This window comes from Sarcophilus harrisii, chromosome 3 (assembly GCF_902635505.1).
Source record: "Sarcophilus harrisii chromosome 3, mSarHar1.11, whole genome shotgun sequence".
In the NCBI taxonomy this organism is placed as follows: Eukaryota; Metazoa; Chordata; class Mammalia; order Dasyuromorphia; family Dasyuridae; genus Sarcophilus; species Sarcophilus harrisii.
Genome location: NC_045428.1, coordinates 512,620,780 through 512,692,868, shown reverse-complemented (window position 1 = coordinate 512,692,868; position 72,089 = coordinate 512,620,780). Strand labels below are relative to the sequence as shown.

General features: G+C 34.5%; 1 pseudogene; it reads right to left on the bottom strand.

Annotated features, from left to right (window-relative positions):
- Positions 1-32,851: 32,851 nt before the first annotated feature.
- LOC100923501 lies at positions 32,852-59,400 on the bottom strand (annotated as a pseudogene).
- Between the last annotated feature and the right edge of the window lie 12,689 nt (positions 59,401-72,089).

Here is a 72,089-nt window from a genome sequence, read left to right as displayed (position 1 = left end):
TTTTACTTTAGAAGGATTTATTTTTATATCACATTCACTTCCTGATGTATCACACCATAGACTTTGCCCACATAACAATGAAGTTAAGAAATAATAGTAGATGCAGTCACAATTTTTGATGTATTATATAATATTTTTCATTCGTGGTTAATCATTTTTTTCTACTAGTGTTCCATCAATTCTCCTCTGGAACCAAAGTAGTTTGTTGTATTTATTCTGAATTCTGATGAGATTTAGTATGGTTTTTTTTTAGTATTATTGTCATTATGTATATTGTTTTCCTTTATATCAGTGCTTATAGCTTACTAAATTTATTTGAATTTCTCATCTTTATAATTTCTATGTTAAAACAATATTCTATTAATAGCCATAACTCTATTACATTTATAGCAATCCCCTTATGCTGTTCCCCAAAATCATTCTCATATTTGTGGGCTGAGTATCCACAAAGTGACTGTTACCTTAGGTTCTAGAGGTAACTCTTTAGGGATGTATTTTAAAAACTATATTCTGCAAGCCCAAAGAGTATGTTGCCCATTATTAATCATCCAGCAGACAGAATCAGCTCTTAACAAAGTGACTTATTATGGTGGAATAGTAAGAATAGTCAATATAAAACATTCTACTCCCAAACCTAGGCCATATCCCCCAAATTTATTTAGTATCTAAGGGAAGAGTATGCTCAACCATAGAGTACAATGGTAGTGAGAAACATATGTAGGTAATAAATTTGACAAAGTCAACCCCCAACTAGAATTGTAAAGCCTGGAAGTCTTATCTCTCCTGTGCAGCCCAACTCTTAGGTATCAAGGCCTCTCACTTGAGTTGGACCTTCTTCTTAAATCCACAGCTGGGTCTTTTTTTTTTGATGCCAAGGGATGATGTTCCCTTAAAAAATCATTTTCCTAAGATGACTTTCTTTGTACCTGTATCTTTTAGAGCGTAGGTTTCTGATTCTTCATATGGGTCTTGAACTTTCTCTAACTATTAGATAGGCTATTTTTGTTTGAATAAATCCACGTCTAAGATAGGAAATCCCCTTGTTCTCATTTCATTGCCTTCCCACCCTCCACAGAGGTCCCACTCCATAATTGTTCTGAGTTCTTCCTGTTTCCCCCTATTGAATTGTTGGATGATTTCCTTTTTAATATGTAAGATACATGGGCTTAACTGACTCAGTCAATCATTAACTGTTTCCTATGTGGCTGATGGTGATCTACATCTAATGGTAGAAGTACATTCCTCTCCCTGTCCTATGTTAGATAGTGTCTTTAGGCATTTTTGTAGTGGTATAGGAAAGTTCCTTACTACTTTAAAAAATTATATCATAATATATCATAATTTAGACACATAAAACATGTATTTATAGTTTATATAGATATATACATGTATTTGTATATACTTTATAATACACATATGTACTTATGTAAACATATTTTTGTGTCTGTATATATATTTGTATTTATATATATATATATATATATATATATATATATCTATATATCTATATGTACATCCTACTAGGAAAGTGTTGTTCTGAATGTTTTAGTCTTTGTTTCTGTCTTTGACCTCTTTGGGTTATATGCACAGAATATTAGTCCAAACAGATGAATACATAGGTAATTTTTCATACATAATTCCCAGCTGTTTTCCAAAATGATTGGGGTGTGGTTCTGAAGGTCAGAAAATCCTGGACAGGGTCAGAGGAGACTGGAACAGAAAAATATTTTAAAAATTCTATGAATAGAATGCTGGAGTCATCTTCCTGGATCCAAATACAGCCTGAGACACTTATCAATTGTGTGAGGCAAGTCACTTAATCCCATTTATCTAAGTTCCTTCATCTGCTGAGCTGGAGAAGGAAATGACATACTACTCATGTATCTTTGCCCAGGAAGCTCCAAATGAGGTCATGAAGAGCCAGATATCACTGAGTCACAAAAATACTCCATGCTCATCCCTTTGCAGAGGGTTGGGGATATAAATATAAAACTGATATAGTCCTTGCCCTTAAGGAGCTCACATTATAATTTGTGAAAACAAACAATAAATGAAGACTCACATTTATATTTAGGTCAGCAAGTATATAAGTTTTGGTGAGAAAAGATGAAAGGCACCAAAGTTACAAAGAAAAATAAAGTAACTAATCTTTGGCCTAAAGAATTTATAGTCACTTGGGTGATGATTTGTCCAATATAACCCAGTTATTTTTGATAAAACTGGTCAGAAATTGGAGGTGTTTACCTACAAGGCACCATATTTCATGAATAGTAACTTTATTAAAAAATCTTATTACATTTACAAAATGCATTCACTTCTTAACTTACAAAAGAAATTAGAATTCTGTGAAAGTAATTGTTTAATGAAGCTCACTTATTGTCAGCTGCTGCTTTGCTAAGATATAACATTAACTCAACAATTACCTATGAATAATTTACAGTGAATTTCTTAGGGTTCACCTGGTTCACCTTTCAACTAATATAGTTTTATGTGTATCCCCGTGTATCCCGAGGAAATGAGATGATTTCACTTTATTACTGAATATATTTCAAATGATGATGAAATAGGATAATATTCATACTTACCAGAATTATCTGACCTCATCTTATTTACTAAAGTTATGCTTTTTGAGCAGCATGGGAAGGGTGAGGGAAACATGTAGAGACATGGCTTAAGGGCATTTACCACTGATACTGTCAACATAACTCCTGTTCACATGAATGAAAGATGCTCTAATTCTCAAGTTTATACATATTGGGCTAAAACATACCCTTTAATCTCTTCTAATGTGGATTTAGAGAAAAAAAAAGATTTTGGTCCTAGGAAACACTCTAAAGGAGGCAGTTAAGCATGACAAAAATGTTTTATGAATTGTGGTTGTTAGAAGATCACTATATCCTTTCTAAAGTGCTTATAATGTAGGAAGAATATGAGGCTATTATGAGCTAAAATGAGGTGATATAGTTTGACATTTTTCCTTGTACATTTAAATGAGTAGCAGCTTTTGAGACCATTAATCATAGATTCTGTTAGTTCATTAATAATCTTTGTATAAAATGGAATGAATGGAACACAGACTGTGTTTTTGCCATTTGCACAAGGTAATAATTGATGATTGCCTATCTTATAGCAGGGGTTCTTAAGCTATTGTCTATGAAGTTAAAACAAATAATTGGATAACTGTATTTTAATATAATTGGTCCCTTTGTAATCATATCATTTTATTTTATACATTTAAATACCTTATTTTATAGGATCTATACATTTCATCAGACTACTAATAGAGTACATGTCACTGAAGAAATTTTAGAATTTCATTGGTAAAAGATGTTCTTTCTTCTTTCCTCCCCTCCCTCCTACTTCCTTCTTTCCTTCCCTCCCTCCCTCCTTTCCCTTTCCCTCCCTCCTTTCCCTTTCCCTTTCCCTTCCTTTCTTTCTTTCTGCTTTCCTTTCTTTCTCTCTTTCTTTCTATCTCTCTTTCTCCCCCCTTCCTTCCCTCCCTCCTTCCTTACCTACCTCCCTTCCTTTTTTTTTTTTTTTTTTCCTTTCTCCTTTCCCACTCAATGAACAGGGCTTTAAGTAAGTCAACATATTGTCTTGAAGTCTGAGGAGATTTTTACCTCATCCAAAAAAATCTAAATAAATAAATACATGAATGAATCTAGAAGGGAAAGACTCTCAGGATTTATGCCAAAGAATAAATGACTGCTATTTACATTCAATCTGAATGAATAAGGACCCAAACAATGACTCTCTCTTTCTCTCTCTGTCTCTGTCTCTTTCTGTCTCTGTTCTCTGTCTCTCTGTCTCTGTCTCTTTTTATGTCTCTTATGTGTGTGTGTGTGTGAAAGAGAGAGACAGAGACCTACAGAAAGACAGATAGGCACACACACACACACACACACACACACACACATACACACACACACACTTATACACAAATGCAAATGCACTCCACTAAGGCTGAGGGAAAAAACCCAGCATCTTACTGGGGCCAGTTCTCTTTATCTCTCAAGATACTTGGGAGCAGAGACCATGGTTGAAGGACTATGAATTGCTTTAGGTAGAAAGCTTAGATGACTTTGAAGTTTAGGCCTTTGGGAAATGCCACCAGAGTGAAAGGAATCAGAAAGTGACAAGACAAAATAAAAGGAAAAATAGAAATTACCAAAGATTTCAGGAAGAAAATTTAGTTAAAAATCTTGAATACAAGAAGATTGACCAAAAGGGAGGATAATAATAGAATGGAATCAGGCCTCCAAATTAGCTAAAAGGATCCAGCCATTTCTGAATAAATATAATTCAAAGAAAAAGGAATCAATATCTGATGAATCAGAGGAATCCATGAATTCCCAAGAAAGCTTGGTAACCATGGCTTGATGTTACTGAATGGTTTCAAATAAAAAGTAGGACTGTAGAATATATGGCCTATATAGCAATTATAAATGGAAGAATAGAAAAACTTGAAAATTTGATGGGATCTCAGCAAAGAAACAAAAGAGAAAATTCCATGGGAATGCAAATATGCAAAAAGATAATATGGAAGAGGATAAGCAAAAAGCAATAATGTTATTTTATTTTTCAGAGAAAAATCCATTTTTTATTTATTTGCATTTGCGTTTGAACTGAGTTCCAGATTCTCTCCCCTTCTCTTTCCTCAATCCCTTCCCTCTTTCCCATTGAGAAGGCACATGTGAAGATATGCAAAAGAACATTTCCATAAAAGCCAAGTTGTGAAAGAAAATGTAGATTTTTCCCCCCTAAAAATACCTCAAGAAACATAAAATAAAAATAGTAAAAAAAAAAGCAATAATTTAAAAAGAAAACAATTTATATGTAAACAAAACATTAATCTTGAAGATAGGATGCACAGTGACAATATAAGGATTATAGTTCTCTCTGAAGAAATGACAAATCCAAAATTCCTCAATCATCATAATGAAAGAAATGATACAGAAAGCTGCCCAGAAGTTCTTAACATGGAAAATAAAATACCAATTGGAAGAATCCTCAAATTACATTCAGAATGAAACAAAAACAAAAACAAAAAAACTATGCTATAAATGTCAAGAAGTATAATTGTTAATATAATAATGCCAGTGACAACAAATTTTCCAAACGACCAGGAAGAAGATATATAAATAGGAAAAAAAGATCTTCATATAACACTATACCATTCTGGTTAAGGAAAATGCCTAAGTGAAGGGCAGGTCAATTCTCCAAGAGCCTTCACAGCTGTGGATCATAACACTTGAAGAAGTTGCAAAGAAGCCTTTGCTGATACAGATGTTCCTTGTGGATTGGGAATGAAATAAATTGGAGGGAAGAGGAGTGAGGTCAGAGAATGCAACTGCCTCTCAGTGGAGAGGTCAGAGAATGCAATTGCCTCTTAGTGTTCTTGTATCATCATCATTCTCTCATATGAAGAGATCTCTTCTACAGGTCTGAGTTAGACCTCCAGCAGTCACTGGAAGGTGGCTCCTGTATCGCAACAATTCTGGTAACTACCATAGACTGTAAAGGGGAATAGAACAAGGTATCTCTCTAAAAGCAGAGGAATCCAAGATGGAAGTACAGTGATCTATCCAGATAATCTGAGCCTAATCATTGAAAAACACACAAACAAAAACAAAAACAACAACAACAACAAAAACAGACTGTCAATAAATAGAAGAATTTGTTCTATTTCTAGAAAGAAAGTCAGACTTGAACAAATTATTTCCTTCTTAACACCTTAAAAGAAATAGAAGCTAGTGTCAGTGGCCAGATTTGAACTCAGGAAGATGAGAATTCCTGATTCTAGAACTGGCACTCTAGTCACAATTAGCCACATCACTTAGCTGCCCATGAAATTTGTTTAGGAGAGGAATATGTGATATATCCTGAACAAGTCAAATGTTAACAATAAAGAGAAACAAAATTCTATTTCTATATTCTCTTACTAAGAGAGCTTACAGAAGAATGGGTGAGAAGACAAGAAGGAGAGACTGAAATAAAAAAAAGAAGTCTTGTTTCCGAGGGAATGCGTACAACTTTTGAACATTCTCTTGGGGAAGAGAGTTAATCTAAAAGGGAGATGAGAACATCATAATGAGTTAATTCAGAAATGATTTGGGGCTTAAAGAGACCACTCATCCTGCCTCAGGAAATGGGGAAACAGAGCTCTTAGGGATAATACATATTCCAGATAAATGAGAAGACATGGACCCTGGAAAGCAATGGAAGAGAAATGGGGGGAAATAATCATATTATGAGAAAATGATGAGAAGATATGAATATTTTTCAGATAAAATAATGAAAACTATCTTTAACTATATTACTACTATTAGGTCTATATTTCCAAAAGAGATAAAAAAGGAAAAAAAAAACCAATCTGTATAAAAATATTTATAGCTACTCTTGTTTAATGGTAAAATATTGGAAATTGAGAGGATACACATCAATTGTGGAATATGGATATGATAGAATACTATTGTGTTATAAGAAATATACAGAATACTCTGGAAAGCCTAGAAAGACATATAAATTGATGCAAAATAAAATTTACAGTGTACAAAGTAGCAACAATATAGTAAGATGATCAGGTGTGAACTACTTAGCTATTCTCAGCAGCACAATGATCCAAAACAGTTCTGAAGGACTTATGATGGAAAATGCTAACGATCCCCCAAGAAAGAACTGATATAAATTGAAGCATACTCTTTAAAAACTTTCTTTTTGAAGGGAAAAGAGACAATAGTAATAGACAATAAAAAATAGTAATATTTTAATTTATCTTAAAATATGTCATGTTCAAATAACCAGATAGGTAAAATATTTCCAGAAGAAGAAAAAAATTTTAATTTAGAAAAAAATTAGTGATAAATGAAGAAAAATATAGGCTCAATTTTATAACTTTAAATTTGAAAGAATACTCCAGTAAAGTATAAAAGAGTGACAGGTTGGACAAGAAAACAAAACCTTACAATCTGTTGCTTGCAAAAAAACCCAAACAAACAAAACAAAACAAAACAAAAAAAACTAAACTTAACTAAAAACCAGACATATACAGAATAAAAATGAGGGAATAAAAAAAAATACTATTCATTTGGCTAATGCAAAAAAAAAAAAAAACAAACACAGGAGTTTGCAATTATAGTCTCAGAAAAGCAAAGATATTCACAACAAAAAAAGAGATAAACAAGCAAACTATATTATCCAGACGGGAATCATGGACAATAAGGCAATACCAATATTAAATTTATAGGACTCAAATGCCTTAGCATCAAAATTTATAAAGAAAAATTAATTGAACTACAACAAGACATGAAAAATAACATAATAGTCATAGGAAATTTCAATGTCCCATTCAGTTTTGGCTAAATCTATTCAAAATATAAACAAAAGTGAAAATAAGGAAATGAAGAAATTGCTGGAGAAATGAAATAAAAGATTAACAGTATCTTTTAAAAGGGATTGCTAAAAAATATATGTATTTGTCAGTAACACTTGGAACTTTTACAAAAAAGTCGCCATATATTAGTCTACAACGATATTGCAAATTAATATAAGATGGTAGTAACTATAAGCACATCATTTGTAGTAAAAACTATAATCAGTTCGGGGAGAACAAAAGGAATAGAATTAAATGGTGGCTCAATGAATTCCTAAATAATGAGTGGGTCATGTAACAAATCATAGAAACAATTAATAACTATGTGAAAGAAAACTATAATGATGAAATAACATACTAAAATTTCTGGGATGGCAAAGTAGTCCTGGGACTGGGGGCTGAATAGCACTACAAACATATATTATTGAAATTGCAAAAGAAAGAAGTAATGAACTAACTATCCATATAAAAATTAGATAGCCTAAAACTAAGCAAACTTAAAAGAAACATGAATAAGATGTTAAAAATTAGAGGATAATTTTGAAACAAAACTTTAAAATGATAAAAGAAACTTAAAATTAGTTCTTTGAAAATAATAATAAAACAAACAAAATTTTAGGCAATCTGATTTAAAAGAGAAAGAAAAAAAGAGAAACCAAAATTGACTACATAGCAAATAAACTAGGTAAAATCACAATAAAACTAAAAGATATAAAAAAACTAAAAATAAACTAAAATAATAATAAACTAAAATAAAAATAAAAAACTAAAAAAAGTAAAAGAAATAAGAAAGAAAAAAGAAAAAAATAAGTTTTGATCATTATCAAAACCTATTAATCACAGCTACATATTAACAAAACTGGGGGTAGAAAAGAAAAAAGAAATACCTTCAAAAATGTAAAATATACCCAAAATAAGAGAAGACCAAGTAGAGGTCTTAAACAGCCTGGTCTCAGAAAAGAGAAAGAAAAAACTATTTTTAAAGAAACTTCTTTGGTCATATTTCAGTTGTGTTCAACTTTTTGTCATTGCATTTGAGGATTTCTTGGCAAAAACACTGGAGTTGTTTCCTACTTCCTTTTCCAGTTCTTTCTTCTTTAGTAGAGAAACCACTAAAAGGATAAAACACTCAGTCTCAATTGATTCCCAGGAAAATTTTACCACATATTTTATTATTTTTTTCTACCACATTTTTAAAGAACAATTAGCACTCACACTACACAAATTATTCTTAAAAATTCATAAGATATTCTTTAAGATTCTTATAGTCCTAACACTTAAACCAGGGAAGAATAGAATATGAACTATAAATCAATATAATGACTATTAAAGCAAAAATTTTAAATAAAATCTCATCAGACTAAGAAATTCTCATGCAAAGGAATATTTAAATCATGGGATGCAAAGATGACTCAACCTTAAGGAAAAAATCAACACAATTGATTATATTAAAAATGCAAATACCACAAGCCACATGATTCTCAAATGATGTAGAAAAAAGTTTTTATGAAGTACAACACTCATTTATGGGGAAAAAAATACAATACAACTTGTAACATAGAGGGACCTTTGCTAATATCATAAAATCATTGAGCTAAAGCTATGAGCAAGATCATAGGCAATAAGTATACACAAGAACATTTCCCAAAGGTATATATAGCAGTAAAGCAAAGATGTCCATTCTCCCCACTACTATTTGATTCACTTTTGGTAATACTAGTGTAATGCTGGAGAAACTGAGACAGGATAGAGATAAGAATATTTAATAATTTATTTAATGGGAGAAATTTACTGGGACCAAATGGATCCATGGTTTGGTCCCAGGGCTGAATGTGACTATCCACTCCAAGAATCCAGCAAACAATGAGAGTTCTCAGTGGCATATACACGTGGCTTAGAGAAGGGCAGGTGGAGTCAGGGTGCTGAGAACCAGAACCAGACTCTGACAATCAGGTTCTGACAGAATGAGGAGAGGAATGGTGGGAGGAACCCTGGAGATGGGGAGAGGCATCTTGATAAGACGGTATCTGACATTCTGGTAGCTTGGGATGGGGAGAGGCATTCTGATATTCTAAAACATAAGACCTTTTATCCTTATCATATATTCTGATAAAGAGGGAGGGGAGGTTTTGCAGGACTGAGCTTTGAGAAGCAGTGAAACTGAGTCAGGACTAGCTCAGGATAATTATGGAAACTGAGAAGTATAGCATAACACTAGCAATAGCAATAAAATGAGAGAAAGAAATTGACGACATGAACTTAGGTAAAAAAGAAATAAAACTATATTTATCGATTATATTATGATCTGCTTAGAAAATTCCCAGGAATCAGCAAAGATAATTATTGAAAAAATTAGTAGCATCTGCCAAGAAATAGGCTACAAAATAAATTTTTAAAAATAACATTTATATATAACAATAACAACAATATAAATGGCAATAATAGAAAGGGAATATTCATTCCAAATAACTACAAAATACATTAGATATCTGGGGATCAGTCTATCAGATATTATACAATACTTGTATAGATTAAGCTTCTTATACAAATTAAAAACAACTTAAATACCTGGAGAAATATTCAGTTCTAAATGCTGAGTTGTGTCAATACAATAAAAATGATCACACTATTCACATTAGTTTATGGTTTTAATCCTCTACCAATCAAATTATCAAAAGGATACTTTATAAAATTTGATAAAGTAATAAAATTCATTTGGAAAAATAAAAATCTAGACTGTCAAGAAATAATAAAGAAAAGAGTTATCAATGAAAGAAGAATAGCACAGACTTCAAAGTATGTTATAAAGCATCAGTAATCGAACCGATATGATATTGGTTAAAAAATAGAGAGGTAGAGGATGGAAAAATAGAGAGGTAGAAGCAGATCACATATGTCTCACAGCTATGAGTAGGAAAACAAGGAATAAAAGCAATTACAGAAGATAGGTTAACTTTGAATACATGAAAATGAAAAGCTTCTGCATAATCAAAATTAATGTACCTAGGATCAGAAGAGAAGGGGATAATTGGGAAAAATCCTCGTATCAAATTTCTCTGATAAGGGTTTGGTATCCAAGATATATAATTTATAAATATTACATATACATATGCACATCTATAGATATGCATATGCATATGTACGTCTATACACATAGGCACATAAATAAAAACACATTCATAAGTATAACCACACACACACCACACACACACACACACACACACACACACACAGAACTAGCAAGTTGGCATAAAGGATAGATCAGTGGGCGTGGATTAAAAAATCTGAATCAAAATCTGTCCTCAGATATTTACTAGGTGTGACCCTGTGCAAGTCACTTAACTTTGTCTCAGTTTTTTTCATCCCTAAAATGAGCTGGAGAAGAAATTAGCAAACAACTCCTGTCTTTGCCAAGAAACACACACACACACACACACACACACACAGACACAGACACAAATTTCAGGAAGAATTGGACCAACTGTAAAGATTACATTAAAATAGCAGCAGCAGCTACTGTAGTAGCAGCAGCAACAATAATATATACACATAATAGATTCTTGATAGATCAGTTATTCTAGTTCTATCATCTGGGGTCTAGCAGACCAGTCTAATCCTTCTTTTTTTTGTGAAACCCTTTAAATATTGAAAGACAACAATCAAATCTGGCCTTTCCTTTTCTTCTTTAGACTTTACATATACCCAATTCTTTCTTAGTCATCACCTTCTCAATATGCTCCAGCTTATCAATATCCTTCTTAAACCTCAGTACCCAGAACTAGACATAGCATATTACATAGCTCATTTAGGGATAACATAGGGGATTCGTTGTAGTGTCCTCATGTGCCTTGATAGGCACTACTACAGTGGATTAGAGATTGAGTTCAAGTGTAGAAAATTAGTCATGGCTAAGTCTAGAAATTATTCTCGGATACTTTTTTGGGTGAGGATATATTCTATTCAGGTTATTTTTTATCTTAGTTATAACTCTTCTCCTTACTGGGAATTGAGACACATGGATAACCCCCCTTTCACTTTTCCCTGAAAATAAAGGCATAAAATTTGACTGTTTTGTTCATTTCATAAATCTTGCTGTTGATGATATTCCAGCAGGGAAATGTCCCAATGAGTTTGTACTTAGCCCACTGCTTTACTACTAATAATAGTGTTGTTGTTGTTGATGTTGATGATATAATTTAATATTCTAGAGATATCTAATCTCCTCCTCCTGACGTCTAACCATAACTAGTTGTCCTGGTGATAGTGGAGGTAGTTCATTAGATTGTAAACTCCTTGAGGGTAGGGACTATCTTATATTTCTTTTTGTACACTCAGTATTTAGAACAGTGCTCAGCTCATAGTAGGTGCTTAATAAATGTTTATTGATTAATTTATTGATTGCTTTCTGGATTAGTTCTTAGTTTTGGGGGGAGGCAGTCCCTGGTTGTGGAAACCACATAACCCATACATTCTTAAGGAATATAGCAGAGAAATCAGGAAAACTTGAATTCAATTCTCATCTCAAATATTTACTAGATGTATGATCTTGTGCAAGACATTCAAATATCTCTGAGTCTCAGTTTTTTCAAATATAAAATGAGTGGGTTGGACTCAGTGGTTTTTAAGGTCTCTTTGATCTCTAAATCTGTGATACTCTGTTGTATTTAGTGTGAGAAATTTGTTTCTGTAACAAGGGCAACTGAAATACCACTGTGAGCAACTTTTATAACAATAACCCCCAGAGCCAGCTATCCTCTACCACCTTCTGTCCATGAAGCAAAGGGAATGGTTTCATCCTACCAAAGTCTATTTCCGATAGTTACCACATGCTCAAGTGCCATTTTCTGCCAGAGATACTACCTAGCTATTTTAAATAATGTTTTTTTTTCCAATTGACATATTCATTTTCCCTTCCTCTTATCCCTCCTCTCCCACTAGAAAAAAAGAAAAATCCAAAAATTTTATAACAAATATACAATTAAGCAAAAGAAATTCTCACATTAACCAAATTCAAAAACATGTGCTTTATTCTGCATATTTAGTTCATCACCTCTGCTAGGAAGTGAGTGTGATGAATGCTATCTACTGTTTTTTTTTTTTTTTTAATAATGATATCTAGGTAATCGACCTAATTAGTGCCCCCAAACAAATCAGGATCTTATTTAAATAATTTGCTCCTCCTAGAGTCCCAAGGCATCTCCAAGAGAATTTATATGTCAGGAGAGTTCTATTTCCTAAAAGCTTTTCTCTAGATCTTTGTGCTTTCCTCCTAGCCAATAATTTCTTTCATTCCTAACATGATTCATTTTTTTAATCATTGTGTAATTTCATCTTACCTACATGGAGTTGGCTTGTAGTTAGGTCTTTGGTCCATGATCACTTAAAAGTTTGCTGCACTAGTGCAGTGACTAGAACATATAAGATGCTTAATACATATGTATTGACTATTTCTTGATGTTCTTCCATCCTAGATGATAAGGGCTTTCAGTCTCCTTGATTTCTGGCTCCCGTGCTCTTCTTCTTACCTGTCTCCTGATTTTTCTGTAAAACATAACAAAAAAATTACAATGCAATATCAAACAAACCAATCTCTGACTTGTTCTAAAACTCTTCCAATCTTCTAAAGTCATTTGGTCTCTTAGTCTTGCTTAACTGGGTACTAATGGATTCTTAAGATCATCTTTTAATGTCCTCCAAAAACTCAATCAACATTGACCCCTTTTAGCTTAAAATAGGAACAACAAAAAAATAGCTTAGAGACAAATGAAGCTCATTATTACAGTTAATTAAATGCTTAGTCTCCTGCTTTAATCTAAGAATTAACTTTGAAGGATCTCTCATTCCATGCATGTATTCCAGGTATTTAGCCTTGAAACGTCATTATTGGCAAGATTTTTTTTTTTGCTCTTATTCAGTGGTATCTGACTCTTTGCACTTGAATTTGAGATTTTCCTGGCAAAAATACTGGAGTGATCTGCCATTGCTTTCTCCAGGTCATTTTACAGATGAGGAAACTTGAAGTAAACAGGACTAACTGACTTGCCCAGAGTCACACAGCCAGTAAATGTTTGAGGTCAGATTTTCCTGACACCAGGATCAGAATTCTATCTACTATAATCAGTCCTATCCCCAACTAAACATAATGATCTTTTTTTTATTAAAACTTTTTATTTTTCAAACATATTCATGGATAATTCTTCAACATTAATCCTTGTGTTGCAAAAAATGTTGCAAAACCTCGTGTTCCAATTTTTCCTCCCTTCCCCCGTCCCCTTCCCTAGATGGCAAGTAGTCCAATATTTCTTAAACATGGTACAAGCATATAAACATGATTATCTTATGCTTTCTTATTGACAACTTATTTGATCAATTGTGAAGATGCCTAGAGTTGCCTTTTCAAGATAAATTCACACTGAACAAGACAAATAAGCCTTTCCCCTGTCAAACTCATAAAAATGGGAGGAAAAAGTATAGCTAGCTCATTTAGAAAGGCAACTGCTGTTATGGGTAGATGAGTGGATTGACACCTTTGATGACTTGGAATTTTGCCTAAAATTTTTAAGATTGTTTCTCCAATCTGTTTCCCATCTTTAGGAGCTAAGGGTGTCCTGGAGCCACCTTTAACAACTTTGAGAAAGCCAACTGTTAACTCTTCAGTGTGAACATATGCATATAACTTAAAAAAAAACAAGCAATCCGCGGAGCAGGGCTTGATTTATTGTTTTGTTGACTATGTAGATTTGAAAAAGTTTTAATAGTGCAAATTGAACTAAAAATTGTTTGTGCACACATGCACACATCCTAAGAGTCCAGTTGTAAAACATTTATCAGTAGACTCCTGTATTTCTTTATAAACATTGCTTGAACTCAGCAGGAGTTCAGTAGAAGGTTCAGAGAAGTTGGTTATTACCTGAACAGAGGCATGTGACCATAGGTTAACAAGAACAACAGACATTTATGAAATGTTTTAAGCTTTGCAAAGTGCTCTATAGACATTATCTCATTTGAATTTCACAACACTACTAGCATTACCCTTTTCATGGCTCTTTATGACTAATGTCAACCAAAGCATTTAAGTGCTTTCTATGTGCCAGATCCTATACATAGTACTGGGATATATATACATATATATATACACACATACATACATATATATACATATAATGGAAGAGACAACATGTAAATAACTAAGTACATATAAGATATAAAGAGTAGAATCTAAGGTAGGCTAATAATCAGAAGTAGGATGATTGACACTCTGGGAGCAGATTAGATCACCAAGTGAGATGGACTAGAGGGAAAGGAGAAGAGAACCGAGGCCCAGAGCCTTGGAAGTCTCCCATGGTTGGTCATCATGGCCTGGATGAAGATCCAGCAAAGGAGTCAGAAGAAGAGATCAGGCAAGGAAGAGGAGAATCAGGAGAGAACAGTGTCTTGAAACTTAGAAAGAAAATGGGGTTGAGCAACAGCATCAAATAATTAAGAATAGTCAAGAACAAAGAGATTTGAGAGAACACCATTTTATTTTGAATTTAATAATGAAGTAGCAAGCCAAAATGCTTGGTTTGGAGGGTTTGGAAACAAGATAGAGGAGACTTAGTTTAGACGACTTTATTAATAAATTCAGCAAATAAAGAAAAGGAATTAATATGGCAGCTAATGATGACCTAGAATCAAATGAATTTTTCTTGATTGGTTTTTAAGAATGAGGGATCCATGGATGTACTTGTTGGAATCAGGGAAGATAAGGAGATAATGATGATAAGAGACAGTGATATGGATCATATTCTAATACCTGTCTCTGAGCACTCTTGGTGATAATGAAATATAAGCTTCTTAAATGTAGGGGCTGGTTTGTTTTATTCTTTCCACTCCCATTGGTTAGAACAGTGTCTTACACATAGTTGTTCAGTCATTTTTCAATTGTGTCTCATTCTTCATGTCCCATTTTTTTTTTTTTTTGGCAAGCATACTGGAGTGATTTGTCATTTCCTTTTTCAGTTTATTTTATAAGTGAGCATGCTGAGGCAAATAGGGTTAAATGACTTTCTCAGGGTCCCACAGCTAGTAAGTGGTAGAGATCAGATTCCAACCCAGAAAGATGAGATCTCCTGACTACCCACACAGCACTCCATCTCGTATACCACTCAGTTGCCCATTCTTGAACATATAAAAAATTATTAAATGTGTGTTGGTTTTGTGTGCTAGAAGGTTGAGCTTAATCACCTGGGAGCAGTACTCTTCTGCAAGGCTTCTTCTTTGCTCAGAACTCCTGTTGTATATCTTGGCTGGTGAAGCTTAGGATCAGACTGTTTTCCACATGCAGAAACTCAGTGGAACCTAGAGACAGCATATGGAATGCTGAAAGTTTTGTGGGGAGTTTGGCAGCTAGGGCCACATAAAAATAAAGACCGAGCATGGAGAAAGAAACTCAGATCAATATAGGCTGCATATCTGCAGAAATCCATTTGTCTATTCAGTCTTTACTCCTTCCCACATATTTTCACCATGAATCTCACAAAAGATGTATGTGTGGAGTTAAAAACAGCACAATCCTTACCTAATTATCTTCTCTCCTTTGACCTCAGCATAGGCAGGCCCTCCAGAATTCATTTTTGATTTCCTGGACCATGTTTTTTCCTCTATTTCTTTTTATAATTTTTAATATTTTCTCCCAGTTAAATTTAAAACAATTTTTACATTTGTTTTTAAAACTTTTGAATTCCAGATTCTCTCCCTTATTCCTATTCTCTCCCCATTAAAAATCACATGTGAAATAATGCAAAATATTTTCACAAAAGTCATATTGTGAAATAAAAAAATATATCTCCCACCATAACAAAAACCTAAAAACCAAAACAATCCTCAAGAAAAAGTTAGAGACAGAAAAAGAGAGAAAAAGAGAGAATAGAGAAAGAGAAAGAGAAAATATCCTTCAATCTGCTTTCACACACAATCAATTCAGTTCCTTCCCTGGGTGTGGATAGGATTTTTCATCTTAAGTCCTTCAGAGTAGTCATGGATCATTGTATTGCAGAGAATAGCAAAGTCATTTAAAACTGGTCATCCCAGAACATTGTTATTACTTTGTATATAGGACATTTCATTTTGCTTGAATTCATGGAGGACTCTCAGGTTTTTTTTCTGAGAGCATTCTGTCCATCATTTCCTATAGAGCAATAGTGTCCCATCATAATTACATATCACAATTTGTTCAGTCATTCCCCAATTGATAGGCTTTCCCTCAATTTCCAATTTTTTAACCCTGAGAAGAGATCTGATGTTATGGGCCAGAACTCTGAACTTGAAACAAAGGATTCTTACAAGGTACTAAATCAGTGTAATTGATAACAGACAGTAGTTATCTAATTTAGCATGGTTCAATATGATTGATTTAATACTACAAGGAGATGTTATGGGCCAGAACTTGAAATAAGGTAGTAAGTGGAATTGAGGAGACAATGGTTAAATCTAGTTTAGCATTGATTTAATTCTACAACAAATAATGGTTCCCTAGTGATATAATGATTGGAATATACCCAGTGTACAGCATATAAGCAAGAATCTCTCAGGGCCAGAAGAGACAGACACACTAGAAGCTCTCTGAGACTGAGACAGATTCATTCCATATTCTACCTTTGTGGTGGCTGGAAGCTGAAACACAAACCTTTGGATTCAGAGACATTTGGAGAGTTTCAGAGGGCAGAGAAGGAGGCAGGAGCTCAAGCCCACAGAAACAAGGAGAGAGATAGGCTTCCAAGAAAGCTAACCAGGTCCCAGAAAAGGAGCAAGACTTTGAAAGAGACAATAAAGGATTTGGACTTTAACCCCTAGCTACTCATGTGGTGATTACTGAACTGAAATGAAGGCTGCCTCCAGAGACCCCAAGAAAACCTCAACTGAGAACATTGCATTTTAAAGAAAATATTACAATCTGCTATAAATATTTTTGTACATATAGGTCCTTTTCCTTTTTAAAAAAAATCTCTTTTGGGATTCATGGTATTATTAGGTCAAAGGATATGCATCAATTTATGGCCCCTTTGGCCATAGATCATATCTTTTAATCATTTATCAATTGGGGGAAAGTTCTTATTTTTTTTTTTTTTTATAAATTTGACTCACCTCTATGTTTGAAAAGTAAGGCCTTGTCAGAGAAACTTACTTCCAAATTCTTTTTTACAATTGCCATTGCTAATTGTATTTCCTCCAATTTATCCTTTCATCCTGTCCATCCTAAAAAGTGTTTTGCTACTGACTACTCCCTCCCACAACACACTTTTTCTTTGATTACTCTCCCTCCTTACTGTATCCCTTTTTCCTCCTACTTTCCTACAGGGTAAGAGATTTCTATACACATAATGAGTGTAGCCTCTTTGAGCCAATTCTGAAGAGTAAAGTTCACTCACTCCCCCCTCTTCTTCTCCACTGTAAAAGCTTTTTCTTGCCTCTTTTTAATGGCATATAATTTACACTATTCCACTTCTCCCTTTCCCTTTCTCCCAGTACATTCCTCTCTCACCCTATAATTTCATTTTTAAAGATATTATCCCTTCATATTTAATCATACTTGTGCTCTCTGTCTATATATACTCCTTCTAACTGCCATAATAACAAGAAAGTTCTAATGAGTTACAAGTAGCATACTCCAATGTAGGAATGTAAACAGATAAAGCTTATTAAGTCCCTAGAATATCTCTTTCCTGATTACTTCCTTATATTTCTCCTGAGTCCTGTATTTGAAAATCAAATTTCCTTCTCAGTTCTGGTCTTTTCATCATGATTGGTTTAAAATCCTCTATTTTATTGAAATTCCACCTTTTCTCCTAAGGTAATTCTTGGTTGTAATCCTAGTTCCATTGCTCTTCAGAATATCATATCATATACTCTCTACTCTTAATGGAAAAGCTGTTAAAACTAGTGTTTTACTGACTTGTGTCCCATTACACTTGAATTGTTTCTTTCTGGATGCTTGTAATATTTTGTGCTTGACATGAGAATTCCAGAATTTGGCTATATTATTCCTGGGAATTTTCACTATAGGATTTCATTCAGGAGGTGATTGGTGAATTTTTCCAACTTTTATTTTATCTTCTGGTTCCAGAATATCAGGATAGTTTTCCTTGATAATTTCTTGAAAGATGATGTCCAGGCTCTTTTTGTGATTATAACTTTCAGGTAGATCATTAATCTAAAAATGATTTCTTCTGTATCTATTTTTCAGGTCAGTTACTTTTTTTAATGAGATATTTCATATTTTTTCTTTTTTTTCATTTTGTTTGGTTTGCTTTGTTATCAAGATTTCTCATAAAATCATTAGCTTCAATTTGCTCAATTATGATTTTTAAGGAATTATTTTCCTCAGTGAGCTTTTGTACCTTCTTTCCCATTTGACCAGTTTTGCTTTTTAATTGCATTTTTCTCCTCATTCGCTTTTTGTATTTCCTTTTGTGTATCACAATCTCAACTCTTTCCCTAATTTTTCCTCAATCTTTCTCAGTTGATTTTCAAAATCCTTTTTGAGTTCTTCCATGGCCTGAGCCCAATTCTTATTATTATTTTTTTTTTGGAAATTTGGATGCAGGAACTTTGATTTTGTAATTTTCTGAGTGTGTGTTTTGAGCTTTTGTCACCATTGTAACTTTCTATGGTCAGAAACTTTTCTTTTTTCTGCTCATTTTCCTAGCCTATTACTCAGATTTTTAACTCTTTGTTAAAGTTGGGTTCTGTTTTCAGGATGCAGGGTACATTGTTCCAAGCTTCAGGGATTTTGTGTAACTATTTTCAGAGATCCTTCTAGGGACCTGACCACAAACAATCTTTTCTGTCCTAGAATTGTTGGGAATGTCCCAACACCACTGTAGCTGTAAGGTCTAGTGTGCTAAAGCAATGGAGTCCTTCCTCACTAATAAAGAGACCTCCTGTGAGTTGAGGCCTCAGGAAGCTGCCACCATCACCATTGTCCATGCTTACTCTTGATTTGCAGGTTTCCCAGTACCTTCTTATCCTAATGACAAACAATTTTTCTGACTTTCCAAGTCAACTTTGGTGTTTTTGGACCAAGAGGTCTAAAAACTGCCAGTGCTACTACTGATTCAGAGGTCCTGCTTTGCTGGGGCTGGGACTCCTGCTGCGCTGGCATGGATTGCATTGGGAATGCTTGCTGGACTATCACCCTGTTGCCACAAACTTTTTCTGCTGACCTTCCAAGTCATCTTTGGTGTCTCTGGACTGAGAGGTTTAGAAGCCACTAGTACTGCCACTGATTTAGAAGTCCCTAGAACAATGTTCTGCCTTTGCTGGGGCTTGGGTTGGGGCTGAGTCTACATCTCTGGCCTGCACTGGGACTGTATACGGGACTCCCACCTGGTGTCACAGATTTTTTTTCTGCTGAACTTCTAAGTTGTCTTCAGCTGGAAAATATTCTACTCCATCTTTTTGGGTGTTCTGATGCTCTAAAATTTGTTTAGAGTCATTATTTAAAAGAGTTTGGAGTGGTTTTGGGGGGAAGGTTGGGTGAGTTCATGCCTTTACTCCTCTAGCTTGGCTCTGCCTTTTTTCTTCCAATCCTATAACTATTGCTAGTATTGGCACCAACTTTTTCTTCATACCTTGATTGTGTTGATATACTTGAAGTTATATCAGTTTTTATTTATAGCCACAGTCCATCCCTATTGAGTTTTTCTTTCCTATTTTTTAACATAAAAAAATTCCTTTCTGATCCCATCTCTACTTCCTTGTATTTGGATAATTTTTTTTTAATTCAAGTACACCACATTTATCTTGATGGAATTCCATATTGTTTGTTTTATCTCATAGTACAACTCCAGTCTATCAAGATCCATCTTTGTATCTGATGTCATTCTCAGCATATTAGTTCTTCTTCCTACATGTGTCATCTGGAAATTTGATAAGCCAGCTGCTCAATCAAGGCACTAAAAATGGTTAGACAGAATATGGGTAAGGACAGAAAGTCACTCAAGTAGACACTATTTCTCTCAAGGACTATACTTATCGACTCTTGAATTTCTTTGGGTTTGTTCAGTCAATTAATTCCAACCTCACCTGTGAAGGTTTTCTGGAGGCAGCCTTAGTCTCAGTTGAAATAAATAATTACTCCAAAATCACAGCCAGTGATCTGAAGATCTAAACTTTTATTTTGTCCTTTAATATAGCCCGGTTAGCTCAGGCCTATCTCTCTGCCTGGCTCCACGAGATCTTGCAGCTTTGTCCTTGGCTTCTGCCTCTGCTTTCTTCAGCCTCCAGCCAGCACCAAGTTGGAACGATGAAATCTCTCTTGCCTCGAAGATAGGGTTTGTGGGTTCCAAGAGCTCTCTCCGACTCCAAGTAAACCTTTCTCGAGCTCCCAAGAAAAACTCTCCCAAGAAACCTCTCTCAAATAACTAACTACAAGATCTAAGAGCTTCCTGTTATATATATGATCTCCCAAAGGTTAACTCCGCCTTCTGGAGGGAGAGGGATTCTGGGTTATCTCCCAGGGTGCTCTCTGGCCCTAAGGGAGGTGTGAATTCGGATCTCATTCTAAACCCTGACTCTCCCAAACGTGTGAACTCCATTGAGTACTTAGATACTTATGAGCTCTCTAAAGGTATGAACACAATCATTGTTTCCATCAGTATTAGCAACTTATCACCTTGTAAGGATTCACTCTAAGGTATGAACCAATAAGCACTGTATCAATTCTATTGAGTTAACACCAGGATTCTGACATCACCCTTGAGTTTTCACCTTGTTTCAAGTTAAGTTGACACTAAAATTCCAACACTCACCTAACTGTATTCTTATTCATTCCACATCTCTCTCTTTTCCCACTAGGATACTATCATGGGGTCATACTATCACAAAATCATAAATCTATAGTTGTATGGGACTTCAGAAACCATTTCATCTAATATTTTTCTCTCATAGATTAGGAAATGGGACTCGAGGAAAATTAAATGACTTGCTCAAGATACATAGGTATTGTTAGACATAAGGTTTGAAATTAGATCCTTTGACTTCAGAAGTACTCTTTTTGCTTTGTCACTCTGAGAAAATTTGTCAATTATATTATTGAAATTTAGATATACCATGTCTGAGTTTCTTTAAACTACTGGTTTAATATTAATAAATCATAGCTTACTGCTTCAGAGAATATTTTCTTTTTTTTTATTTGGAAAAAAATTTCTTTACAACATTATCCCTTGCACTCACTTCTGTTCCAACTTTTTCCCTTCCTCCCTCCACCCCCTCCCCCAGATGGCAAGCATTCAGAGAATATTTTCATAACAACTCTAGGAGTTAGGGGAGATAGGTTGCCCTTACCCCCATTTTATAGTTAAAGAAGGTAAATCCCAGAGATATAATGTGATTTCTCCATGATTATAGGGGCAATGAAGAATAGAACTGGCCTTTGAACTTTTGACTATAAGTCCAATGATCTTCCTTTTGTAGACATTATCAGCCATAAAAAGAAAAAGTCTCATGAGTTAGTTAAAAAGGGAAATGAGCATAATTTTTCTTAGTCATGAAATTTATAGCAGTTCATCATCCTCTCCAGTTCCTATTTACATGAATCCTCTCAACAATATCATCCAACTACTCCCTGAATTTTTCCAGTCACAGAAAAGTTATTGCATAGCACTTAGAGAGTGTTTACTACGTACCAAACCATGTGCTAAATGGTGGGCATACAAATACAAGAAAAGTATATGATCTCTGACCTCAAGGAGTCTCCATTTTAATGACAGAAGATAACATACAAAGAGGGCTTCATAATATGTAAAAGTTGAAGAGTAGCCTGCAGGCAGTTCACCTATCAGAGCCCAGTATCCCATCAGCTTCAGGTGGGGATGTGGTTATTGGGATGATTATCAGGATGGAGGTAGCTCAGAATGAAGATAATCATACATTCCATTTTTCAGTCAACTGCATGTTTTAGAGTGATATACAAATTGTAGCAACCAGTCTATTAGTAAAAAAAGCCAGTCCGTTTTTAACATTTATGTAACATAAAAAGAATTCATATAACATGGATGTTAGAAAGTTAGGATGTTATCTTCAGGTTCCCTCAAAGCCCCATTGCACTGTTACTTCATCAGGTCCTTCTTGGTCTCCTCACTTATTAATATTCTCCAGTTCTTCAAATGACTTGTATTAACTTCTCTCTTTATAAATTGTTTACTTTTCAATAGCATGTAAATTCCTTGAAGCAAGAGGCTGTGTTTGTTGTTGTTTTTGTTTTATTTCCAACACTAGTACCAAGCCTTGGACACAGTAGATGTTTTTAAGAGGAATATTGAATATTATTAATCTGGAAATGGATCTACTGGATCTATCTGTCTGTCTACCTGGGACTTCAAGATTTTACTTTGATAGCAAGCTCTTTGTCTCAGCAAGAGAGAGAGAGGAGGTGGGGAATCTCCCTGTGCCTTCTTTAGTACTGTCTCTGGAGAAATTCTCTCTATTGGGAAGGAAGAAGTTGCCAAATGTTGTTTGGACACTTATCTCACATTAAAAAAAATTACAAGTCATTTGCCATAACTTGATTATTTGAATAGATTTCAGTAAATATTGACCTGTATGTAACAAACAAGCAAACAGCAAACATTTGTTAATGCTGGCATTGTATATGCCAGATATTATGTTTGGAGCTGGGCATAGAAAGACAAAAATGAAATAATCTTTGATTATAATAGTCCATTATTCAACAAATATTTATTACATGCTTACTATGTGCCAGGCAAGGATCTAAGCATTGGGGATATCAATAAAAGCAGAAAAATATCATCTGCCTTCAAGATGCTAACAATACATAAAATGAAGTTAAAAAGGATGTGTATGTGTGGGGAGAAAGAACAGGAACTATCTGAGGAAAATCCAGAATGCAAGAGGAATGAAGACAAGGTTGAACTGAATTATCTTCTGGAAATGGAGGTTTTGGGGAGAATCATCCAATCAATAGGAGAGGTCCCAAGGGACAAATATATACATATATCTGATGTGTGAATTCTGATTTTGTGGTGAATTTTTAGGATAAAGAAGTTATTCACAATAGAAGAAGGAAAGAAGTCTGCAATGTAGCTTGGAGATGAATGAAGAAATTCCATAAGTAGGTTATGTGCTAGCAGGGGAAGAGAATGTGTGTGTGTTTGTGTGTGTGTGTGTGTATGATAAAAATGATATTGTGGGGAGCAAGAGATTGACAGTTGGAGGGGAATAAGAAAGAAAGAACTTGTGAGTTGAAGGAAAACAATAGAACCTATGCCCCAGACTTAAGGGATAGCAAACAAAGATGTGGAGATAGATGGTAGAGTGAAGAATAGAAATATGACCATTTGTCTGGATTATAGAAAGCATGAAAGAGAGCAATGTTAGGTTGGGGCCAAGTTGTAAAGAGTTTTCAAACTTTAGATCTTACCCTGGACTAATAATAAGCCCCAGGAGTTTATTGAAAGGAAGGGAGAGAAGGAAGGAGAGAAAGAAAGGGAGAAAAAGAGACAGAAACAAGAGACTGAGATCTGATCCAGTTAAGAGCTCATAGCAATAGTTTAAACAAAACATGATAAACACCTCACTAGGGTGGTGTGGATTGGAGAGAGTTAATCAGAAGTCAGAGATGTTTGGGAGTAAAAGCAGCAACCGAATGTAGAATGTAGGTGAATGGAAGTGTTGAGAATGACACTAATAATGACACTAATCTTGGTGACAGGAAGGATCATGTGACATAAGTCACAGAGGATCCCTTTTATTCCCATTGTAGTGGGTTCAAAATTCCTTATTCTCTCCCAAAATTCAATTTAGGGACCTTTTAGTATTATCCAAGATGATGAAATTACATATGAACTTCCACTGATTCAGGTTCCAGTGCCTCGGAAGTCATAAGTTATTGTACTAGAGGTGTTACAAAGTTGAAAAAAAAGAAACAAGGTTATGTAAATGAGGGGATCCTTTTTGTCCTCAGCAACATTTTATGAAACACTCTCCATCAAGAGAAAAAGTACATATCTACTTAAGAACATTGTTACATTATATTGCATGCATTTGTGCCACATTAAAAATTACCTTAACTCGGCTTCCATTCTGTAGATGCATATGTTGAGGAAAATATTATTTCAGATAATGCATTTAGAATTTCCATCCTGCTTTCTGTGAGTTGCATGCATGAATTAGAAGACAAAATCTTCCACCTTATCTTTACTTTAGCTTCATAAAATTGTTTGGCTCTGCTTTTAGTGTAAAAGTCTAACCATATTGCTGTCAATGGAAAAGGCTGATTAACTGTTGTAAATAGTATTTCTCATAGAGATCTCAGTGCTTGTGTTTACCTAGTTCTCTAACATCCTTACTCAGAAATTCTTTCAATATGGAAATTCAACAGAAACTTTCATATGCCTACAATGTCACCCTTTATAAATAGCTTCATGCTGTGTTTCCCTTTTATCTTACATATCCTTCTCAGTTTTGGAAAATGAACTTTTACATTTTTTTCCTCAACAGGATCTGAGCAGATTTTAGTTGGCAGAAAACTATTCCTGTTTATAGGCTTGATGGGCTCATTTGCATGTCAATAAATGGAATGCAATCCTGTCTTTCAGCTGTTTTCATAGCAATATTTCCTGAACACCCAGAATTAAATAAATAGCTTGAATGAGGTTTCCCCTGGCCTGAGACCTTTTATAAGTTATTAGACAAGCTACAACTACTCCCATTCCTTGTACAGCAAGTATATCTTGTTATCTTGCTATGTTGCATCAGTAACAGCTAGATGGGATAGTGATTTTTTTTTGACATTCATTTTTTAAATTTAGCTCACATGTACATTGTTCCATTGTTTTTCATACTAAGTAGTTCATTGTCATACATTTTATCACTCAGTTTAATCATCTGAAGAATTTTGAACTTGGTCACCATAATAATTCTGATAATTATAAATCAAATCATACCAGATAGCTCCTTTGCATGCAAAATTTCTGTTTTAATTATCTTTCATTCTTTTGTCAGGTCTGTTGCAAACATTGCATCAAGAATACTTCTATTAGTACTGTCTTCCATCAAAACATACTTTTGAATACTTCAATGGAATTTCACATATTGCTAAAGTTTTCAATAAAAATTCTTTTTGAGGCAATCCTTATATGTGAAGAGGGATGGTTCTGAAGGTGAAAGGTATCTTTGTATCATCAGGCAACCCAGCAGGTAATCATTGAGTAGCTTACTATCCTTAGTACTAATCATAGCTATAGGTAGTATTTCTGGCACCAAAGGCAAGGGTCTTAAAATATGCTATAAAACAAGCATCATAACAGGTAACCCCAAGTTAGCTTTTTTAATATAGCATATTATTTTTTTCCAATTATATGTAAAGACAATTTTAGTATTCATTTTTATAATATTTTAAGTTCCAAATTTTTCTTTTTCCCTCTTCCCCTCCTCTCTTCCTAAAATGGTAAGCAATTTGATGTTTTATACATACCTACACACACACACACGTGCGCGCACACACACACACACACACACACAATTGAATAAAGCATATTTACATAATAATCAAAATCATGAAAGAAGAAACAGACTCAAAGGAGAAAAAAACATGAAAAAATGAAGTAAGCGAAAATATTATGCTTAAATCTGCATTCAGAATTCATCAATTCTTTATCTGGATGTGGATAGCCTTTTCCATCATGAGTCTTTTGCAACTGTCTTAGATCATTGTGTTGCTGAGAAGAACTAGTGATTTATAGTGATTCATCATACAATGTTACTGTTACTTTGTGCAGTGTCTTCCTGGTTCTGCTCATTTAACTTTGCATAAATTCATGTAAATCTTTTCAGGTTTTTCTGAAATCTGCTTGTTCATAATTTCTTATTGTTCAATCATATTCCATTACATACATATCCTGCAACTTGTTCAGTTATTATCTAACTGACAGACTCCCTCAATTTCCAATATTTTACCATCACAAAAAGAACTAATATAATTTTTTTTGCACATGTATGTTCTCTTCCCCACCCCTCCCAACCCCCCACCATTTTATGATCTTTTTCGGATAGGATCTAGTAGTGCCATTGGTGGATAGAAAAGTATGCACTGTTTGATTGCTCGTGAGTATAATTCCAAATTGTTCTCTGGAGTGATTGGGTTAGTTCACTACTCTACCAAAAGGGCATTAGTGTCCCAATTTTACCATATGCTTTTATCATTTTCATTTTCTGTCAAATTAACCAATCTGATAGGTATGAGGCAGTATCTCAGAGCTATTTTAATTTGCATTTCTCTAATTAAAAGTGATTTAGAGCACTACTTCATATGACTATAGATTTGATGTTTTTCATCTGAAAACCACCTACTGGTATCCTTTGATCCTTTTTCAACTGGGGGATGGTCAACTTAATTTTCTATATATTTGAGAAAGAAGGCCTTTCTTATCAGAGCCATTTGCTGTAAAGATTGTTTCCTAGTTCTCTACTTTGCTTCTAATCTTGGTTGACCAAAGTTAACTTTTAAAGACAAATTCAACATGCATATGTATATGTGGAGGAAAGATCTGGAAATTTAGGACACAAGTCTCACTGGGAAAAAAGACCCTGCAATGAATAGATACTGATCATAGCATCCTTTCCTTCCCCCCTCCCTCTCACCTTCCCTCCCTCCCTCCCTTCCTTCCTCCTTCTCTCCTTCCCTCCCTCCCTCCCTTCCTCCCTCTTTCCCTCCCTTCCTCCCTTCCTTCCTTCCTTCCTTCCTTCCTTCCTTCCTTCCTTCCTTCCTTCCTTCCTTCCTTCCTTCTTTCCACCAATGCAGATTGATTTGTAATTTACAGTCTTGGAGAGTTTCCTTGAATAGAGGTTAAATGACTTGCCTAGGGTTACACAGTTAGTATGTCAGAGGCAAGATTGGAAAACTCAGATCTTTTTGACTTAGAGACCAGCTCACTGTCCAATATACCACATTTTCTCTTATTCATGAATGAATGAATTACAAAACATTTATTAAACACTTATTATGTACCAAGCATTTTGATGGGTCAGGGATCATAGGTTGTCATAGGATTATAGATTTATTGTTGGAATCTCAGAAATAATCTTGTCCAATTCCCTTATTTTATAGATAAGGAAACTGAGATTCAGATAGATTAAGTGACTTGACTATGGTCACACAAGTAGTATGTAGCAGAGATAAGATTTTGACCCTAGTTATCTAATTCCTCACTCGGTTATCTTTTTTACTTTGTAGCTGTCCTTAAAATTTAACACCTAGAACTGAACAGAATACTTCAAATGTGAAGTTGCCAAGACAGAGTACAGAAGGTATTTTCGCTTCCCTTGTTCTGGTCATGTTTCTTTTTATGTAGCTTGAGATCACAACAATTATTTAAGTTGCCTTGTCTGTCCTCCTCATTATTATCATCTCCAACATCAAGCATTAATTACTATGTGCCAGGCACTATGCTAAACATAGAGATACAAAGAATAGCAAAGAATCCCTGTCCACAAGGGGCTAACATGCTAATGGAAGAGACAATATGCAAACAACTTTGTACATACAAAATAGATGTAAAATAAATGGGAGCCAATCTCCGAGGTGTTAGAAAGAGGGTGGATAGGGGAGATTGGGAAAGGCCTCTTGAATAAGTTGGTTTTTGAACTAAATCTTGAAAGAATCTAGGAGAACCAGAAGGTGGAAGTGAGGAAAGAGAAGTATATGAAAGACAGCCAATGCAAAGACATAGTTGGGAGCTCAGAGTATCATTCATGATGAACAAAAAGAAAGTACTAAATGTAGGAAAATTGGGAAAGTAGAAAGTGCCCATGGATTTTATGTTTGATCCTGGAGGTAACAGGGAACCACTAGAATTCATGAATAGAAGGGTGACATGTTCAGACTATAGGAAGACTCTTTGGTGGTGGATTGTGGGATAGAATGAAATGGGGAGAGATTTAAGGCCAGCAGACCAACTAAAACTAAAAATATAACTTTATTGTGAAGGAAAATGAAACTTTGAATGGTTGTGTATCTTGCTAGAAATGGCACCCTAAACCTTGTAGCCTACTTACAATATCTGATGGGTCAGGTTTATCATTCACACAAAACAAAGCATTGACGTTAAAGTTTTTCTCTGTACTTTAGTTCAATCCCAGTAAACATTATGAATTATATGATCCACTCTTGTTTGTGTGGCTACCAACATGTAGATTACTCTTTGATTTTTGAGCTAGGTCTGTTTAAAAATTGGTCTTTGTCTACTTTAGTCTCAAGGTCATCCTACCTTTGTCCAGTATGAGCCATCACCCTATATTTGAATGTTGTGATTATCTTATAGACCCCATCTTCCTCCTACAGATGCTACTCTTACTAGGATTTTCTTCCATTGCTAAAGAGACGAGAACTCCCTGAATGTCTCCTCCTAGATTGTCACTCCCTAAAGATCTTCAAACTGCTTTCCCCACAAACAGTTTTTTTATTCAGTGTGTTTTATAATGTTACAGTAAGCTACTGCAATATTCAGTTCAGTTCCCAGTATAGAGAAACATACTAGAACAATAGGAATTTGAAGTTATTTTTGCATTCTGGTGCCATAATTACCTTCATCCTAAAGGATTTGAAATTATGCTTCAGATGGACTGAATAGCCTGCTGATTCTGACTTCTATGAGTTATTAGGGACATATGGTGATGAAAGTCATTGCCAAATTGTTGGGTGACATATTTGAAGTGTCTCTAAATGAGTAATAGCCCATTACATTTCCTTTGAGTTCTCTATAAAAGTAAATGTAGTGAATTTAAAGTGGGATTTGATGTTTTGATGAAGCCATGATTTTATCCTTATCAGATACTGCCTCCATTGATATGGTTTGCAATCTCTCTACAATTTTTCATCATGTATGAATCTTGTCTTTGATTTCCTATGATCCAAAGTAGAAGTCATCTAACATGCTATTAACCCCATTCTTCTTCTTTTAGTACCAAAAATACTTCTCGCTCTAGCCATTTGTAGTCTTTCCTACTAATTTATTTTCTTTCATAATTAACCAATCAACAAATCTTTGTTAAGTGCCTATCATGTGTCATGTATTACCAGAGGTACTTGGAATAAAAAGATAAAAATCAAAATTCCCTTGTCTTAAACATTTTATTGTAGGCGACAACATGTTATCCATAAGAGTATGTTATATGTGCTTTACATATAGATGTATATATATATATATATATATATATATATATATGTTTGTATATTTATATGTATATATATGTAAAAGATAGCTTTGTAGTAAATAATGAAGGACTTAAAATGCCAGGCTAAAGAGTTTGTTTTTTATCCTAAAAGCAATAGGAAGCAACTCAAAGTTAGAAACTCCATATCCTCAAGACTACTCATAGAACTATGAGGGGAAATACAGGTAATTACTCTCTGGAGACCCAACCTGCCAGTTAGAATTAGAGTTTAGATCAAGAATCCAGAGGAAATACTATGCTTAGATGCTAAATAATCATAGGGTAGTAAATAAAATATTCTCTAATTTCCCTCATACATCCTGTAGTTCTTTTATTTACTTTTAAGATGCCCCAGTATGTGGTCCATATTATCCCAGTTTTTGCCACATAATCAAGGATTTTGAATTGTGGTATTGGAGAAGATTTTTGAAAGTCAGTTGGATCAAGGAAATCAAATTAATCAACACTTAAAGAAATTAATTCAAGCTATTCACTGGAAAGTCAAATGCTGAAGCTGAAATGCTTTGCTCATATAATAAGCATTGGAAACAACACTGATATTGGGAAAGATTGAAGGCAGAAGAAAAAGGGGATGGCAGAGGATGAGCTGAATGGATAATGGTATGGAAGCAAAGAACATGAACTTGGATGGACTTTTAAAGCTGGCAGAGGATTGATGGGCTGGGTGTTCTATAGTTTTTAAAGTCATGAGGAGTCAGATATGACTGAATGACTGAACAGCAACAATAAAAACTGTAAGTATAATAATTATATATATGCACATATATACATACATATATGTATATATATGTATACATATTCCATATACATATATGTATATGAATAAATGAATGAATGCATGAGGTGACCACTATATTTTGGATAGATTTCTTTATATCATGTTTAACTTCTTTGATGTTTGAACTCATGCAACATTTTCCAGTTCCTGTGTTAGAGAAAGTGTTCATAATATATCAATATGAATCTTCCCAGTAACCTACAATCCTTTGGCTACTTTCATTTCCTTCTATCAAGACATATTTCCTCATATATTTTTGCTGTCCTTCCTTTTGTTGTCTGTCATATTGAAGCACTGAGTAACAAAGTATATATTTACTATTTGGAAATTCTTGACAAATTTTTCATAGATCTTTAATATTTTTTCATCCTTAATAGTGGAAGTTGGTGTGTAAATTACTTTGTGATACTGGTGCTAATTCTCATCAAGTGATTGATAAATGCTAATTGACTGACTGGTTATAAGAAGGCAAGATGACCCAAAATTCCATGATTTTGTCTCTGGTACATGTGAATGTCTTACAAAGTTAATGGTGCCAATTCTTTCATTTGCTTTCTAAGAAGAAGATATTTCTTTTAAATTTATTTCTGGTTTCATTCTTCTAGTGTTATATTGGCTATTTGTAGTGTTTCACAATGTCTAAAAACAATCTCAAAATAATTTCCCTCTTTTCTACCATTTCCCACATCCATTCACTTCAGAAGTTAGGGGGTCCCCATCTAACTGAGTGCTGTTTTTTTTTTAAATGTATATTTCATGCATATGTTGCTTGGTACCCAGAGTTTTAACCTCCTTGGTGAATGATCTCAGGTGGATGCTTAGATATTCTTTTTTCACTATATACTTGAAACCTTATGAACTGGACCCAGTTAAGCTGGTGTTCAAACTGTTATAACTTTATGAAGCATTTAGGTAGAAAATGAATGAAGTAAGATGGATTTTTAAAAAAATTTGAACACTTTGAAAATATATAGATATATAAGTTAATAATAATAGATATATCATGATAATGCTTTAAAGTTTTCATGCTCCCAAGGACCCTGTAAGTTAGGAGTTACTATCCCTATTTTATATATAAGAAGGTTAAGACTAAAAGTTTAACTTTTCCAAGCTCCTCCAGGTAGAATGGATCTGCCACAGGACTGAAATTTAGTTCTTCTCAATGTTAAGTCCAACATCCTATCTATTATACCACATTGCTTCTCTCTATGTTCTATAAATATAACAAGAATTAAAACCATAATTAATATTTCCAGATGAGGAAGATTCATTTTAATTATACTAAAGTAAAAGCCCACCGAAGGGAGTTTACTTCAGCATTTTTTATATTCATAGTTAAGCTTGAAAGTTTATTATTACATTTAATCAATAAGAAGGCAATTTGATATGTAAGAGTTTAAAAACAGCTTCTTAGATTTCTGCTTTATTTTGCTTCAATTCCATGAAATTATATAACATACCGCCTAACTCTGTGTCACATAAACAGTTAAACAATTAGAAATATACCTTCATACTGATAATTTGATGGAAAACTTAAAATAATGTGCTCAAGACTTGAAATGAAGATCCTCTTGTTTAATAATAGCCTTCACTGGCAAAGTAGAAATGAAAATCAGAAGTAAGCTTGGAAGGATATAGAGTTATTAAGGCAGTAAATTAAATGTTTCCTGATTTTTCCAATATGAGTTTCTAAAGCTCTTTCTCTTTCTTTTGAAAATCCACAAGTGTAGTTTTATGTCACTTGCTTGAGTTTTATGGCCAATAGTTCTGGCAATTTAGTTCTTTTATTTTCCGTTCTCCTGAGAGGGTTTTAGTAAGTGCCCACTGTTTCCAAGACAACTTCTGTGCTGTTTATTCTGTTTATCTTTTTAAAAATTTAAAATAATAAGTTTATTTAAAGAACAAGATATTGGTTTAAAGTGAAAACTAGGATCAATTTATTTAACATAATTTATCTCTCCATTGAGAGATAGACATTGCCCTACATTAATATGTGTACAAAAATTTTTTCTTGGTTTTGCAATAATAAAAGAAACACATTGAAATTATCTATTTAATGGAAGTATACAAGTTTTATCTTTGCTTTTGTTTTATGATAAATGGTGAGAGCAATATAACTTATTAGAATATAAAGATAAGAATTGAATTAGCATACCATTAATGGAGGAAAGGGATATTTTTTTTACAGAACTAGTTTCTCTTTTTCCTCTCTCCAACCCTATTTGATGTTGATCAAAACATATCATTGATCATTCAGTTAAAAACAAAACAAAACAAAACAATACATTATATCTGTGTATATATGCCAGTTTCTTTATGTATAATAAAGGAATGGGGGAATTGAATCAAGGAGAGAGAATTATATTGTAATAGTTAGGATATGGACGAACCAAATCTTGGTTTTCTTATTGTGACCACATTGTTTTCCTTGGGAGCACTGTTCTGAAGTAGATTTGTAGGTTGTTTTTTTAGTAAATGTCTCCTGTCTGCTTCTGGAATATATCAATTATATCTTCAGCTTCCATTTCCAATTGTGTAGGTGTGTCTATTTCACTGAATATTTTGCCCATCAAATCAGAATCTGATCTGCCTCTTTGGTAAACCTTGTCATTCACAATAGGCTTTTATTAGTTTGCTAAAGTGGTATGTAATTACCACTTAATTTTAAATTGCTACCATGAACCATCTTGCTCTACCACCATCAAATTAATGTGGTCATTGTTTTCAGTCTTGATTCTTTCCTGTGTGTTTTTGTTGTTGTTGGCTATGGTGGGTCCATAGGTTTCATCAATCACCACTTCACAAAAGAGGCATCAGGATGGTCTGTTTCAAGACACTGGGGATGGTGGGAGAGAAGCAGCAACAGCAGCAGGAGGAGGAATGCATGGAGGAGGAGGAACTGGAGAAAGAGGAGGTAAAGGAAGAAGAGGAGAAGGAAGTAGAGGGGAAAGGGGAAGAGGAGCCCATATTAATTTTTGGATTTGTTTGAGACTGCCAATTGCCACCAATTTGCTTTAGTTTCCTGGGTGAAATTTTTATACCCATGTAAAAACAATACAGGCTAGGTACCTGGCTAGTGACTTCCAGTTACATTTTGAATTTTTATATTTATTTATTCAGAGAATATTCAATCCTCAGAGATAGTATCATTAAATATAAAGAACATATGTACATATATGATCATGTTATAAATAACTTAGCTCTTCTCAGCAATACAGTGATGCAAGACACTTCCAAAGTACTGATAGTGGATAGCATTTTCCAATGAGAAAGAGCCAGTAGAGTCTGGATGCAAATTAAAACATATCATTTTTAATTAATTTTTTCATGCTTTTTTCTATTTCTTTTTTCACAACATGACTAATATGAAAATACATTTTACATGAATCCACATATATAATCCATATCAAATTGCTTACAGTTTTAGGGAGGGAGGAAGTGTGTGAAGGAAGCTAAAATTTTGGGACTCAAAATGTACAAAAATGAATAATGGGGAGGATTGTGGGAAGATGGTGAAATAGGTCAAAAAATTTCAAGCTCTCCAGATTTCTCCCACAAACTAAACAAAAATTTGCTATTGGGAATGTATGGGTTTGGAGGTAGTTTGGACAGGAACTTTACCTCTAGGAGATCATGGGTAGTCAGGAGTCTGAGTCTGGGAGGACTGAAGGAAACTTCTGATTAGCAATGTCAGGCCCAGTTGTGTTGTGATGAGAAGAAACCAGCACATTTGATGAGTGCAGATGCATTTGGGTAGGGATGCTGCTGGCTGCAAACATTTATAGGATGATAGAGTTGTTGATTTTGGATTCCAGGTCTGAGGGGAGAACTGATTGGAAACCTGAGGGTAAAGGTGCCATCTCTCTTCCTCCCTTCCCCTTCCACCTACAGTTACATAATTAAGTTTTTTTTTTTTTTTTTTTTTTTTTTTTAATGAGCAAACAAAGGAAAAAGAATCCAACTATTAAAAGTTACTATATGAGAATAGGGAAACATGAGGCTCATTTTCAGAGGAGGATACTGAAGTATGCCAAAGAGTAGTTAAATAGTTAAATGCTATTTTGCAAAAAGAATTTATAGAACTCAAAAAAGAATTTTGAACAACAAAATAGCAATTCAAATATACTGGAGCTACAATCAGTATTGCATGTGATCTATCAGCAGCTATAGCAGAAGACCACAGGTCCTAGAATACTATATATCAACAATCAAAAGGACTAAAATATTATACTCAGCAAAATTAAGTATGATATTGAATGAAAAAAAAAATGAACATTCAATGAACTGCCAGATTTTCAGGATTTGTCTCAAATAAACCTGAACTCAAAAGAAAATTTAACATGTAAGAGCCAACATCAAATAATACTTTCAAGAAATTCAATAAAAACAAATTATAGAAATGTAAACCATGTATCTAAGACTGAAATAAACAACTGAGTAGTCCAAAAAAAATTTGGAGGTGGAGCTGAATATAATGTGATTTGAATAAGCAAAATCATCTAAGAAAAAGTAAAAATAGTAATTATGCTATATGAATGAGATGTGATAGCAAGAACCAACACAAAATGAAGAATAAGATAAAATGAAAAATTTTCAAAAGTTCTACTCTTACTCTTCAATATAGCATGGAGGTGACCCTGTGTTTTTGAATTCTGCCTCAGGAACAGAATCTGTCTGCCATAAAAAAGCACCAGCCAAGTTTAGTAAAGACAGACTCATAGGAAAAAGCTATAAGAATTAGCTGGTAATTTTTTGGCTAAGGCAACTCTTAAAACAGAGAAATGTGCCAATGTCCCTTACTTAGTCCTGTGTTTCTTCTTTCTGTATTTTCAATGATGGGAGCAGAATGGAGGAAAAGGAAACAGTAGTTATTAATAATCATAGGTTTAGAGCATCTAAAACAATCTGTTTAACTATTGGCACTCAAGGAGAAAGTCAGCAGAACACAGAGGAGGGATATTTGTTTTTAGAATCAGGAACTCGTTTTAAATTCAATTTCTGACTGGGAAGGTCACTTAACTTTTCAATGCCTCCAGCAACTTTTAAAGACTCTAGATAGCAGACTGACATTGCAAAGGGAGTTCCCTCACTGGGAATTCCCTACGCTGATAAAAAGAAGTGATTCCAATCCAAATAATCTACTCTTACTGTGCTACACTTATCCAATGAAAAATGGGTTAACACACTATGGAGGAACCAAAACAATGCCATGCTGATAAATGCTTAATAACCAGCTCTTCAGAAAAAAATATGACACATTTTAAAGTTTAACTTGCATTATTGATTTTTTCCTCCATCACTTTCTCAAGTTTCAACAATCAACAAAAACAATAAATCAAGCTCTGATTTGCATGTAGCATTTGCCAGTTTCTTAGGTGTAAATCTCCCACTAAAATGAACAACTGGCAATTGTGAACTGGCTATTGTATAGGTCTGAAATGAACTATATATATACATATATATATATATATATATATGTATATATATATATATTCTTTTGTAAATGGAATCAGAAGATAAGGGAATAGCACTTAAAGTGGAACAATAGTTCAGAGGTTCTCCTTTGAAAGGGAATAAATTTAGTTGTTTTAGTTTCTATGAAAGCCAATAAAAAAACCATTTTTAAAACCTTACAACAGTTTTGTATGATAAGTAATATAGATATTGTTGTTCCCATTTTACAGATCAAGAAACAGGTTCAATCTACTGGTCATCCTGCCATCTGGGGGAGGGGGTAGGAGGTAAGAGGGGAAAAATTGGAACAAGAGGGTTGGCAATTATCAATGCTGTAAAGTTACCCATACATATAACCTGTAAATAAAAGGCTATTAAATAAAAAAAAAAGAAACAGGTTCAAAGAGGTTTAAATTATTTTCCCATACAAAAAGTATTAGAACAAAGAATGAACTCAGGCCTTTTTGATTCCAAGATCGGGATATCAATGATCATGAGAGGTGGGCATCTAGAACTAGAAAAGTAAGGATTAAAACAAATAAGTGATATAGTAGTCCTAGAATCAGGAGGAATTCACATCTGGCTTCAAGTGTTTATTAGTTGCGTGACTTTGGGCAAATCATTAATGTCTGCCTAAATTTCTTCAATTATAAAATGAGGATTAAAAATAGCATTTATGTTCCAGAGTTCTTGTGAGAAGCCAATGTGATAATATTTATATTTAGTACAATGTCTTGTCTATGGACACTATATAAATTCTAGCTTATTATTATTATTATTATTATTATTAGTAGTAGTAGTAGTAGTAGTAGCAGTAACAGCGGCAGTAGTAGTAATAGTAGTAGTTTTACTATACTCTTCCCTGATTAAAACATACTGTAGTACAGGATTCGTTTTTTGAAAGAACATTAATTTGCTGGAAAAAATTCAAAGCTTTGTAACCAAAATGATGAAGTTTAAGATCATGCCATATGAAGGTCAACTGAAGGTACTGAGAATATTTTCTGGATATATTTCTGTCAATCTGGAGAACAGAAGATATGCAGTAGTTGACCCACAAAAGATATTTTCATCATTTTTGAGGTTTGTCTCATGGAAGGGGGGTTAGGTTTGTCCCTTAAAAGTTCCAGAAACAAGAATTAGCAACAGTGAGTAGGAGTTGTAGAAACATAAGTTGCCCTGATGTAAAGGAAAATTATAATGATAAGAACTATCCAAAAGTAAAATTGGCTGCCTTGGGGAAAAAATGGTTTCTCCATTATAAGAAGTTTTAAAGCAATGAATGGATGACCACTTAGCAGGTATTTGCAAAAATTTGAGTTGGAGTAGATGACCCTTGAAGCCTTTTCATGTGTGGAGATTTTGTGATTCCAGGAAGAATACAGACTAGCATTCTCAAAGAAGACAATATAGAAAGTAGCTGTTGGGGTAGCATTTGATAGGTGAGTATTCTAGGAAACTGAATAACTTCCTTTTGAATTGTCTTAGGAAGATTCTGAAGATCAACTGGCAAGAAAAGGTACCAGACAATGAATTTCTTTCTTGACCTGAACTGGAAAGGATTCAAACTCCACTGCAGAGAGCAAAAATCTGATAGACTGGTCATGTTGTTTGGATGCTAAAAGTACTTTTTCCTAAAAGATTATTTTATCGAGAAATCACATAAGGCAAGTGCTCACATGAAGTTCAGTAGAAGGGATAAAGGACACTCTTAAGATCTTTCTGAACTCTGGAATCATTTAGAGACACTTGGAGATATTGGGGCAGGCCGCCTAGTGTGACCTATCTGTATCAAAATAAATGAGCTCTATGAGCAAAGCAGAATTGTAGTAGCTCAAAAGACATATGAGATGAACAAATTCAGAGACATCCCCACTCCAAATGTTCATGTGAACAACTTATGCCTGATTTGTGGTAGAGCCTTTCTAAACTCATAGTGGGCTCACCAGCTGCTGTTGGACACCCTGTACCTTGATCCCAATATAATGATGTCATTTTGGTCTTTTTTTGAGAATGAAGGCAGACAACTAACCAGGATTTTTTTAAAACGGAGGAGACTGAGGAGGACATTCAAAATGAAGAGAATAGATTGAACACGTTGAAGTACAAAAAATAAAGGTATAATCAGTCCAACTGGAAATTGGCCTAAGGATTCCAACTTAGGAAAAATAGAAGAATATTGATAGTAGTGGAGAGATAGATAGAATGGGGCTAGGTTAAGAAGAGCTTTAAAAAACAGGCTGAGGAATTTAGATAAGCAATAGAGGAATCTCTGTAGTATGTATTTATTGTTATGCCATAGTTGATGATATGGCTTATTTGATGTAATTGCATTTATAGAATGACTATGACTGATTTTAATGTGTACTATATAAAATAGGAAAGTGGGGAAAGGAAATAATAGTCTAGTATATACTAGGAACACTGCTAATTGTTTTTACAAATATTATCTCATTTGATCCTCGCAACAACCCCAGGAGATAGATACTATAAAGATTCTCATTTTATAACTGAGGAAACCGAGGTAAACAGAGATAAGTGGTCTGCTCAGGGTCACACAGCTAGTAAGTGTAAGGGATTGCATTTGAACTCAGGACTTCCTAACTCCAGGCTCAATGCTTTGCACTCAGTGCCACTGGCTGCCTCTTTGTATTTAGGTAGAAATGGGAAAGAAATAAGTTAAGAAACTGTATGTCTCAAGATGATCATTAAAACATACGTCAAATGATAAAGATTTCTTTCCCATACAAGCACACTCATTCTTGTTTGAGTTATAGCTCCTAAAACAGGTAAAAATTCCTTAGGAAATGCAAAAGGCTTCTGGGAAATATGGACTTGTCATAAGATTTAAACCCTGAAGACTGAACATCAATTAACTGGGAAAGTTACAAAGGCCCCAAAGAGCATGATGAACAATATGAAGAAGATGACATTGAAAAATATCAAGAGGAAATTGAACCCCAAACATTACAAAATGGATTTAACTTATGATACTGAATAAAATAACCTAGTTTAATGGATTGAAAAAATATCTATGTTCTTTCACAGGAATTTCTAGACCCCCATTTTCCTTTGAAAATGGGCTATTTGACTCTTCTTAGTCAGAACATTATGGAATTTTGAAATATATTCTCTTTGCATCTGTCAAACCCATAGACTTCAGACTTGTCTTGGTTAATTAATTCTATAAGTCTAGTGATTTCACAATCTGTTTCCAGTGATCTCAAAGGGTAGTATGAGAATCCTTTCCAACACTCAAAACAAAATAAATTTGAATTAGCATTCAGACACACAGAGTCCCCAAATAGACCTTGCTAAATTAAATCACAATGAGAGACTATTTATTGGCCACTTCAAAATGGAGGAGAATCATGGCTTTACTCATGATGAATCAACTGGATTCTGAGAGTGATAATAAAGGACCGAAAAGGCACTGGCCATTAAGATTTATGGAAGAGGCATCACAATATGGTAAAACTAGCAACAAACATGGATTTGAGTGACTTGGATTCTAATATGGACTTATTCCTTACCTTGAGACGTTGAGTGGTGCCAGAGTAGACAGAACATAAAATGCCTGTAGTTGGCAGGTCCTGGGCTCAAAGACTGTCAGGCTCTTACTAACTGTATGACATTAATTTCTTTGAATCTCACTTTCATCATGAAAAGTATTTTGTAGGAGTAATTATGAAGTTCAAATGAGATAATGTACATAACATACATTAAAAAACCTTAAAGTGGTTTTAAAATATTAACTGTTACTATTATTATTATTATTATTGAAGTATTTTAGGTTATTAGTGAAGTAATCTTCAATCCTTCTGAGTCAGTCAACAAGCATTTTTAAAATCCTTACTATGTGCCTCTACTAAGTACTGAGGATACAATGAGTATCAAGGCACCTATCTTGAAGGAAGTGATATTTTAAATGACTATGAATATGTAAGATATAAATATGTATATAATATATATATATATAATATATACACACACATATGCACACATATACATATTTATACATGTATACACACATGTATGTATACACATCTATTATCTATCTATACAAACAGAAATAGGAAAGACACAGAAGCAGAGAGAGGAGGGATGTGGAAGGGGAAGAGAAAGAAAGACACACACACACACACACACACACATACATACAGAGAAAGATGAATGTTGTGATATGGGAGCCACCTGCCATGGCTGCTGGAGGTGTAACTTATACCTGTAGAATGGATCTTTTCATGTGAGAGGATGATGATGATACAAGGAGACTGAGAGGCAGTTGTGTTCTCTAACCTTTCTCCTCTTCCCTCTGCCTCCAATTTATTTCATTCCCAGTCCACAAGGAACATCTGCAAAGGCTGCTTTGTAACTCCTTCAAGTGTTATGATTCATATCTGTGGGAGTTCTCGGAGAACTGACCTGCCCCTTCACTTAGGCATGGTCCTTAACAGATGAGAAAGAGACATAGACATAGAGACAGACAGACAGACACACACACACACAGAGAGACAGAAATAGAGAGAAAAAGAGATAGAAAGGAAGAGAGAGACACACAGACAGAAAGAGAGAGGGAGAGTAAGAGAGAGAATAAGTAGAGGGTAGGTAATCTCACAGGGTCAAATAAAATAATTGACCAGAAAACACTGTAAAGTATAAAGTGCCATGCCAATGTAAAGGATTATTATGATTACATATCTGGCATTTATTTCTGAACAGCATGACAACGAGTACATTAGAAACAATATACTGAAAGTCAGAGACTAATCTCAGGGGACTCGAATTAGGTCCTAAAGGTGTGTTAGAATGCCAGGTTATGGAAATGATGAATGCTACAAAGACAATTGAATTTGGAAGGGAACTAAAGTAATGATTGTGAAATGGTAGTTCTAAGTTGCTGTAAGACACTGAAGAGAAAGACCAGCAGAAATAGCTAATGTGGTATTATGTAGCTCTGCTATTTTAGAACATATTGGGCTAGAGCCTGTTAAAAAGTTCAAATAAAAACTGATGGATGCCCATCAGTTGGAGAATGGCTGAATAAGTGATAGTATATGGATATTTGGAATATTATTGTTCTATAAGAAACGATCAACAGGATGATTTCAGAGAGGCCTGAAGAAACTTACCTGAACTAATGCTAAATGAAATGAAAGGAACCAAAAGAACATTGTACACAGCAACAAGATTATACGATGATCAATTCTGATGGATGTGGCTCTTTTTAACAACGAGATGATTCAGACCACTTTCAGTGATCTTGTGATAAAGAGAGCCATCTACACCCAAAGAGAGGACTGTGGGCACTGAGTGTGGATTATAACATAGCATTTTCACTCTTTTTGTTGTAGTTTGCTTGAATTTTATTTTTCTTTCTCATTTTTCTTCCTTTTTGATCTGATTTTTCTCATGCAGCAAGAGAATTGTATTAATATGCATGCCTATATCAGATTTAACATATATTTTTTACCATGTTTAACATATATTGGATTACATGCCATCTATGTTATATGTTAATCCTTCCCCACATCCCCTCCGATCCTTCTTCACCTCTACTGAGAATAAAAGTTGAAGATTTTCCTTTAACCTGAATTCCTGACTCTGGCTGATTTTAAAATACGCTGTCATCACACTAATGCATACATCATAGTCAGTCAATTACTCTGTCTTTTGGATATAAGGCTAATTTTCTTCTGGGTCATACAGTTTGAAAATACTATTTCTGAAATCTAAAAATAATAAACATTGTCATATCGTTACATTTTTATGTCACTTCACACTAATACAGAGGACTTTCAAGCCTCATTTTATCTTTCCAATACCTTCTTAGCATAGATGGGACAGGGATGGTCATTCTCATCTTAAATATAAGGAATTGAGTTTTGGAGAGGCCCTGACTTTTTAGCCATCACATAACTAGTTAAGTGGTAAATATGGGATTCAAATCCAGTTCTGATTCCAAGATCCTCACATTTTACTACATAGAGACTGTTAAGTCATTAGTATTAACTCATTCTTTTGTTGAACAAACATTTAAGTACCTTCTATGTGCCGAGGTCAATGCTAGATACTAGGGAAAATAAAATTTAGATAAAGTCTAATACCCGACCTGATGGACCTTTAAATCTAATGGGGAGGGGAGAGGAGTGAAAAAGATGGAGAAAGGGAACAAGCATTTTAAAGTACCTATTATATGTCAGGAACTGTGCCTTTATATCTATATCTATATTTATATCTATATAATCTCATTTGGTACTGATAATGATAATAGGAAGTAGATGCTATTATTATCCTGATTTTACAGTTGAGGAAATTGAAGCAGACAAAGGTTAAATATCTTCCTTAGAGTCACACAGCCAATAAAAGTCTGAGATTGGATTTGAACTCAAGTTTTTCTGATTCCAAGCCTAGTGCTCTAATCAGTGTACCACTTAGATGCCTCACTACAACAATAACAACAACAACAACAACAACAACAACAACAACAAAACAATAACCTCTCCTCATCCTGCTCATTACTACTATATCTATTATTTTTAAAAATTTATATAATACTATATGTTAGGCACTTTGTTGAACACTTTACAATTATCATGTCATTTTCTCTTTACAATAACCTTGGGAGTTATCAGTTATTATTATCCCCATTTTATATATGAGTAAACTGATGTAAACAGAGGTTAAATGATTTGCTCAGAATCACATAGCTATTATGTCAGAAGACATATTTGAACTCTGGAAGATGCAGACCAGAGGTAGTCCAATTTTGTTGGTCTATAGTATTGTGAGACAAGGGTGGAGAAGTACCATGGTGCTAGAATATAAAGGGCTTTGATTACTAGCCAGAAGAGTTTGAGAATTACTCAGTATGAAACTGGGTGGCTCTTTTAGTCAGAAGGACATAACTCTTTGGGTAAGAAAGGCAGTAATATGAAGGATGAGCTGGTATGGAGGCAGTAACAGTTATTTATGTCTTCTATACACATATCAATCCCTTAAGAGAGAGTAGATATGTGGGATAGATTTGATGGTAGCACATGTGATGAGGGGTACAGAGTGACAAATATCAGACTAGTTAGTACCCACAGTCTCTGCTGAGTTAGGAGTTTGGGACCAAAGAACACTGGGAAAATCAAAGGAAAAGGTGAATTTCAAACTGGATTCAACTGCCATGAGGGATGAATGAGAGATTTCAGGAATGTACATTAGGGTTAAAAACTAAAGTTGGGAAAATAAATTTCTGAATGTGAGCCATTGACATGCATGGATATATTAATTATGCATCAATGGGATCCAGAAATAATATGGAACATATATAAAAGTAAGGAACCAGAGAAATATGGAAATGGAGCTGCCAGTTGGGATTCTAAAGCTCCCAAATGTCATAAAGTAGGGTGTTCACTCAATCAATAAGTATTAAGTAGTTATTATTTGTCAGGCACTGAGAATACGAAGACAAAGATGAAATAATCCCTATCCTCAAGAAGGTTGCATTCTAATGGGGAAAATAACAAGCAAAAAAAAATAGGTATAAACAAAACACAAAGCAGATATGAGATAATCTTAGTGAAGAGTGAAGGTGGGAGGTAGAGGTGGAGGGATGCATGGGGAGGGGGGACAAAACACTCAGGTTGTCCAGGAAACACTTTGTACAGAAAGTGGTGTTTTGAACTGAATTTTGAAGGAAACCAGGAATTCCAGTAAATGAATGATTTAGTAAGTTCCTACTATGTGCTAGGCAATATGAAAGGTACTGCAAAAACAGATATGGATTCAAGATAGTTTCTCTTCCCAAAGAACTTACATTTAAAACTCATTTAGGGAAGTGGTGGAGTAGGAAGTTATTGTTTGAGGAGTCACAGAAAGGAGAATAGAGTGCGAATGGGCCAGACCATTATCATATACTTTCTTTTCATTCATTCATTCATTTATCTATCTATCTATTTATTTATCTATATCATAGCTTTTTATTTACAAGATATATACATGGGTAATTTTACAGCATTAACAATTGCAAAACCTTTTGTTCCAACTTTTCTCTCCCTTCCCCCCACCTCTTCCCCCAGATGGCAGGTTGAACAATATATATCATATACTTTCTAGAAACAATGACAATTTTTATTTGGTTGCTATTTCCAGAGCAAAAGGTGCATAGATTGGAGAATGGATGGTTGTTCTGCAAGGTCTGGATGATGGTTGGATATTCTGCAATGTCTGGAGGATGGTTGGGTGTTCTACAATGTCTGGAGAATGGTTTAGAGTGGAGAAACCTTGAGAAATGGGACAAAGTAGTTTGAAGAAGAGAAGACTTAGGGTGAGGTTAATAGATATTTCCAGGTAGTTGAAAGACTCTAATGTGTAAGTGGTACTTGATTTATTCTGTTTGGCCTACAGTGGAAAAAAACAAGAGTAACAGGTTAAAATTGGATAATGGAGGATTTGAACTAGAGGTGAAGAAAAGTTTCCTAGCAATTTGAGCAGTCCAAAAATGAATGAGTTGTCTTGGGAATAGTGATTTTGCTTATTTAGAGGTCATCAAGTAGAAGCTGAAGACAACTTTTCAGATATGTTGTAGGGATGTAGAAGAGAATTTTCTTTTTTCTTAAAAGCAGCTAGGTGTGTGATAGAGCACTCAACTTGGAATCAAGAAGATCTGAGTTTGAATGCTTTCAACTCACCTAACTTTTTCAAATTTGGTTTCCTTATTTGTAAAATGGGACTAACAATAACACCTACCTTCCAGGATTGTTGTGAAGATAAGTGAAATACTATTTGTAAAGTTCTTTGAATACCCTAAAACACTATCTAAATGCTAGTTGTTATTGTTATTTTTCCTGGTCTAGGTTGGACTAATTAGTTTTTTGCTTCCTCAGAACTCTAAAATGTTCTCAGGTTTGCTAATTTAGCTACAATCATGTCTTTAATGTCAACATGATTCAGAAAGAATAAAAGAGCACTTTTTTAAAATTAAAGAATAAACCCTCTGGATATCTGCTTTATGAGTATAACAATATCTTGTATATAACAATGCCAGAACCATTACTTGCATTTGGCAGTACAACATTTTCTATAAGCTCATTAAAAACTGTCGGCTCACCTTAGTTTAAAACTTAGTTTATTACTTAGATATTTTATGCTACATATTTCCAGCTGGAAGAATTCCAATTCTTTGGATATACTTATTAATTCCTAGTCACTGAAGTCTAGATGAAAAAATTGCTGTTCTCAGTATCTCACAAACACCAATTCCTGTGTTGTGAAGATTATAAGTTTCTTTCCCATATGGAAAACATTTAAACTTTGAGATTGTTAAATTCTCTTTTATTTTAAAACATCTGTGAAATAATGATCCCACCCCTCAAAATGCAAAGTGTGGGAAATCCTAAGATTAGCTATAAACTTAATTTCTCATTTTTCTTAACATTTAAATTTCACAGTTCCAATTCACTCAGTTCCTGAGCCAGTTTTCCCTGGAACCCAACTAATGTTCCTGAAGCAAAGACTAACTATATAACCTCTATTCAATAAATTCCAGTGGTTCTTTATGGTCTCCAGAATCAAATATAAAATCCTGTGTTACACTTTTAAAGCCCTTCACAACTTGGTGTCTTTTTTTTTAATCCTTTCCAGTCTTCTGCTTTCTTTTACCCCACATACTGTTTGGTCTCCTTGCTGTTACTTATGTGAGACATTCCATCTTTAGGCTCAATACATTTCCCCTGACTGTCTCTCATGCCTGGAATTAACTCCCTCGTAATTTCTGCCTCTTGGCTTCCCTGGATTTATTCAAATCCAAGTTAAAATCCTACCTTTTAAAAAGAAGCCTTTCCTGGTTCTCTTTCATGTTAGTGACTTTTCCCTCTGAGATTTATTCTGTTTGTATCTTGTTTGCATGTAGTTCTCTACAAGTTGTCTCTTTTTTCTTTCTCTTCTCTTTCCTTGTAGGGTCACATTGCTAGAGAAGAAATTTGAACTCATCTTCTTGCTTTCAAGGAATGAATTTCCATGCCTGTCTAGGCTGATATGTCCTTCTTTTCCCCTTTATCCTCCTCACCCAGAATATAGGAAAATAATGGGGAAGCAAAAGAAAGAAGAGTAGGGATCTTTTCTTATGCTATTCCCTCCCACACCCCACCCCCGGCCATACTAGGTATTAGTTGTTAGATTTGAAATCCCTTAATATAAATGCATATATATGTTTATGCATATGTATTGAATGGTTGTCATTTAAACACACACACACACACACACACACACACACACATACACACACACTTTTGTGGACAGCTCACTGGATTTGGAGTGAGGAGCCTGGAGTTTGAGTGCTGCAAAATTATAGCCTATATGGCAATGTAGAGAGAATTAGAAACTTCAGAATCTGTAATGCCTGAGCTCACATTTAGTCCCAGAGATTTACCAGCTGCATGATCCTAGGCAAGTGACTTCATTTCTGTTTATCTTAGTTTCCTCATCTACAAAATGGGTATCATAAAAGCACCTATGTCCCAGGGTTGTTGTAGAAAAAAACTGAAATAATATATGTACATCTCTTTAGAAATCTTAAAACACTAAGTACTAATTATAATAATGATTATCATAATAATTATTGTTATTATTGTTATAGCTATTATGTTACATAACTTTTCAGAATCTCAATTCCCTCACCTATAAAAATAAAAAAATAGACAGCTATCTTTCCTTCATATATTTATGCCTTTTAATTTATTTTTTTCTATCTATCCATCATTTATCTTTCCTTCATCTATTTATCCATCCTAATTTAGCTTTATTAACCACCCATTATATTCCAGGTATCCAGAGCTCTCCTCTTCTTTCCTCTCTTTCTTTCTTTCTCTCTCTCTCCCTGTGTTTCTTTTCTCTCTTTCTTTCTTACTTTCTCTCTCTTTCTTTCTTTTTCTTTCTCTCTCTCTTTCTTTCTTCCTTTCTTTCTTCCTTCCTTCCTCCCTCCCTTCTTCCCTTCCTTTCTCCCTCCCTCTCTCCCTCTTGATTTCTCTTCTTCCCTCCCTCCTTCTCACCTTCCTTTCCCTCTCTTCCTTTCCTCCTTCCTTCCTTCATTCCTTCCTTTCTTCCTTCTTTCTTTCCTTCCTTTCCTTCTTCCCTCCCTCCTTCCCACCTTCCTTTCCCCCTCTTCCTTCCCCTCTCTTTCTTTCCTCTCTTTTCTCTCTCTCTCTTTCTTTCTCTTCCTTCCTTCCTTCCTTCCTTCCTTTCTTTCTTTCTTTCTTTCTTTCTTTCTTTCTTTCTTTCTTTCTTTCTTTCTTTCTTTCTTTCTTTCTTCTCTCTCTCTTTTCTTTCTTCTCTCTCTCTCTTTTTTCTTTTCCTGTCTCTCTCTCTGTGTTTCTCTCTGTGTCTCTGTATCTGTGTCTCTCTCTTTCCATATCTATTTATCATCTATTGGTCTCTTCTTTCTTGTCACAATACTGCTCAGTCTTTTCTTCTGGATCTTTATCTAAATCATACCTTCTAATGCTAGTACCAAGATGCCATCTTCTGTTTTCCCTCTGTCATGTGGTTCTGGGACATTTTATCAGAAGGTCTCTAAAGAAGATTATATATCCAACTGGAATTCCTTTTCTGAGCTGTGGTGCTGCATCATCACATGACATTTGGATATCTTAAATCAGATGTCCCCTAGGCATCTCAAACTTAAAACATCTAAAGCAGAACTGATTCTTTCCCTCAAATCCTCCCTTCTTCCCAACTTCCTTATTATCATCAAAGGTATTACCATCTTCCCAAACATCAGGTTACAACCTTAGCATCATCCTTATGCTTATCAACTTCTGTTTCCAATGCAAGCTACTTGTATGTGACTTGATTTCCATTTACATGCCTTTTCACTAGTTGTCCCTCCTGTGTAGAATGCTTTTTCCTTCCTCATTTCTGTTGCTTGTCTTTCTTCAAGACTCAACTTGAATCCCACTGCCTGTAGGAGGCCTTTCCTGGTCCCTTCTTCCCCCACTCCAAACCTCAGTGTGATTACTTTTCATTTATATAATATACTAAACAATAGCACTGAGAGAAGGTGTTGATTATTTCCTCCCTCTTCCCCCTGGCAGTCTATTAGTAGTAGCTCTATACTCAGAACTACTCAGGCCCTGAGAGAATAAACATCTCTTTTGACATGTTCCCTTGTTAAAATACCTGGGATCTTCATCTCAGAAACAAAGCTATGAATGAAAGAAAATGAATCTTAACCAGGTCATTAAAGTAATAGGAATTGTTAAGGAAATTTAAGATAAATTACCATAATTTGATAATTCTTATTTCTGTATATTAAAAGAAAAGTAGAAGTCTAACTTGGAAATTTTGAGAATGATAAAAAATATTATGCTGCAGAACAATAGTAAGTGGGAAGCTAGGAGATATGGTGGTTGAAAGTCTGGCTCTGGAGTCAGAAGGATCTGAGTTCAAGTGGCTGGGTGAACATGGACAAGTCACTTACTCCTATTTTCCTCAGTTTTCTCTTCTATAAATTGAGCTGGAGAAGGAAATGGCACATCATTCTAGTATCTTTGCAAAGAAAACACCAAATGAGGTCATGGAGAGTCCACATGACAAACAATTCAATAACAATAAACAACAATAATAAAATGGAATATAGAGTTGATCAGCATCTAGGTAGCACAGTGAATAGAACACCAGGCCTGGAGTTAGGAAAACTCATCTTCCTGAATTCAAATCTGGCCTAAACACTTAATAGCTGGGTGAACCTGGCCAAGTCACTTAACCCCATTTGTATCAATTCCCTCTTCTGCAAAATGAGCTGAGAGAGGAGATGGGACACCATTATAGCATCTTTGCCAGGAAAACCCTGAATGGATCATGGAAAGTTGGACAAAATAAATGACTCCACAATGATAATGACACAGACTTGATTTGTGTAGTAAAGGAACTCCCATTAAGAAATATCCCACTCTCAGTGCAGGGTTAGTACGATGCTAACCTTTCCTGCAATTTAGCATCTTAAGACAGTTTCCCAAAACACTAAGAAATGATTTTCCTGTGCTCACAAAGCCTGCTTGTGCCAGAGGCAAGACTTGCACTCAGGTCTTCTGGACTTCCAATCTGGCTCTCTGCTTTTCTCTACTGCCTTTCAACAAAAATAAATGCAGCATTACCCCAAATGCAGAGGCATAAAATTTAAATGACAATTACAAGTTACTCTGTTCAATGTGTATAAATAGCACTAAACAGCTCTTTTACATGTACCAAGCATCCCTTTCCATTTGCTTTCAGGGTCCCAGAGAGTCTGACCTTTTAAAGGAGTGGTCTTATGCTAGCTCTCCACCCTTATGACCACTGCTGCCCACCCTGCCTTGTATAAAAGTTGCCTACACAAAGAGTTCAAGGTCTCAAAAAAAAAAAAAAACCAAAAAAGCTTTGTGAAGCATTTTACATAAGCCCTTATCTGATCTTCAGAACTGTTACAGAGATACAGACTATTTGTCTCAAATCACATAGTGTGATTCATATCCAGGTCTTCTTGACTCCAAACAAAGCAATCTACTCAACTTTAAAAAAAGGGAAAACAAGTATATAAAAGTTTTCTCCATGGATCATACTGTTCAATTTATCAATTTATCACAGACATATTGAACTAAAGGGGTGAATAAACAGGATTCTCTGAGGTATTCTTTTAATAAAAAGATCTTTTTAATAGATGAGAAATTGCCTTTTCTTCCATCCCAATCAACTCCAAAAGACAGGAGAGCACTGTTTCTTTAATGCAATAGATATATTGTAATACAATATTTAATCTCAGGAACCATTGACCTCCTGGCTCTTCTCTGAAGATTCTGCTACATAAACTGCTCAGAGTAGCCTTATTGGTGCAAACTCATTTATCTCTGATCACTGACATAAATATAATAATTTAGCAGTGTCTATGTTTCCTTAGTCCTAAACATAAACACTTTTAACCTTCATGTAATTAATAGATATTTATTTTACTGCCCTTAAACAATAGCATCAGTAAGAATTTGACCATGGTGATTATTTCCTCCCCTTGGCCCTTGACATAAATTCATCTAACCATCACATTACAGCTGCCATTTATTTCACAGCCATAAGCAGACACATAAAATTTTTTTACCACAGATGTTCATTTCCGAATTGTTGCCCCTATGCATAAACATTTCACTGGCTCACCATTGGCGGATGAATATTTCACTGCCAGCAAGTGCTGACACATAAAATTTAAATGACACTTACAAGTTACTTTGTTTGTTCCTTATGCATAAAGCTTTCACCACCAAACCATTAGGCTGCTGAAGATTTCACGCCTAAGAGCACTGATGTACATGCTCCTATTTAATTTCTAAATCATTAATGACTAAAGCTTGGGTATCAGGAAGCAAATGCTGGCTTCCAATAGGAAGACCAGAATAGGGAAACTTTGCTGGGCATCTGACATAAAGTAGTGAAAGAGTTCCCCTGTACTGGGAGGAAAAGGGAAAGGAGCAAACATTTATCAAGCTTCTATTGGGTGCCAAGCACTATACTAAGCACCTTATAAATATTATCTCATTTGAAAAGCATAATTTACAAGGTAGGTGCCGTCATTCCCCCTTTTTGATGCTGAACAAACTGAGGCAGAGGTAAATGACTCACCCTGGATCATGCATCTAGTAAATATCTGAAGTTATATTTCAACTCAAATCTTCCTGACTCCAGAGGATCATAGATGTAGAAATGAGAGGGATTTTTGAGGTAGTCTACTCCAACTCCTTCTTTTTACAATTGAGAAGATTGAGACCCAGAGAAGTTACATGATTTGCTCCAAGTCAAACAGGTAGGAATGGAAGAAACAGAATTTCAATCTAGAACCTTTCACTCCAAATCCGGAATGCTGTCCATTGCACTTTGTATCCAAAAAGCCCCTAATTTGCATTTACAAAAATTGTCTTAAACATATAAGGCAATTACTAGACTCCTACAAATGAATTATCATTTGTATTTAATTAATTTCTACAGTTTTAAATGCCTACTTGTGTGTGTGTATGAATTGTGGATAAACTGCTATAGATAAAAAAGATGAAATAAGACATAATTTGCCCTTTAGGAGCTTGCTATTTGTTGGAGAAAAATAATGATAAACTTCAAAATAACCACAAAGAAGTATATGCTAAGTACAAAATAGAGAAGCCTAAGCATTATAGTGAAGAATTTGAGAAAGAAAAGATTTCTTTCAACTAAGATTTTGGTCCTAGAGAGTGAAGAATCTAAGTTATTGATCATCTGTAATTATGTCCTTTTTTTGCATGTTCATTTTTTTAAATTAAAGCTTTTTATTTTTCAAAACATATGCATGGATAATTCTTCACCATTAATCCTTGCAAAATCTTGTGTTCCAATATCTCCCCCCTTTCCTCCCCTCTCCCTTAGATGGCAAGTAGTCCAATATATGTTAAACATGGTAGAAATATATGTTAAATCCAATATATGCATACATATTTATACAATTATCTTGCTGCACAAGAAAAATCAAATCAAAACTAGAAAAAAATGAGAAAGAAAATAAAATGCAAGCCATTTTATGGCTTAATGAAGGGAAAAGAGTGAAACAACAAAATAGTGAAACAACTATTTTTTCAACAACAAAAAGAGTGAAGATGCTATGTTCTGAACCACACTCAGTTCCCACAGTTCTCTCTCTGGGTATAGATGGCTCTCTTCAGCACAAGATCATTGGAACTGGTTTGAATCATCTCATTGTTGAAGAGAGCCATTCCATCAGAATTGATCATCGTACAATCTTGTTGTTGCCATGTAGAATAATCTCCTGGTTCTGCTCATTTCACTTATCATCAGTTCATGTGAGTCTCTCCAGGCCTCTCTGAAATCATCCCACTGATCATTTCTTATAGAACAATAATATTCCATAACATTCATATACCATAACTTATTCAGCCATTCTCCAACTGATGGGCATCCATTCCATTTCCAGTTTCTTGCCACTAAAAAAAGAGCTGCCACAAAAGTTTTTGCATATGTGGGTCCATTTCCCTCCTTTAAGATCTCTTTGGGATATAAGCCCTTTGGGCATAGTTCCAAATTGCTTTCCAATAATGGTTGGATCCACTTACAATTCCACCAACAATGTATTAGTGTCTCAGTTTTCTCACATCCCCTCCAACATTCATTGTTATCTTTTCCTGTCATCTTAGCCAATCTGAGAGGTGTGTAGTGATATCTCAGAGTTGTCTTAATTTGCATTTCTCTGATGAATAATGATTTAGAGCACCTTAAAGGTATCTTTTCCCTTCATTAAACCTCTTGAGGAAAGGTATTATATCTACTGTTTCTTTTATGTATTCCTATACTAGGTCATACTGCTATGTGTTCTTCACCAAAAAGCATAATAATTTAAAGGAGCGATTTAAAATAGTGTGGTATTTGAAAATATCCCCCTTGTAGCTTGTTTCAACCCTAATCAAGGACAATGTGTGATACTGGTGCTTGTCTTCTTGACAGTGTGCTTGAAAATTTAATTATTCCAGTTAAATACTGCTTATCCTTTGGGGAAGGAATACTCTGGAAATATTTCCTACAGTTACATGGATTGAAAATAGTAGAAGAAAGTAATGTAGAAGATAATATAGAAGACAGTCCCATCCATGTTCCCTATTTTCGTTGACTGAATCCAACTGGATCTTTTGCTTTGCTATAGATTTGACTCCATTGACCAGTAGGAACTCTTTTTGCAAATATAAACCCCTAATTGTTAGTGGAGTTCTTTAATGCTTAGTGGTTCCATTGATTATTTAGATTGGGATGGTCAGTTTTAAGTATGTCAGTGACTCTTTGTTCTTTGTGTACTTTTCTTGCCATATTCTTATCTGTGAGTCACCTTGATGAAGGGAAGCTATGCATTTTCTATGATGTTGTTTAACAATAGCTTAGTTCATTTGATCCTTTTCAAGATTGTGCTCTAGGAGACATAATTTATTTAATTTTCTAGCTAAACCTCCTATCCTTTTGCTCAAGGACTAGTAGGTTTTGCTCTAGTGAAAGGAACACTTCATTGGTCATCAAGATAGCTTTTCCACTGACTATCTGATTGATCTTAGGTAAATGGATCAGGACCTTTCAACCATTTTGGAAGGGGGAAATAGATATCCAATGAGTATTCTAGTTCTAAATTTCAGATTCTGTACTTTTTAGAAATTGTACATTAGAAAGATCATCATTGGTCATCTCAGGGTTCATGAATTACTGTATAACACATCCTCAATTATTTACCCATTGTCATGACCATTTTGCTCATAGTGAACTGAAATATTTCTTTCAACCAGTTCTTGGTTTCAGCTATGCCTTTAAATCTTAAGGAGCTAATGACATAATCTAAGGCTGACTGGAAGACTGCTGCTAAATGTATTTATTTCCTCTTATTTTACTAAAATCTTCCTTCCTTATCTCATTTTGGTAGGGAAGTTATCCTGGGTTATTGAAGAATGGTAACAGAACACAAGCCTGAAAAATATCCAAGCCTTGCCCTGGTGACCATCTCTATCTGTCTGTTGGTTTTCTAACGACAAATCTGGCTATTTGCTGAGATCACTAGATCATTACAGCTAGGTTCAATTAGTTGGAATAATATAATCCTGTGGAGTAGTGGTATGTATTCAGATTTTTACTATTCAGTTATAATTACATAAAAAAATTTAATTGGTTATGCCCAATGATTCAGATAGGTTGTGGGATTCATTATTCGCACTAATGGAGATCCAGCTATAATTTTTTTTTTTTTTAGCCACAAGTAACTGGTGATGACCATCTAGAAGTTTTAGCCTGCATTGGGGGCATGGGGAGCATCTGCATGAAGTCATTGATCACTGAAGTCCGGAAATACTGTTTCATCTATTATTAATATTCTTAGAAATATTTTTCAAGGAAAGCCAATTACAAAATGAAATAGGCTTTCTCTTCTGCATGTCTTGGGAATGTTGAACATTCTTGTATCCAGCCATTACACATACTGTAATGATTTTGCCCTTAGCCTGAATCCCTGCTTGTTAAAGGTTGTACAAAATCTTTTAGTTAAGTCTCCCGTTGTCCTTAATAATTTTCAAATCATTAATCTGCTTCAGTTTTTGCCACTTATCAAGAAGTGCAAAGCTGGGAAATCTATGTAAATTTATGAAAATCCAACCTAGATTCTTTTTTTTTTTTTTTTTTTTTTTTTTTTGGTTTTCTAAGAGTTCGGTTAAAACTGCTTTATAGTTGGAGCTAATTTTGGCATTTGTTCAGTGACATTTTACTTAATCAGTAGCATTTTTTTCATGTGTCTCACAGTACCATTTCATCTGAAGGGTTAATGCACGTAGATTGGAACTGTTTGTACTAGGCTTAATTCACACACTATATGTCTCCATGAAAATACAACTCAAATTTGTGGGCAGATTCGTATCAGAGCCATAGCTTGTAGGAAATCCTTTGTATGCTTATTCATAGTAATTTCTCTCTTCTCCTCTTCTCTTCTCTTCTCTTCTCTTCTCTTCTCTTCTCTTCTCTTCTCTTCTCTTCTCTTCTCTTCTCTTCTCTCCTCTCCTCTCCTCTCTCTCTCTCTCTCTCTCTCTCTCTCTCTCTCTCTCTCCACCCCCTTTGTGTGTGTGTGTGTGTGTGTGTGTGTGTGTGTGTGTATGATCCCAAAAATGGTTCAGCATTTCCAGATAAGTAGCATAGATGAGATTGGTAGGCTACAGAATTCATGCATTATTATACAGTGGTCCCCAGTATATGAAAGTATGAGTTTATAAGATGAATTTAATTTAATAGTACTATAGCAGGATTATTTGTTTTTCCCCAAGGATTAAGTTCTTTAAATAAGAAGCTGCCCTAATTCATTGGAGGTATAATTTTCTTTACAAAAATTCAATTTACGTATAACTTTTGAGAAACAAGTCTATTTCAGTAGCTACATAGTTGGAGAGAACAGTTGTGAGCCTAGATTAGTTCATAGTGAGAACACTGATTTTTGGATCAGAGGATCTAGTTATGAATCTGGTCTTAGCTACTTACTATCTGTGTGACCTGAACATATCATTCATCTGTTGTGGACCCAAGGTTTCCCAATGTAAAATGGGAAAATAGAACTAGATTAGTTCCCTTTAGTTTCAAATACTGTGGTCTCTCTGCAGCCATTCTTTCCCTTCTATGATAAATCTTACATGCTGCTTACAGATAACTTTCTAGAAACATCACTTGGATCATATTATATAACCTTCATTAATTCTCTACTGACTAGAATAAAGCTTTACCTATCATTTAATAGCTCCCACACTGTGTGGAAATCCTTAACTAAACTGTGAGTCTTATTTCTCACTCTGTTCCAACTGATTTACTTACTAGTCTTTCAAAATAATTGTATTTTCCCTTCCCTGAACTTTACCTTATGCCTTTCATTTAATGTAATGTATCTTTTCTTCAACTTAAGCCTATTAAAATCTTTCTCCTCCTATCTCATATCCCACTTTTCCCATGAAGCCTCTATTGATATACTAGACAGAGGTTCTATTTCCCTTCTTAGAACTCACATTTCCTGGTGATATATTATTCATATGTCACTAAATATTATTGACAATATTGTATATAGCTTTAAGATTTACAGTGGATTTTGGATGAATCATCTCATTTGACCTTCACAATAGTCTTGTGGGAGTTCCATGGTCAAAGTTTGAAAGAAGCTAGACTAGACGATAGGAAAGATTTCCTAACAATTCGATTTGTCCTTTGAATTCCTTTGAAAGGTGATGGTTATTTTCTTTTTTGGAGGTCTTCAACCAGAGTAGGTATGTTATAAAGGGAGATTTTTTTTTTGGCATATAAGTTGGATTGAATGACCTTTCCAGTGCTTGCATTTTCTAATTTTGGTTGGTTGATTCTGCAGGCAATTATTATTCCCATATTGTAGATAAGGCAAATAAGGCTCAGAGAAATATAACAACTTATCCATGAACAAATATGTTAGTAGTGGAGATAGTCTTCTCATGTGGAATTTGCTATGTTGTTTCCAGCAATTTGTATTCTGACTGTGTGACTACATATATATCTCTCACCCTCTGACTTTTAAACCTAATGTCTTATACATAGAAGATATTCAATAAATAGTTGAATTCACCTCTCTATTTTTCCTTGTTATGTCCTTGGCCCCAGACTCTTTTTGGAGCTAGCCCTTCATTTATACTTTAAATTAGTCCCAAGTACAACTTTGAAATTATGACATTATTTAAACCATTGTTTTAATTAACCAATTGTGATTAATTTGTTTTTTGATTCTCCTAATATTTGTACAATTTAAATGAAATATATAAATTAATGTAATGCTCATCTTTTTTGTCTCTCTGGGATGGGGAGGAGATTAATTAATGCCTGGAAGGAACTTTTTAGCTTTCTGATGAAAATGTACTATGCAAATAAAGATACAGCAAACTTGGATGTGCATAAAATTGTAAAGTTGTAAATATACTTACCTAATTTTGAAAGATGTTAAAATTGATATGTAATATCATTCTGACACAGGGAAATTCTATCATCTTAGAGAACTGGGAAAGGCTATATAGCACACAGGGAGAATTTTGGATTTCTGAAAAGCTGCCACCAATGCATAGTGGGATAAATACTAGAAAAGGAATCAAAGACCTGAATTCAAAGCCTTTCCCTGCTACTTATTAGCTATGAGGCCTTGAGATTGACCTTCTAAGACTTAATTGCCTCATCAATAGAATAAAGATTAAAATAACAGAATTTCTATTAGAGGATCAAATTAGATAATATATTTGAGTAGTTTTTCTGAATTGTAAAGCCATATGGAAACATAAGGTGTTTATTTTTGTTTTGCTATTATTATTATTATTTTATTCCCTTTTATATTTTATGGCAATTATATGTCTGTTTCTCAACCTCTTTCTTTAGGCTTCTGCTTTTTCATGTGTACAGTTAGGATCCCTATTGTTCCATTTAGTTCTTAAAAAAGAAATGAACTTGATAACTATTAAAAAAGAAATAGCAAATTGTTCACAATAGATTTGTAGTTTCATAGGCAATCATCTTCATCAAGTATATTACATTATGAAAATGCTTGTCTTATTCCAAAAATTATAATAAATTGAAAATGGAAATTCAGCTGAATGTCATAAACTAAAATTTATTAAAGACAGTTATAAAGTTTTGTTCTTGAATTAAAAACAGCTTTAAATGACTAAATGACTATGACTATAACCTATGAAGGTGATTCTATGCAGATCTCTCTTTTTTTCAGATATGACAGTTTATACCATAGAAATCATCATTTCATCTTATGGGTAGTAAGGAATAAGGACTACAAGTATGATTTTGTTGTTATAGAGAATTCCCTGATAGGAAAATTCATTTGACCAGTACAAAATTTTGTCACTTCCTCTGCAACTTATAGTTTTAGAATATTTTCTATATCATTTAGAAGTCAGGTGACTTGCCCAGGATCATACAACCTGCATATGTTGGAGGCAGAATTTGAAGGTTAACTATTTATTATACCACTCTGCCTCTTATATTTAAACCTGGAGTATCAATTTAAGTATCAATTATTTCATTTGTGGGATATCTTCCTATAAAGTAAATTTGAGAGATTACAAGTCCTCTCAGTCTTAGGAGACAATCTTTGTGTGTCTACATTATTATGGATATTAATGATTATTATTATTAATGACATTAAAATATCATTATGTGGTATCCAACTGTCTAATTATAGTTCTTTCCAAATTTAGTAAGATTGATCCTTGAACAATAGGCAAATATGCTACTTCTGGACCTATTCTCAGATCCCTTTCTAGTTCAACAGGCATTCTAGAGAATGGGTTCTTTTTGTCTATGTGTCCTGGATCCCTTTGGCAATCTAATGAAGCCTATAGACCATTCCCCTCCCGCCCCCCCGGCCAGAAAAAATATTCATAATTGGAGAAAATAAAGTATATGGGATCACAAAAGAAACAAATGCTTTAGTTTAAATATTGTGAACAATTGTGTTCATAGGCACCAGATAAAGACCCTGAGTCCTAAAATTTATGATCCTCAGACTGAGTTTTTATAAACAGGAGAATGGCAGAATGGGTTAGTGGAATGGTTGCTGCAGTCACAGTCAAAAGATTTGGGATTGAGTCTGGGTTTTGACCCATGATCTGGAGACAAGTCACTTCACCCTAATTTGGGGAGAAATTGAGATGAATAATTTCTTGACAGATTGGAAAGTCAGCAAGAATCTTGACAATAAAGGGAGGAATGGTTCCTTAGAACAGAAAGCTGTTGGCTAATCCTGGTGGTAACAATTATGCCATAGACACTTTTGAAGCATAGGGAAAATGACATCTCCATTAGATCTCCATTCATCTCTTTGGTCCTCAGTTTTCTCATCTATAAAATTGAGGAGATTGGAGAAGATGATCTTTGATGTCACTTCCAACTGAAGAGCTGTGATCCTATGAATCCAAGGTCAACATTTTAATATAATGAACCATTTGGGAAAGATTTCAAGATTTAACAAATATTTATGGCCAGATAGTAAGCATTTTTGAATGATTTGTTACTTAGAGGCAGTATGCTAAGTGATTTACAAATATCTCATTTGATTTTCACAACAACTCTGAAAGTCGGTACTGTCATTTTCCTCATTTTCCCAATCAGAAAACTGAGGTCAACAGAAATTAAGTTACTTGTCTAAGGTCATGTATCTAGTATCTGAGGCCAAATTTGAATTTTGGTTTTCTTGACTCTGGGCTGAGTACTTTTATCTTCTGCACCACCTATATGTCTAATTGGCTAGTGAATGTCAGTCCTAATAAGAAGTCTGTCTGTCTACAACTCTGGGGTCTTATATCATCTAGCCTTCCCATATTCAAACACTTTCTGTATGTGGGCATGTAGCTATATACACATACTTTCTGTGTGTATATATCTACTTATGTATGTTTATGTTTGTGTATATATCTATTTATTTATAGCATATCATTTTCACATGTCATATACACATATGTTTAGATTATCAGATGTATTTTAATCACTGCTCCCTAATAATACTTCTGTAGGGCAAGATGCTTTTGTTTCATTTCTTTATATTGCTATAGTACAAAATAGTGCTGGGCCTATTAGAGAAGTGTTTAATAAATAATTATTAGATAATGGAATCATGCTTTATGAATAAAGTATGACAATAGGTATTAAGTTCCCACAATCATTCAGAAAGTTATCTGGTGTCTAGCCCTTGAAATTTTGTATTTACCAAAAACTATCTTTTGCTAGATGTAAAGATGACAACTTTTCTGCTTTTCAGAGTAAAGGAAAAAGAAATGGACTTTCTTCTTTTGTGGACTTTTCTTCTTTTTTTATGAAAAAACAGTAAAAGTTAAAGATTTCTTCTCCCAGTTAACGGAGAGGTCATTTTCCCTTTGCCTCATGAGTATCTATGGTAACTGCTACCGGTAGTTTTCCTACCATGGAGATGATCTGTTCTAAGGAACCATTCCTGTCGTTTATTCTCAAGGTTCTTTCCAGCTTTCAAATCCATCGAGATTGCACATCCCAATTTCTGCCTTTTGCCCTTCTGTGACAAAGCACGCCTTGGGAATGTTTGTGACCTGCAGCAATTTAAATGTTGTCTTTCCTCCTTGACACCATTATGTCTTTTGCAGGCAGCTCAGGGATGAAGGAAGCTACGATTTATAAACTTAACATTAGTGAGAGAGATTTAAGTCTGCATCAGGGACTTTTAAATTTGATGGGCATATTCCCTGTCCTTTAAATATCACAGTCCACTGTACTCCAGTGATCACTGAATATTGGACATAAGTAAGGTAAGCTTCCCTGGAAGATTTTAATTGAGAGAATTGGGTCCAGCTACTTTTCAATTTCAGGCTATTGGTTGTGGTATCAAGGAAATGAGTGTTCTTAGGAGAGTAATAATTCACTTAGTAAGAAATTTATCAAGTGTCTACTATCTTTCCTGTTTATACTAGCTTGGAAAATTTCCAGCTTTCAATGGGTCTGAAATTTCACTGGTTAAACTGACTGGATCTTGTGACATTCCATAAGTACCATTATAGCATTCAGGATATTGATCAGTTATCCCTTATTTTTATATCACTGAGTGATAGGGCATGGCTTATACTAAGAGGAATAAACTAGAAGGAGTTCTTTAGGTACAGCTTTGTTCTTTTTAGTCATTTTGTAGTTCATTATGGGGGCAGCTAGTTAGTCATATGGATAAAGTACTTGGCCTAGAGTCAGGAAGATCTGAGATCAAAACCAGTCTCAGATACCTACAATCTGCATGACCTTGAACACATCAGCCTTATTTGTTTTAGTTCCTCATCCTTAAAGTGGGGACATAGTAGAGAAGAAAATGGCAAATTACTCCAGTAAATTTACTAAGAAAACTTCATTGACAAAATCCATGAGTCACATGGAATCAGACACTACTGAAAACAACAGTTCATCATACAAGCATATATGTCTGATTGATATCAGAATTCAAGTATGGCAACTCCATTGTCTATCCATGATGAAGTCAAATTTTTTTTTTGTTATGGAAATATTGAAAACTCTTTTACTATTTTCATCAGTTTCATCTTTAAATGTTCTTGAAATAATCTGTCTTACTTGGTCTCATCCAAGCTTTCTATAAACTCCTCCCATCTCCCCTCCTTCACCTATTTCTATTTTTATAGGATCATACAGTCAGATTTCTAGAGGTAGAAGTGTCTCCAAGGGCTAAATATAACAACTCTTTCATATTACAGATGAGGAAACTGAAACTCATGGAAGCCAAATAACTTGCTCAGTTAACCCAGACCCAAATACAATTTGAAAATAGATTTGATAAGGCCCTCTAATTTCAAAACTAGTGCTCTTTGTATTGTATGGTGAGGATGTACTATCCATGCTTTATGATTATTGTCCTTCCTAAGATCTGAGAAATGAATATATATATATATATATATATATATATGTATACACACACACACATATATATATATTGTCCATTGTCCATGGATGCATATTTTTTTATTTGGCCAGCTAAGTTTAAAGAGTGAATGATTTGTGTCAGTTTCTGGGCTCTTTTACATTCTTCATTAAGATAATTGCTTTACATCAGACTTGTATAAGAAATGGTAACAAGCTATGTTGATGTCTTTTCTTTTATCCATTTCACATTTCCTCACACCATCCTTCAAAAGATCTGCAATTTCTTTCTAGTAGGCTCTTTAAAAAATTACATTCTGGAATTTTGTGTTTTTTTTTCTGGTACTTGTTTTATCATGAATGTTCCACAGGGATTCTACTTAATGTGATAGAAGTCTTTCTTAGATATCTTGATATTTTATGGACATAAGGGGAATATATGACCTATCCATTTTCATCTTTTGCTCTTTTTACATGAGCAGCCCATCTTCCTTTCTGATAACATCCTTTATGTCATGTACACTTGGAGCTATTTTAATTATATGCCATATCTTTTTCTTATTTTTCTTTTAATTAGGTATGAATTTTGACTTTTTTCCTCTAACAAATAGAGAGGCAGACTAGTATAGTAGAGATCTGATCTCAAAACTATAAAGATCTAAATTAAGTGACCATTTCTGTCATAAACTGCCTGTATATGTATATGCCTTGGACAAGTCACTTAAACTATCTAGGCAAATCTTTTTTTTCAAAACATATGCAAGGATAGTTTTTCAACATTTACCCTTGCAAAACCTTGTGTTCCAATTTTCCTCTCCCTTCCCTCTACCCCCTCCCCAGCATGCAATCCAATATATTTTAAACGTGGTAAAATATATATAAATCCAATATAGACATACATTTTTATACAATTATCTTGCTGCTTAAGAAAAATCAGATCAGAAAGGGAAAAAAATAAAATTCAAGCAAACAACAGCAAAACAAGTGAAAATGCTATGATATGGTCTATATTCAGTTCCCACATACCTCTCTCTGGATATAGATGGTTCTGTTCATCACAACATCATTGGAACTGGCCTGAATTATCTCATTGTTGAGAACAGTCACATTCATCAGAATTGATCATCTTATGATATTAATGTTGCTATGTTCAGTGATTGCTTGGTCCTGCTCATTTCACTCAGCATCAGTTCATGTAAGTCTCTCCAAGCCTCTCTAAAATCATCCTGCTGATCATTCCTTACAGAACAATAATATTCCATAACATTCATGTACCATAACTTATTCAGCCATTCTCCAACTGATGGACATCCACTCAATTTCCAATTTCTTTAGGCAACTCTTTTAATACTCTAAGTTGCAGAGAAAGTATCTACTGTCATTGATAGGGGAAATTTCTTCATCTGAGATACCAATGAAATCACAGGTTCAGGCCTTATCCAATGTCTATTCTCTCAGAAGTCATTAGTCTGACTGTATATGACAAAATTGCTATCTTGTTCTGGTCCTCTGACCACCTCCACCCCATTTATTTAGTATATTAAATAAGTTTATAAATTGCCATTATAAAGGGACAATAGTAGGAAATGAAATTGCAAATAAGATTGTGACCTGTAAGAAACATAATTTACAAATTGTATCATATATTAATCAAAATTCACACATGTTAGTATGTGCTGAATCAGTGAAAGCCATATAGGCTTTTCTGTTGGGACTTTTTGGTCCTATGATATGTAAATCTCAAACAAGTTAGACATTCATACTAAGACCACCAAATCACCAAAAGGTGCTGATAATTTTGAGATGATGTAAAAATATTAATTTTAAAATGTTAATGAAAACTTTGAGATGATTTACATATGTTAATGAACTAATCCCAAGATGGCATGGATAAGAGTTATGTTTCTCCAAAATCCTATAAAATGAAACCTCAAACTCCTATACCCCCAACCCTCTTCCATTTTTATCAGTTCATACTGTCTAGTACTTCTAACTCTAATATATGGTTACATGAGTGATTATCTCTTTATCTTCTCCTTCTTTTCCTTTTCCCCATACTACGTGCTTCCCTTTACCTTCCCATCTGCCCTGTCCCCATGCTGTCTGCCTCTGTACTCCTTTGACACTTGTCTCAGTAATATTTACACATAATTAAAGTGTGATTGCAGCTCCATTTCCCCCTGTCATCGTGGTCTTGCCTGACAAGTAACCAAAGAACTAGGCATATTTATCCTCACTTCATACTTTCATAAATTAATTATCAATTCATTGTACATAGACACCAATTCAGAAATTATTCCCATATCAGCAAGCAATTTTTGTCTGTTAAGATATAATCACTGTCAGTTTTATAATTTGATCCAATATTTACCATGTCTAACTTCTTCCTACTGTCTTGTTCAACAAAGAATTCATAATGTATAAACATAAGTCTATTATATAATCTATAGGCCTTTGGCTCTTTTCATTTCTTCACCCTGAGCCACATTTTCCAATATTTTTCCCCTGTGCTCCCTATGATTGCCATTTGCATTTATATCATTGAGTATTAAAGTACATGTTGATTTAATTTGGAGATTCTTATTGAGTCCTTAATCGATTTTCTTTACATCTTCATCTTCTGCCATAGATGCTGGCAAGGAGATCCAATTGTCTTTCTAATGGTCTTTTTGCTTTTGCTTAACCTGAGCAGTGTACTGAAAGATAAACCAATATCCCACAAAATAATGTTGAATATATGATAAAATCAACTCTGTCCACTCCATCCCTCTTCAAGGAGAATGTAAGAACCATCCTTCCATTTAACAGTTATTTCCTTCTTGCTTCATTTTGTTTATAATGAAAATGTTAAGATTGTGACTCTTTTACTTTGGAAGTATGAAATATTGACCACCTGCTGGTCAATGCGAAACATTCTCACATTTAGAGTACAAACAGTAAAGTTCATGCTATTAGATAGAATTTCAAACCATACAGCTTTTAAATTAGATTCTTAGCATTTGTACCCTGCCCCTTTTCAATTATTTTGTCATTACTATTTTAGAAAGCACTTTGAGCATAAATTTATTTAATAAAAGTTTGTTGCTTGATTGACTGAAAGAGAAGGGAGCTGCAAAAGACAGAAGGGAATTTTGTAATTTCCTTTGTTTCATGGATCACCATAGCTAATTTGGCAGAGTGAAATGCTGCCTTAAAAATTCTCTGCTTCTTTAGAACTATTCCCAAAGGGCTATCAAACTGTTTGTATCCTTTGATTCAACAATGTCTCTACTGGTTTGTATCTCCACATGATCATAAAAAAAAAAGGGAAACATACCCATATGTGCAAAAAATGTGCCCTTTTTGTAATGGCAAGGAACTGGAAATTGAGTGGATGTCCATCAGATGGGTAATGGCTGAATTACTTATGGTATATGCATGTAATGGAATACTTTTGTTCTACCAGAAAGGATTAACAGGATGATTTAAGAAAAACCTGGAAAGACTTATATGAACTGAAGCTGAGTGAAGTGAACAGAACCAGGAGAACATAGTGCATAGTAACAGCAACAGCAAGATTATGTGATGATAAGTTGTGATAAACTTGGCTCATCTCAGCAATGTGTTGATTCAAAACAATTCCAATAGACTTGGAATGGAAAATGCCATCTGCATCCAGAGAACAATGGAGATTGAATGTGGATTAGAGTATAGTATTTTCACCTTTTTTGCTTGTTTGGTTTTCTTCACTTTTTTTTTCTTTCACATTTTGATCTGATTTTTCTTGTGCAGCATGATAAATATAGAAATCTATTTAGAAGAATTGCATATGTTTAACTTATGTTGGTTTGCTTGCTGTCTATGGGTGAAGGTGGAGAAAGGAATAAAAATTTGGAACACAAGGTTTTACAAATATTGAAAACTATCTTTGCATTTTTTGAAAAAATAAAAAAAACTATTAAAAATAAAATTATCTTGGGTTTTTGTTGTGAAAAAAATTCTCTGCTTCCTAGGTGATTATTATCCATATATGAGTATTATAAGACATGTGATAGTAATAACATCTACAACTTTATTTTATAATCTCCTAATTATGTTTGTCTAGGCTAAGCCATCTACTTGTGCGCCTTATCTCACTCTTCTGTGTCCTCTCTAGAACCTTACCTTTTCAACTTTCCTTCTTTTACCCTTCCCTCTAATTTATATATTTTTTTCCACTGACTTCTCTGCTGATTAAAAATATGCTCTTTTTTCAAATTTTCTTCTTAGCCTGCCATTCTCTCATGCTATGGTCCTAAAGCTTTCCTTTAGCTCATGGTCAAACTCCTGGAGAAAGTCTCTACAGTATTGCCTCCATTTTCTTATATTCCATCAGAAACGACTTTTGATGTCTATTATCCTTACCTTTAGACAGAAATTGCAGTCTTCAAGGTCACCAATAACCTTTTATGCTTAGTCCATTGACCTTTTCTCAGTCCTTATTGTTCTTGACCTCCATGTTGCATTTAATCCTGTTAGCTACCTTATCTCTTGGACACGAGTTCTTCCCTGGGTTTTTGAGACATTGTTATTGCTCTTTTCTATTTCTCTTTATGACCATGGCTTTGGTGGATCATTGGGTTATCTCATTGCCTATGCATGATTATACTCAAAAAAGGCCTTTTTTTCTTTCCCTATACTCTTGTTCTTTATACCATTAACCCTCATGGATTTAATATCATTTCTATTAAATCTATATATTTACCTCTCATCCTTCTCCTGAACTCCATTCCCAATACACCCCTTCCTTGGCTATATCTTCTCCTAGATGTTCCTTAGGCTTCTGAAGCTCAATATTTCCAAAACAGAATTATCATTCCTACTAAATCTGCCTCTTTTTACTTTCCTTTTCCTGTAGAGAAAACCACTTTTCCCATCTGCTAGCCAGGTTTCTAACATTCTTGTTGCTACCTAAATTCTTCCTTCTCTCTCCCTGTTTCCCCAAGTCCAAAGAGCTAAGAAAACATTAATTATGTATCCAGAATTTCTTTCATCCATCCTCTAGTTCTGAGTTTCATAACTTTTCTCTTGGTTTATTGCTTTATAGGGATACCTTAGAGATATTGTGGGTTTGGCTCCAGATCACTGCAATAAAGCAAATATAACAATAATGCGACTCACATGAATTTTTGGTTTCCCAATTCATATAAAAGTTGTTTATAATATTTTGCTCTATTCAATTAAGTGTGCAATGGCATTATGTCTAAAAATGTATATGCCTTAATTTAAAAATACTTTATTGCTAAAATTGTTAAACATCACCTGAGCCTTCAGCAAATCATAATCCTTTTGCTGATGGAAGGTCTTGCCTCGATGTTGATGGCTGATCTGGGTGGTAGTTGGTGAAGGTTGGGATGTTTGAAGCAGTTTCTTAAAATAAGACAACAGTCAAATTTGTCTCATGGATTTATTCTTTTTTAAAAAAAAACTTGAATACCTAAGCCATTATAGGGTTTTTAATTGGACTAATTTCAATATTGTTATATTTCAGGGAACAGGGAAGTTGGTGAAGAGGGAGAGTGGCAGGGAATTGTCAGCCAATGGAGCACTCAGAAAACACATAACATTTATTGATTAAGTTCACAGCTTTACAAGGTCATCGTTTGTGGTGCCTTAGAATAATTACAATAGTAACATCAAACATCACTGATCACAAATTACCATAATTTGTATAATAATTATGAAAAAAGTTTGAAATGTTGTTAGAATTATGAAAATGTGATGATGCAGGAACACGATAATAGCAAATGTAGTTGGAAAAATGGTGGATATAACAGTCCAATAAAGAGTTGCCACAAATATTCCATTTATCCAAAATATATCTGCAAACCATGATAAAGCAAAGTACAATAAAAGAAGTATACCTGTAGTTTGTTTGAGTTACCTACCTCCTGATTTTTCCCTCTCTTATCCATTCTCACAGGCTCCCAATATTCTTAAATTGCAAAAGTGGGGAGAATGTTAGGGTTATTAGGCTGCTAGATGGTACAGTGTATAGAGCACTGGACCTGGAATTAAGACAATTTGAATTCATATTCTGCTTTGGATATTACTTGTTATGTGATCCTGGTCAAGTCACTTAAACTTCTATCTGTCTCAGGTTGCTCATCTGAAAAATGGGAATAATAATAATACCTATTTTTCAGAACTTAAATGGGAGGACAAAAATAAGATAATATTTATAAACCATTTTGTGAACATTTTTATTGTTTTATTTTTTCTTGTACACATATTAAGTTTTTTAAATACATAATTTTATGACTCATGTTGATGAATCAAATTTAAATCAATGAGGAAAAACCATGAGAGAAAAAAATAGAAAAAAAGGTGAACATAACATTTGGTGATTTACATTCACTCTCCATACTTCATTTTCTGGATGCAGATGGCATTTTTTATCCAAAGTTTATTGGGATTGCCTTGGATCACTGAACTGTTGAGTTTAACCAAGTCTTAATTGATTATTGCACAATCTTGCTGTTACTGTACACAATGTATTTCTGGCTGTGCTTGTTTCATTCAGCATCAGTTCATGTAAATATTTCCAGACCTTCCTAAAATCAGCTTGTTCATCATTTTTTAATAGAAAAATAATAGTCCATTACCTCCATATACCACAACTTGTTTAACCATTCCCCAAATGATGGACATATACTCAATTTCCAATTATTTGCCACCACAAAAAGACCTGCTACAAACATTTTTGTCCACATGGGTCCTTTTCCCTCCTTTATGATTTCCTTGGGATAAAGACTTAGTAGTGGCACTGCTGGATCAAAGGGTATGCACAGTTTTGTAGTCCTATGGCCACAGTTCCAAATTACTCTCAAGAACGGTCAGATAATTTCACAATTCTACCAAAAATGCAGTAGTGTCCCAGTTTTTCTATATGCCTTACATTTATCATTATCTTTTCCTGTCATTTTAGCTAATCTGAGAAGTATATGGTAGTACCTCAAAGTTGTTTTAATTTGCATTTCTCTAATCAATAGTGATTTAGATCATTTTTTCAGATGTCTGTAGATGGCTTTAATTTCATCATCTGAAAATTATCTGTTCATATCCTTTGACCATTTATCAATTGGGGAATGATTTGTACTCTCATAAATCTGACATTGTTCTTTATATATTTTAGAATATATATAATATATACATATAATATATATATATTTATCAGAAACAGTGGTTGAAAATGTTTTTCCTACTTTGTACTCCCCCTTTAACCTTGTTTGTGTTGGTTTTGTTTGTGTAAAAGCTTTTTAATTTAATGTAATTACAATTTGTCCATTTTGTATTTCATAATGTTATCTAGTTCTTCTTTGGCCATAAATTCTTCCCTTCTCCAAAGATTTGATAGGTCTTAGTTTCCTAATTTGCTTATGCTATCACCTTTTATACCCAAGTCATGTACCCATTTTGATGTTATTTTGGTATGGAGTGTGAAAACTTTGTGAAACTTTAAAAAGAGCTAAATATATCTGGCTATTACTATAATGATGATTATGATTACTATTATCATCATTTTTATTATCCATTTTCCCCTCTGATTTTGCAAATCCTTAGTTCTTTTCAAATATCTGTTTAGAATCTACTGACTACATGAGGCATTTCATGATACTTTTGATAGATAGAACTCTCTGTTCCACTAAAATTGTTTGTAAACATTCACTTTTCATTTACCTTTCTACATTTGGGGACACAGTATCAAGAAACCATGACAATTAGTATCAGAAAGTCAGAACTGGCATCAGAAGGGGCATTAAGGTTTGCCAGCCTGGGCCTGTTCCCAAAATGGAGGTCTCAGGAAATATTCACTAATGAAGCTATCACAACGGAAGGATGTTTCAGAGTGAAGAAGCCTTGGATACTACTGAGGGAAGTTCCATGTGAGATAGCAACTGAATTAGTTATAGTGGCAAAGTCCAGAAAGTTAGAAATAGAGCCAACATGGGGATGAAGGTGGACCAGCCTCGGCCTCTCCACAAAATGAAAGTCCAAGGAGAAACTCAAAAATGGAAGAAATTGGTTAGATTACATTTGAGTAACTATATATCACTTTGAAATTACATATACTTTCACCAAAAAGAAGGCCCATCTTTTTATTGTGAAAATTTTTCTGATGACTATGAATTATGTAATATAACAATATCTGAAAAATAAAAATTGGGGTTATCCAAAGAGCAGGGGAGAGATGATTGGTGGAAGCAAACAGGTTGAAGTATGTTAATAATGGTGAGTTGCTCAAAAAACCGTCAAAAATATCAGAGTGAAAAGCAGGACCATATATCAAGGATCATGCAGTGAGTGTGCATAATAATAAATCAACCCACTTGTTACTTTGGTACTCATACAATGTCAAGAGATCAAAAAGAGGTATGCAGTATGTTAGGAAAACCCCATCCAAGGATTTATTGGAGGAGATGAACAAGTCACACAGGATCATATGTGGATGCGCTATTAAAACCTAAGTGAAGAATACAAGTAATTTAATCAAAATACTGGCCTTGTAAGACAGCTATGAAGGTAAAACCCCTTCCTAGGACCCATCAGGAAGAAGGCATTATGCCCCACCATCAACACACAAAGCTGATATTCTTATGCTATGGGAAAGAATACAATATAAATGAGATGCCAGATTTTTCATGAGTAAGGACAACTTTCATAACAATTGGTATCATCCCAAAGTGGAATAGTCTCCTATGACAGATAATGTCTTTCCCTTATGAAAATATTCCAGGCTAGCTTTGATATCCATTTGTGAGAGATATGGAGGAAGATTCTAGTTCGGGAAGAGGTCAGACCAGATAGTCTCTCAGGTCCCTTTGACTTCTCATTGCCTGCTTCTGGTAATTATGTTAGGAAGTATCTCAAAGTTGAAAAAGCTACCTTGATGTTTTTAATATCATTTTTTTATGTGTGCGAGTGACAAGAGTAGGAAAAGGCAATATCTATTGGGATTGCTTTGGATCACTGAACCACTGAGAAGAACCAAATCTTTCATAGAGGATCATTGGGCATGCTTGCTGTTATTATGTACAATGTATTCCTGGTTCTGCTTGTTTCTCTCAGCATCAGTTCATGTAAATCTTTCCAGGCCTTTCTAAAATCAGCCTGTTCATCATTTTTTTTAGAACAATAATATTCCATTACCTTCATACACCACAACTTGTTCAGCCATTCCACCATTGTTGGACATCTAATTATTTTCCAATTCTTTGTCAGCACATAAAGAGCGGTTACAAACATTTTTTGCACATGTGAGTCCTTTTCTCTGCTTTATGATTTCCTTGGAATACAGACCCAGTAATGGCACTGCTGATTCAAAGGGTATGCAATACAATCATCTAGTTTAGCCATTGAGTAGAGTGGATGCCAAAGAATTGTTTCATTTTGGGTTCCTCTAATCTGGTATTAACAGAACTCTCAAAACCACAGTATTTGAATCAGGTGGTTGTTTTCCTGAGGCACAAAAATATGTATTGAGCACATTTTCCCCTTGTCCTGCATTATATACAAAAGCACATTCAGTACAGCCAGGTAGAGGCAGCCCACACATTTGTTCCATCAGGTTTCAGAAGGTCCCAAGGTTCAAGCTTGCCAATGGTATCTTTTTTCCCCAATGTTCCTGCCAAAGTTCCTTTCCTTTCTCCCTTCCCACTGAAATTGACTCCTTCTTGAGGAAACTCAGAATCTATGTTTGTCCCAGAAAGATTCTCAAGTCCCTGAATTTTTATAGAATAGATATTGTATGGATGGGCCGGGAGTAGCAAAGTAATGATCCTTTTGAAGATATGAAGGATCATTAATCTGCTTTCACCTGCAGATGTCTGGGTATTGAAATCTGACTTCTCAATGTACCTAAAGATCTTGTCATCTACCCCAATGTTGAAAGCTTTGGGACTTCTGGGCTTTTCTGTCTTCCCTCCAATCAAACAAACTCCTCCTAATGTATTATTTCCTCCAATTAAATTGTGAGTTCCTTAAGAGAAAAGACTATCTCCTGTTTCTATTTTTATACTTACTTTTAGCCAGTGTCAGGCACATAATTGGTGCTTTATAAGTGATTTTTCTTCATTTATTCATTGTTTTGGGTAGTTATATGAGACATGTCATGGTTTATTTTTGATTATAAGTTATAGTTTATATTTGACTCAATAAATGTTTCAATTCCATTTAAAAGATTAAGTGACTTTGTTAAAATATAATTTACTTATTTGTTTAACTTAATTTAAAAAACACTCAAACATTCATCTCCCATTCTATTACCCATTTTCCTCTTTTCCTTCTGTCCCAATTAGTGAGGACAGCTTTGATGACTTGAGGGTTTTCACAGAAGACACACACTGTGTAGTAATTCTGCAAGGTCATAAGCCTTTTTTGTGGGTTGATTTTAAATAACACAATTAAAGGCCTGAAACTGAACATGAAATACTCAGAGCCATAAGGATGGGGAAGGAGGAAGAAAAGAGGCTTTAGCATACAGGCTAGATCCACATATTAATCACAGAGAGAGTGTATAACTAGGGTCAAAGTCTCTGAATGGAGATTGCTTGCTGTTTGATTCTGTGATCGATAGGAAGAAGAAAAGGGCTGATGATTCTATGAGAAGCTATCCACCAAATTTGACATGCTCAGGTTACACTAACTTGGTCTAGTTCAGTTTTAATCAGTCATAATGATAAGGTCTTCTAGCAAAAGGTTGAGGGATGGGGTTTGCCTCATCTAGAAGGCAGACCTGATTGATTTCCTTCATCACAAAAGAGAGACATCAGGGATTGACTATGCAGGCCCCTTAGAGTACAACATGGATTATCTCCTGGAATATTCTCATAATGGATCATTTTAGAAAGTAGGAAGCCCTGGGGTATCAGGTCGGTAGTGGAGTATATTTAGATTTACCCATTTGTCAGAGTCTGTGACCCTTTGGTCCAGTCATGCTTTCAAGATGGGGGAATATCTGTTGAGTCTAGCCAATTTCATCACAATCCCACTCCCAAGGTGGATATACTCCAAGGGGAGTGGGGACAAAGGAATTGTAGTGATTCAAAGGAAGGGATAGGGCGCTAATGGGCATGGAAATGTAGGAGAGACACAGGGAGGTTTAGGGGAGGGTGCTTTCTCTAGTGTTTGTCTTGAGTCTCTTCCTAGGTTCTTATCATGCCATGGACTGTTCCACGAGGGTCTGTTTCTGCCATAGTTTGTTACTTCTGTATGTGTGTACTTGTACATAGTATGGTATATAGTACCATAAGTCTCCTCATTCCCAGAAAACATGCC